Below are 72089 nucleotides of genomic sequence, written 5' to 3' on the forward strand. Positions count from 1 at the left end.
CTTGAGTCTGTGCTGAATATTAAAATCCACCGACGGCTCCTGAAACACCCAAGGAGGAACTTCTGGTAGAGGAACACTCAACATATACTGCACATCACATAAACCAATACTTTCAGCCTTTACATTTCCAGCCCAGCCCAGACTCCAGAAGTTTGTCTTGCTATGCTGAGCACTCCTCTAGTATGGCCTTTGCTGGGTGAGACCTTTTGTGGCCCTGCAGATCACCATGTATGCCAACATGAGCTTCACCCTCCTTATTCTCAGAGGTTCTTCCCCCATCTCAACTTGCAGAGCTGCTACTGGAGACGTCTTAAAGGCCCCACTTCATATCCTCAGTCCCTTATCCTGCTCCACATCCAACTTCTTCAGCGACTCTGCTGCTGACATATAAGACACACTACCATAGTCTCACCTGGCCCTCATCATGGCTTGGTGTTTGTTTAGCAGAGACTTCCTGGTTGCACCCCAATCCCGACCTGCCAGACACCTCAGGAGGCTGTTAACACTTTTACATTTATCTCTCACCTTCTCAATATGCTGCCTCTAAGCTTTTCATCAAACAGCACTCCTAAAAACAGGATAACTTTAACTTGCTCCAGTGTTTGACCATATAACTTTATTGACACCTCTTCATGCCGTTTTAAACATATCACCTGGGTTTTTGCTACAGATAATTTAAACCCCCACCTATTTGCCGACTGCTCCACTTTATCAACTGCTACCTGCAGTTGCTTTTGCAGATATTCTTGATTTCTCCCCCTGACCCACAACGCCCCATCATCAGCAAATAATGGTTTACTTATTCCTCCACCCACCTCCTCGAATACATCATTAATCATACAGTTAAAGAATATTGGACAACATACACCGGTGACCATTCTGTCCCTACTCTCACCTCTATACCTCCAAACAGGAAGCCCAAAACCCAGTTGTATAACTTCCCTCGCACTCCCATTTTATCCAGTTTGATTAGCAGGCCTTCTTTCCACAACATGTCATATGCTTTTTCTATATCAAAGAACACCGCCACCACTATCTCTTCATCTGTCTGTGCTTTCCTAACATCTGACTCTAAACTCAGTAGTCCATTGTATTTCTTCCTTTACGAAACCCACTCTGATACGAAGAGAAAAGGTCTCTACTCTCTAGGACATACATCAACCTCTCTGTTACCATCTTCTCCATAGTTTTCCCTAATTGATGTAAGAGCAATTGGTCTATAATTTGATGGATCTGATGCACCTTTACCTGGTTTTAAAATTGGCACTATCACCAAGTGTCTCCACGCACCTGGAACCTCCTGAGTCCCATACTTTGTTAAATAACTTCAATATTACCTCTAGGTACCTATCATCCATGTGATCTAACATACAATACCATATATAATCTTTCCCTGGCACTGACTGACGGGTGCTGGAGACGGCCCTCCTTAACTCATACATATTGGAGCGTAGATCTAGGTTATCCCCTGTTGCAAGTTTTTTCTTGTTTATCCAGTTATTTTGCGCCAGCATAGTAGTCGTTTGCTGCTTTGCTTCTGCCGAGATATTATCTGAACTATGAACTTTAATCATTGTTTCAGCCAATAGCGTCGCCTTTTCTAACCCACTAACTGCTGTTCTGTTGTTATTTGTCAGCACCGGGGTCGTTATGCTGCTTCTTATTCCACTCATTCTCCTGATCATTCCCCAAACATCTGACAGCTGTACCTCCCGACATATCCCACTGCAATATTGTCTCCAGCATGCACGCTTAGCTGCTCTAATCGTCCTTCTAACCACTGCTTGCGATTTTTTATACTGAATGAACGACTCCATTGTATGATGTTTCTTTAGCAGCCTGAATGCCCTTTTGCTAGTCCACAGCTGTCATTCCACCATGGCGCACTTTTTATGTTTCTGCACCCTGTTGCTTTTGGCTTCGACTTATTAGCCGACTGTATTACCGCTGTGACTACTCATCCACACCTGCCCCGTCCTCTTCATGCAATTGCTCAGAACTGTATCTACTCAGTGCCTGAAACATGTCCCACTTGGCTTTATCAATTTTCCATCTTGACAACCTCCTTTCCTCCTTTCGCTGCAACTCTACTCCAACCTTAATACTGATTGGACAGTGATCACTACCCATCAATGCTTCACAAAGCACATCCCAGTCACGCCAGCTATTTCATTTGACGTCAAGTTTAAATCAATCACACTCTCCTTATTTCGTACACAGTCATACCTCGTGCCCCTCCCATCATTCATACATACTAACCCTTTATCCTCTATAAATTCTTCCACTATTGAACCATTTGCATCTGTTCTCTCACGCCCCCAAAGAGTGCTATGTGCATTAAAATCCCCACACCACACTACTTTCCCCCCCAATACCATGTTCAATATATCTACACTTGATTTGTTGCATGGGTTATAGTAATTAATTACTGATATCTTATATCTACCTGTCCAGATCTTTACTGTTATGGACTCATGTTCTCCCCCTAATTGAACAGTATTGAATCTTATCCCATCTTTAACAAAAGTGGCTACCCCACCACCTTTCCCAGTCTTAGTAGCTCATATATCCGATAAACACTTTATCAGGGAGCCGATCCTCGTCAAACGTAAGCACTACCGATAGACTGTCACATTTTTGACCCTCACGAGTTTGCAGGCGTCTAACTTCCCTCACTTTTGCACCCTCCACATTCTCTTTATCTGCTCAGTCGACAGATTCAGGGGAATACCGAAGATCACTCCTCGAGTGAAACCCCCACTCTTAGCTAGCGTTGCTTGAACTTTTTTCCCTTCAATTTTATTCAGCCTAATTGTTTTCCCTAGCTGTGCACTGTCTCTACAAAAGATCAATAGTGCTCCACTGCGCAAAACTCTCACTCTCACTTGCTCATTATCTGTTTCTTCTGACATTGAGCTTCTACTTTTCTGTCCTGTTTTCTTGGGTTTTCTTTGCTTGGCTTTCCCCACTTTCACCTCATTCCAACCTCTCCCGCCACCTGTCTCCATCCCTAACTCACTTCCTGATCCGTCACTTCCTTCTGCCATCTCCTGTCCATTCACAGTCCGGTTCTGCCAGCCCCACTGCGCACTTCGCTGTCCGACACGACACCATATACGTCACTACGTAAAGGCTGTGGAGACTTTGTGACGTGTGATCAGTTTGATCGTATTCTGGTCAGATTGATCACTTGAACATTTAAACTCTGACTGGATGTTACAGGAGTCCGATGAGAAGTTAATGATGAGATCTTTATCTTTAAATTGATTATAGAGAGCCGAGGCCACGCCCCTTCCGGTTCCCCTCACGGACCTTATTGATTAAAGCTTTGGTAGTGATGCAGAGACAGATGATGTATTGATCCCGTTTGAATCTCACACATGATGTGTGTCAGTTTGTTGTGTTAAAGTCGTCACTAACTACACTGTCGGCTGTGACGCCACTAACGACACTGTCGGCTGTGACGCCACTAACGACACTGTCGGCTGTGACGTCACTAACGACACTGTCGGCTGTGACGTCACTAACGACACTGTCGGTTGTGTCGCCTCTCCCGCTGAGCAGAAACACCTCCAAAAGACTTCCGGTGGAGAGCCGGAGTGTCTTTAGACGTCTTTTCAACATTCACTTCAACTGGAAGGTACATTAATTAACCCATTAATAAATGAAATAGAACATTAAATTGGAAGTTACATGCATAAACTTAAAAACTGATAAATCAATGAATAAATAAATAAATAGATAAAATGGAAAATTTAATTGGAAGGTAAATAAACACTACAAGCAAATGGAAATACAAATCTCACGCTGTCACATTTTATGAGTTAATGTATGCCTACATTTTCTTTGGATATAATTTTGTAGCATTTAATCATCGAGATCAACAATCTTTATTTCTTTGATGGGTCATTAAGTGATGGATTTGAATGTAGTGTTGGTTTGTCAGTGTCAGTGCTCTGACAGCACTTCCTGTGACCTGGGGACAAACTGCTGCTCTTGTTTACAGTGCTTCGTCAGGCAGCGCTGTCAGTGACGTAATCACGTACAGCCAGAGTTCGGCACGCCAGCTGACGTGGTGACGTCAGGTGTTGTCATGTCAGTGTAGTGCCGCTGAGTGTTGGAGGAGAGCAGCTTGTGTCCGGAGCTGCTGCGGCTGCTTACGTGTTTTTAAACCAGTTTCTGACTCCTGACCGAGCGGACAACTCCTCCTCCACACCTCATGAGCCGGCCGGACACTTTACCGACAGTTATTACCGACCAGACGGCAGCCAGCAGCTAACTTAGCTCTGAGGCTAGCCGGCTAACTGTCGAGCTAGCAGCTTAGCTGGCTCCACCGGCTGACTGCAGGTTGGTAGGTGCAAAGCCTGAGAGCTACTTCAGCTAACAGTGAAGTAACGATGATAAAGAGAGAGCTGAAGGAGGGTGTATCTGTCTGAAGCCAGAGTGGAAAGGAATCAGAGCTGAAACTGCGAGCATTGCTTCTTTCGCAGGAACCCCGCTAAGAATTATTGCTATTTAAAGTGTTAATGCTTCAGTTCAAACGTAAAGGTCAGAAAGAATATTATTTAAGATGTTTTATGATTCAGTAGTGTATTCTGGTCAATTCGGCTAACAAATAGTCCACCGACTAATATGTACACTGCAAAAATATCCTTTTTAGTAATGGTTTGCACTCCCAGCTAGCGGCCACTTTAATGGCTGACGTTACATCGTTTAGTGGGTCAAGTGAAGAAGAAACAGACTGCAGACTGGTGATTTTCATTTTATTCAACGCGAAGACGTTACGTTTGGTGTATTTACGCCTAAACTTGAATTAAATAATAACTAAAGCAGGCACACGTTTAACGAGATAGAGCGACGCTGCCTTGAAAAACGTGAAGATTTTGAATGGGGTTTGGTGTCTCTGTCTAATATGACATCACCTCCCAGCAGCAGCCAGTATGAGTTACATCGATACATGTATTTCCTGTTAAGTGTCTGGTTGGTTGAGTAGCTTGGATGGATGTCTAAGATGAAAAGGTCCCAGGTTCAATTCCCGAGCTCCAACAGTCCCAGAGCAAACTGCATAAACTGCTCACTGGTTCAAAGCTGATGCCATTCAGAACCTCATTTAGGAAATGTCTGATTTAAAATGACCTGACAGGCTTATTACGAGGACACATTTTTCATCATGTTTTATATGTTTAAATACACCAGTGTTTATGATATTTCCTAAAGGTTACATTTTGTGAGGTGAAGCACAGAAAACAAACTGATGTTATATATATATATATATATATATATATATTTGCATATATATATTTATTAATCTCTTCCTTAAATTTTTGGTTTCTCTTATGGAAGTCTGGTATATAGAAACATTTGTTTTCAGGCCTCCTGATAGGGGTCAGGACACAGTTTTTTAAAAGCTGGGGTCACTCCTTGGCCCTTAAAGTTTCTTATGTCATATTTAGTCAATTATACCATTTTAAGAAACAACATTCTGTCTGTTTAATATTATTTTAATATTCTGAAATGTTGAAAAGTCACTTGGTGAAGGTTCTTTATTTAGATCAAACTCTGACCTGACAATTAATAATCAGTCATATTTTATAAGCTCACGCATCAGCTTATAAAATCCTCATATTTGTGAATGGAGTTTGGTATGGTATTTCACTGGTATCACATGACCTCCAGACAGCAGCCAGGTGGGATTGTTGCAGTAGTTTTAAGTGTTTTCTCTCAGAGGTTTGGTCTGAGTTTGTTTGTTCTGTCGTCAGCATGGCGTCTCCCTTCAAGATCCCGAAGAAAAAACAGCCTGCGGGTTCTGACTCCGCCCGCCTGCACCAATCCCCACTGTCCCGCCTCCAGAGCTCCGCCCCTCAATTTAAGGTGGTATTACTCATGTAAACACCTGTTAAGGTGGTGTCTGATAGCTGTTAACTCATTTAAGGTGGTATTGTTGATGTGGAAACACTGTCTCAGTGTGTCCTGTCTTGTTTTATCTGAACAGAGTAATGGGGATCAGTACAGCAGAGCTGCAGCTGACAGGATGCATTCTGGGAATACGCTCAGCTCCTCAACAAACAGACAGAGGTTTGTAAAGCGCCCCCTACAGGCAGCAGTGTTCATTACAGCCGCAGACGATGCAGTAAAAATGTTTGTTTGTTCTCCCGTCCAGCACGCCGTGTAAGCCTTTCTTCAGAGACGTCGTCAAAACGCTGCTGGGACTCAACAGCCCGAATGGAGGAGCGTCGACGGCCAATCACAGAGCAGCTGGAAGCTTGAGCCGCCAGTCACAGCCAGGACAGAGAGCTGAGTCGTCCTCGGCCTGTTTCTCCAACAGGTGAGTTCACAGTCACTCTGATCTGATGAGGCAGAAACTCGTCTCAAGACTCAAGACAAAAGCCTCCAACAACAAACCAAACCAAGCAGAGTTGATCCTCTTTTAACTTCTTGCTGAACCCTTTCACTTCCTGTTATCTACCACTAGCTTTAAATATGGATGATGTATTGACATGTTGACTGACAGGAAGCAGACAGATGGCTTCATGTGAAAGCCTCAGTGAAACAGAACCAACGAGTCCTAAAGAGCTCCAGACCTTCAGGAAACTCCTCTCACACACACCAGCAAGCGTCCGCTGTGTGAACATGAAGAGAAAGAGGACAAGCAGCTGGTTCTTACCGGTCAGACGTCTGTTTCTTCATGCTGCACGGCGCTGCTGCACGGCGCTGCTGCACGACGACGCTGCTGCACGGCGCTGCTGCACCATGACACTGCTGCACGGCGCTGCTGCACGACGACACTGCTGCACGGCGCTGCTGCACGACGCTGCTGCACGGCGCTGCTGCACGACGCTGCTGCACGGCGCTGCTGCACCACGACACTGCTGCACGGCGCTGCTGCACGGCGCTGCTGTCGGAGACACTTTGCATGAGACAACCTGAGATAAAGAAACAGCAAAGAGCTTCTCTGTTCTACAAACAGAGACTACGTCACTGGAAACTTTAAGAACAAACTATTAACAAACATTTGGTTAAATAAAGTCTGTTGGAACATGAATATGGATGTTCTCATAGAAAAAAGGGGGGGATTCATCTCAATGTTGTTTGATACAACACAATTTATTTTCTTCTTAGTTTGTCCTCTGAAGCCCAAATTCTGTTCAGTAACCTGAGAATCTTCAAGTCACACCATGTTTTTATAAAGTGTCTCCAACTCAACAATCACTAAACTGACACATTTGTTAAGGGAGTCTGGGGACAAAGAAGTCGCCTATACTGGTTACTGTTTAGTGTGTTTGTAAAATGTGACATGTTTAGATCAATAAAATGTTTCTTCTTTCATAAATTGAGTGTAAATGGTGAAATCAGTGTAAACAGTGTGTTCAAACAGCTGCTAAATGTTGGCAGGTAAGACTTTAGCACTTTAGACACAGAAGCAGACAGGCTGGTACAGCCATGCTGCCACAAACTGACACTTTGTACAAGGAAACAAACAACTGACTGTTTTCATTTAATGCTGAATTTACAACAAGGAGACAATGATTCAGAGTCTGTCAGAGACAGAGTTTCACTACGTTAGAAAGTTTGTTGTAACTCAACAACTCTTAAAATCACCACATTTGTTAAGGGAGTCTGGTGATGTTGTGTTACTGGTTGAATGGTTGGATCAGCTGAAACAGACGGTGTTGAATCCATTCAGTCTGTCTGTCGTGTCATAAAATCTTAAATTTAGCTTTTTGAAATACAGATCTGTGTAGTAGTGAGTAACCGGACTGCTGTGGTGTGTTTTGTCCACCAGATGGCGCCCAAAGAGAGCGTCAGACCGACTGCTGAAGCCTGACGTGTCCTCCGAGCCTCTGTCTCCACCACCGAAGAAGAAAAGTGAACTGAGTGGTAAAATAACTGCAGCTCCGTCAGAGATCTTACAGAGCTTAAATGTCTGTTAATCAATTCATGAAACGTTTGATGGGAGCAGCATGTTCGTCATTACGTCTGATATTACAAACACGTTGATTAACTGTTGAAATATCCTTCTGAATATTAAAAAGTCGTCCTGAGCTGCAGCCTTTGAACAGTAAACCTTTAACTTTAGAGAGATGTAAGAAGAAGAAGCGTCAGTGTGGCAGAAAAACTCATCTACGTAACATAAATATGATTAAACAAAAGTTTAAAAACATACAAGATAAAATACACTGTAAATAATTAAAAGGTAAAACATTTGAAATAATGTAAGACAATAAAAAATTAGGAAAATTTAGGTTCTCTAAATTTAAAATGTTAAATGAAATATAAACTACAAAACAAATAAATATGAAATCATTAAAAATAGCAAAGAAATATAAGATAGAAAAAAAAAAACAAACATATTAAATTAATATAAAAATCTAAAAAGAATTTACAAAAGAGTGTAAAATAGAAAACATATATATATAAAAAAAAAAAAAATTGTATAATCAAATATGAGTTCCCATGATGCTGTGGGGTGCAAACAGGAAGTGTAATGTTGAACCTGTTTCCTCCTGCAGGTTCGACCAGAAGAATCTCTGTGGACTCTCTGGACTCTCTGGCGGAGCTGCGAGCAGAGGAGCATGCTGGGAGTTTGAGTTCCTCGACGGCGGGACGACAAACGTGGAGGAGAGGGGAGTCCGGCAGGAACGCTGCGGAGAGGAAGGTAAAGGTCAAAGGTCGTCAACACAGTGGTGAGATGAGGCTCCGGGCGTTTCTGTGGTATGAGTGACAGGTCTGTCCTCCAATGAAACGTCAGCGTGACTCAAACATGGCAGCCGATCTGAAATCATTTTCTATAAATGAGAAAGTAAAGGATGAACATTTCTTTCCTTCAGAGCGACGCAGGAAACCCTCCTGAATCTTTGCAGCAGCAGAAGAAGAACTCGTCTTCAGAGGACGACTTTGTGTCTCCGCCCAGAACCAGAAACAAACCGTCGGATCATGAACCTGTTTCCAAAGAGCTCTGCGGACCCTCCATGACGCCCGGCGGGAGGCGGAGCCTCGACAGGACGGCATGGCTCGCCGCCAGCAGCAGCCCGAGGGACGATCCGAGGGAGGAGGAGAGGCAGAGGTGGAGGGAGTTCAGAGAGAAGACGTCCAACAGATCGGCCGTCCTGCGGCTCCGACTGAAGAAACCCAAACAAACGGCGACAGAAACAGAACCGAGTGAGTAATAATGCCACGAGCAGTCCGGAGCATCTGAACAGAGACATCCAACAGATAGTCACATCCCAATGATTCACACTTTAGACCTTCACCATGACAGAAAATATAACAAGGCCAAAACAAAACACACAAGAAATAACAAGACGCGCTGCGTTAACCCGTCAGACAGGACAGAGCGCGTTCGTCTATTCACAGACTCATCAGGATGTCTCTGCTCATGTGAATCAGAAGAAGGAAAACAAAACAGCCACGTGACTGAAATAAAGATATATTAAATATACTTATGTTTTTTAACATTAATGAAAAGTTTTAAAAAATAAAAACATTAAGAAATGTTTAAAAAATGAAATGCAACTGATGAAATGTAAAGAAATCAAATAAACAGATACAAATATATAAAATATTAAATAAAATGTTATCAAACACAAACAATCAAAAGAAAAATATTTATATCAATATAAAAATGTAAATGGAAAAGAAGAAGAGAGAATTTAAAATGAAGATAAAACAGTTAAATACATTTTCTTCCTCCAGTCGTGCTGTCCAGTGAAGAAGAGGAGGAGGAGGGTGAGAATGATGGAGAGGGAGGAAGCAGCAGCCGGGTGGAGGGATCCCGCCCAGGAAACTCAGGCCAGATACAGATACAGGTAGGACACTCACCTGCGACTGATGAGACTAAACAGACCTGCTAATGGCCGTCACACTCAGAGGAGGTCATGTCACCTGTAAAGGACAGCAGGACGCATCAGGACAACCTGGTCAGACGTGTGTTTATCGTTAACAGTGTTTCCAGATCTTCATGATTAACTCGTTGAGTAAAGTTTAATTACAGAGTAGACTCAAAGCACCAGTCGGACTCTGACACGTGCCATCTGTGCTCATAACGAGCGTCCGTGTGAAACAAAGAGGCAGATTTCATTTAAAGCACTGAGGCTTCAGGATAACATCACCTTCAAGAAAAACCAGGTCAGGCCTCCAACAAGCTGGAGCATTAATCACTCCGACATGACTCACGTTCAGAGACGGCACCGTGGAGTTTACTGAGTCCACCTGCCAGAGCTGATGTACAGAGATCGCTTCTCACCACAAAACCTCCAGAACTCCTTGATTCACTTATTTACAGACAACCAACATCTGCCCATGAAGAAACCTCGAGCAGAACCGGACTCGGTGCTGGGCGGCTACAGCAGTAATAACAGCTTTACTAACTGAGATATGAGTATTAATAACACTGAAAGTATAATGATGACAATAATAATAATGATCATATTGATAATGGAGAACACAGTAACTGTTGATCTGGGAGTTCTGACCCAGTTCTGGTCTGGGGTCTCTGTGAGGACTGTGTGTTCCATGTGTGAGGCTGAAGTGAGTCATGTGGTCTGTTTGCCTGTAAACACTCGTCAGAGGGACTCTCAGCAGATCCACATCAGATGTGAATGGACTGCTGAGTGTTTGTTGTTGTGTTTACTGGCAGTTTTCAGAAACCAGCTGTGAGTCTCAATAAAAAGTCCTGACGCTGGGGAAGTGTTGGTCTGCTGGAGATGATAAATAGGTTAGTTTCAACAGTCTAATGTTTAATGTTGAAAAGTTTTTAATTACTTTTCATTAACTTATTTTAGTACTTTAAAGTACTAGTAGTAAGTACTTAGTACTTTATCAGTTTGAAGTTGTTTTGTTGGCAGATGATTTTAAATCAGTCAACATGTTGCCTGTTTGTTGAAGCCAATAATTTCACCTCATGTTGGACAGATGTCAGAAATTCATTGTGGATGTTGCTCTGCAGCGGAGAACTGCCGATCTTTGCTCTAACACCGGCACTGGGGAAAATATTTAGGGGAGGTGATGAGCCAATCAGATTCTGACCTCATCTCCCCGCACAATTGGCACAGTTACCTCTGCAAGGAGGGTGGGCGGATGGGTCTGTTGGTTGGTTTGATGGTTGGTTGTTTTGATTGTTTGATGGTTGGTTGGTTGGTTGGTTTGATTGTTTGATGGTTGGTTGGTTGGTTGGTTTGTTGGTTGGATTGTTGGTTTGTTTGTTTGTTGGTTGGTCTGTTGGTTGGTTGGTTTGATGGTTGGTTGGTTGGTTGGTTTGTTGGTTGGTTGGTTGGTCTGTTGGTTGGTTGGTTTGATTGTTTGATGGTTGGTTGGTTGGTTTGTTGGTTGGTTGGTTTGATGGTTGGTTGGTTGGTTTGTTTGTTGGTTGGTTGGTTGGTTGGTTGGTTGGTTGGTTGGTTGGTCTGTTGGTTGGTTGGTTTGATTGTTTGATGGTTGGTTGGTTGGTTGGTTGGTTTGATTGTTTGATGGTTGGTCGGTTGGTTGGTTTGTTGGTTTGTTTGTTTGTTTGTTTGTTGGTTGGTTGGTTGGTTGGTCTGTTGGTTGGTTGGTTTGATTGTTTGATGGTTGGTTGGTTGGTTTGATTGTTTGATGGTTGGTTGGTTGGTTGGTTTGATTGTTTGATGGTTGGTCGGTTTGTTGGTTTGTTTGTTTGTTTGTTTGTTGGTTGGTTGGTTGGTTGGTTGGTTGGTTGGTCTGTTGGTTGGTTGGTTTGATTGTTTGATGGTTGGTTGGTTGGTTTGATTGTTTGATGGTTGGTCGGTTGGTTGGTTTGTTGTTTTGTTTGTTTGTTGGTTGGTTGGTTGGTCTGTTGGTTGGTTGGTTTGATTGTTTGATGGTTGGTTGGTTGGTCGGTTGGTTGGTCTGTTGGTTGGTTGGTTTGATTGTTTGATGGTTGGTTGGTTGGTCTGTTGGTTGGTTGGTTGGTCTGTTGGTTGGTTGGTTGGTTTGATGGTTTGTTGGTTGGTTGGTTGGTTGGTTGGTCTGTTGGTTGGTTGGTTTGATTGTTTGATGGTTGGTTGGTTGGTTTGATTGTTTGATGGTTGGTCGGTTGGTTGGTCTGTTGGTTGGTTGGTTTGATTGTTTGATGGTTGGTTGGTTGGTCTGTTGGTTGGTTGGTTGGTCTGTTGGTTGGTTGGTTGGTTTGATGGTTTGTTGGTTGGTTGGTTGGTTGGTCTGTTGGTTGGTTGGTTTGATTGTTTGATGGTTGGTTGGTTGGTTTGATTGTTTGATGGTTGGTCGGTTGGTTGGTTGGTTGGTTGGTTGGTTGGTTTGATGGTTTGTTGGTTGGTTGGTTGGTTTGTTGGTTGGTTGGTTGGATGGTTGGTCTTAATTTCTGTCCTCTGCTAACAAACACTGACGGAAACCTTCAAATCCGAATGTTCAGATTAACATCACACACACGAGTTCATGCATCTGTGTGTTAATTCTGTCCCCTTGTGTTGTCTGACAGGCTCAACAGGCTCATTCCTCCAAAGATGAAACAGACGGATGTGAGCTGCCGCCACCTTCCTTCATGCAGCTGGAGTTTGTCTCATTTCACGCTGGCCTGACGCAGGCTGATGCCAGCGGCAAGATGTTGGTGAGTGGAGCTGAAGTTTACCAGGTTTTACCAGAACTTTTCCTGCACATGCTCAGTGCTGCTGCTTCAAAACACCCAACTGAAGATTTTAAGACAAGCTGAAGCTCCTCAAAGTGTTTGAGGAACACGATCTGAATCCCAACAGTTAGATTTTGTTCATGTCACTCAGAAAAACAACCTGAAACCCGTACACGTGTGTACACGTACTTCCTTTACATGTCTGTACATCATCTGTACATGTGTACATGTACCAACCGTGTGTACTTGTATGCTGAGTGTGTGTTCAGGTCAGTGTAAAACTCTGGTGTGGTTGCTGCAAGGCGGCTGCTCCTGGACGTTTAAACGTTTCTGGACGACTGCAACAGTTTTTACCTCGTTTTTTCTTTTTCCACGGCCTGTTCCAGCTCACACACAAACACACACACACACACACACACACACATACAGCACACACTCTAATTTGATTGGTCCATAATTGGTTTGTGTTACTCGTACTGTAGTTTTAAACATTCACATGTGTTTTCCAAAGTGCTCCAGTGCACCAACTCTGTATTTGTTTTTGTTTGTTTTATTGTGTTTGTTTATGTGTGTGTGTGTGTGTGTGTGTGTGTGTGTGTGTACGCTCATAGACTAAAGTGTCTAACATTTAAAAGAGAAGTATGAACAAAGTCAAGTCTTGCACAAGAGTCCCATCAGAAAACACCTAATTATTTTTGGGCATTAAAAACCATGCTGTTGTCGTAGCAACAATGGCACCAGAACACCCCTCCGTCCCGGGACGCGAGTCAAAGTTTGGTGTTCTTTTCGTCTCACGGCCGCGGGGCAGAGAAACTCCGTGCTGAAGCTGTAAACTGTGAACATTTCAGAGTTTAACAAGCAATTAAGACGCAGCAGCTGGGGTCTGATGGCGGCGCGCCGGGTTTAATTAGAGCGCTGTAAAAAAGCAGGAGGGCAGCAGAGGAGGAGGTTAGTAGGTCAGCATGTCAACGAACTGCACGCAGAGAATCAGACAAACGCTACAAACTGGAAGAAGTAACACTTGTTTGTTTTTGTATTTGTATAATTTTAGGCTGATTAATGCTTAATAATACCTGAGGGAGTATGGAAGATTCAAAATGCTCAAATTAAAGTGAAATAAAATGCACTTTACGTTGTTGTCATGGTTAGTTAAGAACACAATGTTGTCATGTCTTCATGAAGAGGTGAAGACCGATGATGAGATGAGATCATCAGCCAAAATAAAGACACTAAATTCAGTTACTCAAATGACTTTTGATTTCACAGTAAATTAATTCATATAAAAAATACATTTAAATGTGAAATAAGTAAGAATTTTACTTGTGTTGTTGTATATTTTGTCTCTTTTCCTGATGTGTACATAATTTTTGCTCCAAACAGTTTTAAATGTTTGTTTTTTCCGTCTAGATCACTGAGAACGGCATCACTATTCCTCTGAAAGGTAACAACACATTTATTCACACCAGAAACGTGTTTGGTCAAAATGTTTTGTTGGGAACTATTTCGACTGGTAGTCTTTGTAAAAGTTGGATGTAATCTAATGAAAGTTGAGTCATCATGAGTTTTCATGACTGAATATGTGTCAATATCGATTGAAACTATCATGAAACGATATTCTGTAAAAATGTAAATGAAAGTTGATGAATGACCTCTCTCTGTTAGGAGCCGAGGAGGGGGAGGTCACCGTGGTGGCGTCTCAGGTCCGGGGTTACGGTGTTTGGGATGGGGGCGTGGCTCGGGGCGGGGCTCTGTTGGCTTGTTGGGAAGGCCCCGCCCCCTCGCTTCTCTTCCTGTGGGTGACCGATGCTCAGGCCAACCTGCTGCAGATGGAGCTGTCCGCCATCCAGACCTCCAACTCAACCTCAGGTAACACTTTCACTTCAACTCCTTTCAGTGGGTTGAACTTCATCCAACACTTTTTCTGTGCTTGAATTTGTCACTTAAGCTCATTTCGCTGCTTCAGTTCAAGCCGACTTTTAAACGTCTTTTAGTGCCGTCACCTCAGCGCTTTAACTTCTTTCAGCACTTTCACCTCATCTCCTCTCAGTGGCTTGGACTTAATCTAATACCTTGACTTCTGTCATTATTTTCACTCATACTCTTCTCTGTGCTAGAATTTATGACTTTAGCTCATTTTCCCACTTCAACTTCTTTCACTGTTTCGGTTACATCCTACTAATAAACTAATTTTATTCACTTCAACTATTTTGAAGGTTTGAGCTTCAACGAACAATGAAGCTTCATCTCCTCTCAGTGCTTTAGTCTCAACAACACTTCCACTTCAACTACTGACTGGTTCAGTTGCTTTTAGCACTTTCGTGTCATCTCCTTTGGAACTGAACAAACACTTGAGCTGATTTCATTTTTTATTTAACTTCAGTGTCTTCACTTCAACCCATTTCAGTTCCTGAACTTCAGTTCCTTTCAGACAGTAGTGATGTTTGTGTGATTTTACAAACTTTCACTTCCACTTCATACAACGCCTACACTTAAATTTATCACCTCATCCCCTTCCAACCTTTTACCTTAACTGTCGCTTAGCTTCCTTCAGTCTTCCCGGTCAAAAACACCTGGTTTTGTCTCCACAAAACACATCAGAGATGCTCAACATCCCATCAAAAATACACTTTTACACGCAAACTGACATCTTCATTTTCTTGAACTGAAACTTTAATTCATTTCCTTAAATATCATCAGCTTATTACTGTCACACAGTTCAAAAGCTACAAATGTGAGGACACTGAAAATGCTTCTACACACTAGGGCTATCAACGAATATTTTAAATTCTAATATATATATTCGAATCTTTTAAAAAAACTGAGATTTGATTGTGAAAATTAATATTCGACTGTGGAAAAAAAACACATCAGCGGCTGCTTTGCGAGTGAGCGCACTGCATGACGGGTCAGGGACGGGTCACCTGCACAGCGTCACTCACCGCTGAAAGTGAGACGCAACAAAAACCGTGGCAGACGCAGACGGCAGAGAGAAAAACGAATCGGCAGGAAGTTCAGAGCCCAACTCGGCAGCAGAGAGAGCGGTTTGGTCTCCAAGCACCTAAAAAGCCCCGTTTGGAAATAGTCAGCTGTCAGTAGATGGCAAAAATGCGGAGCCTCGAGATAAAGTTGTATGCTGTGTAAGCTACAGTTAGCTTAACAGTCCACCACTAGCAACATGAGGGGAGTTTGCGCATAGAGGGGGGGGGCGAGCGAGAGAGAGGTGCACGGTCCTAAAAGTTTTACGGTATAGGCCATTAGTTAATTTACTTACTTTGTAATGTGTAGGTATGTTTTCAAAGACATGTTAAAACTAAAATAAAAATACCTATACAAGTAGTTATGTCTCGTATTAGTTTGTCCTCCTGTTATTGACATAATGCACAAATCTAGATATTCGAATGGTTCGAACCTATGTGGTTTTTTTAGAGGGAATATTCGAACGTCATTTTGGAGCAATTTTGACAGCCCTACTACACACTTGAGTTTCCTTCAGTAATGTAGTTTTCTCTGGTTATTTGACTTATTTCATGTCTCAACATGAACAACAGAAGAACAAGCTGCTGTTTGTCCCTCACACACTGATGTACCAACAGATAAGTGTGTTTGTTGGCACAGTCAGAAGCTTCATGTAGTTTCCATCATCACACAGTTTCCACACACACTGCAGTAAAAACACAGAGAGCTCTCACTCTGACGCCGTTTCCTTGAACCATAAATGTCACCCCAAAACCACAACGAAGGAAAAACACAAAGTACTGTTTGACTCTCAAAACAGAACTACATTTAAAAATCAAGTAAAAAAAAGAATGGGACTAATCAGCACCCACAGACCACACAGTGAATCCAGCTCCCACACTGACCCTGCAGGCTAAAATCCACCATTTTCTCAATGAACGCTTGACTGGAGCAGCAAGGCTTCATGGGACATCAATATACAGCCAGAGACTGGGCACACTGGCACACTATGTCCTGACTCTGACCCAGTTTGTCAAACTAGTCCAGTGTCTCCAGTTCCCACCCTCTAACTGGTTCTCCTGGTTCTTCAGGGCCGTCATGCTCCTTCCTCCTGTTGGTGTTGACGGAGCAGCTGCAGGAGCTGCAGACCGCCCTGCTGGCCTCCATCCTGGACATGGAGGAGTACAGGAAGGGCTCCTCCTCCTCCGGCGGGCCAGCCTCCCCTCTGGACTGGACCGACGGGCTGCTGCTCCTTCACAGCTGTCCTCCTCCTCTGGACCAGCACCTCCTCAGACTGCTGGGATGCTCAACAGTGAGACTCCTCTTCCCTCCATTTCCTCCTTACTTCCTTGTTTTGCTCCTTTCCTTCTTTGTTAACTTTCATTGTTTACTTTCTCTCCTTCCTTCCCCCAGTTCCTCTTTTCCTCCCATTCCTTCATTTCTTTCTCTCCTTTTCATCCTTTCCTTGTTCCCTCATTCCCTTATCTGGCTCCTTCCGTCACCTCCTCTGCCTCCTTTATTACTTACAGTCTCCTCCTGGTTTCCTCCTGCCTACCTTCCTTCATTGAGCTCCTTCTATCCTTGCCTCTTTGGTTGCCTTTCTTCTTCTATATCTCCTTCTCACCTCCCTTACCCTCCTCCCCCTCTTGCAATGATATCTAATCCTCTGTCGTCCATTTTATGAGTCTGTTAGCTGTCAGCTTGTTGGGCCAGAGTCTCTGAGCTGATGACGTGACTCCTGGAGGAGGTTCAGAGAGTTGGTCACAAAAACCTCAACCCTCCACATCGAGATCTATCAAAACAAACTATTAATTAACTATTAACTATTAAATGTTGTCTCTCTTTCAGGAGAAATCCAGTCCATTGAGAAACGACCAGAGAAAGAAGAACCTGAATTCCTCTGGTCTACAGCAGCTACCCACCAGGTAAAACCAACACAACCAGGTCTAAAGGTTCACCCGAACCAGCTGAGATTCATGACTATAAAAAAACAGCAGTTAAAATAATAAAAGTCCACACAGGAAGTCTGGAGTATTTTCTCTTTGTGCTCTTCAGATTGATCCAGTATCCGGCGGCGCCCTGCAAAGGTCGGATCGCGGTGACCAAGGAGGACCTGGCTTGTCTGGATGGCGGCGAGTTCCTCAACGACGTCATCATCGACTTCTACCTCAAGTGAGTCTGTCAGACGAGAACAAAATGAGTGAAATTATTTGTACAAAAAGTTTTTCACGTTAGAAGCACTTTCTCGAGCCAAACTTCTCTAACTTCAAAAAAAAATATCTCACTTTATGCAGATGACATGCTTTTATTTTTATCAGATTACTGGATCAGTTTACAGAGAATAAACCTTTTTAGAGATGTCTGCAACACTTCTGGTTACAAAGTCAGTTTAAAGAACTTAACCTGCTAAACAAAGTATAATGTGTATGGTAAGGTAGCTTATCAGCGTGACATTTTTAGTCTAAGAAATTATCAAATCCAGTAAAATGTCCCAGAAAACAGAGTGTCATACTGAAGATCTGTGCTGGAGAAGAAACCATTTCACGTAGTTGTAGTTCCTGTCTGTCACCAGTAGGGGGTGGTCAGTGTGATGAATAGTCTCCTCCTCCTGCAGGTATCTCCTCCTGGAGGGTGTCGGAGGCTCGGTGGCTGAGCGGAGTCACGTCTTCAGCAGTTTCTTCTACAAACAGCTGAGCAGACGGAGAGCTGCTGGAGAGAACGATGCCCCATCCGTCCCGTAAGAACCTGACATAGACAAGGAAAACAAAAATATCAGAAAGATTATTTTTATTTTGTTCATGTTGGAGCTATAACTATTGTCTCACTGTTTAATCTATAGATTATTTTCCTTGATTCATTTATTTTATATCAGCCAAATGTGAAACATGCAATCACAATTTCTAAGGTAACGTTTATCCTACAGTCCAAAACCCAACAATATTCAGCTCACAGTCATTAATGTGGAAGGAAAAACAACGACAAATATTCACATGTGAGATTGTGAAACCAGATGATTCCTGCAGCTTTTGCTTAAAGAACATGATTATCTTAATGGTTGGCTGCGACTGTGGTTGTTACTGTCTTTATAAGTTTGATAGAAAAAGAAGAAAAAGGACACAATATTTTATAAAACTAGACAAAGGAGACTTGTTTACCAGCGTATTCCTCTGAAGTTTCCAGACATGAGATCATAATTCATATATATTAATATTTTTTTTCCCTAACTGTGAAAAACCCAAGCAGAAACCTCCAAGCTGAAAATTAAGCTGGAAACTGCAGTTCTTCAATTGACCACTGGAGACTCCAAAAGTGATTAAAGACTTTGGAAAGGTGAAAGGACTTAAAAGGGCGAACAAAGAGAAAAATGTCTCTCTTTATGCAGACGATGTAGATTTATTTTTATCAAACTGCTTGATCAGTTTACACCTGATAAATATCTTCTAGCCTTCATAACATTCAACTTATCAGCAACACAAATTAAAACATGTTTGTTCATAATAAAATGTTTCGTTCCCCAGTTTAAGTAAAGTACGAAGAGCAAATTTTTTTTTTTTTGTATTTGATGAAGGAAACTAAAAAAAAAAAAAATCTTGTCACAGAAAACATTAATGAAATGAAGTCTTGAATCATAAATCAGAGATGGACTCAAGGTTCTTCAGACAGTGAGCCTCCTCTCCATTAATTTAGATCTTCACATGGTGATAGCTTCAATATTATATATTTTTTATCAGTCTGAGCCTTTCTTCTCTACTTGTTTCTTTATTTTTTCAGTGATCGTCACATGAGGCACCAGAGGGTAAAGACGTGGACCCGCCATGTTGACATTTTCACCAAAGACTTCCTGTTTGTGCCTGTCAATCAAGAGTAAGAATTGTTTTATTGTGGTTGAACAAAGTGACACATTTAAGACAGACGGAAGTCAGTTTGATCAGATTGGATCTTGTGTTTCATGTCATAGAAATGTTTTAGGACTTTATTGGAGGTTAGTTGGAGGTGGAAGTGAGTTTTTACCCTCTGTGACCTACTGAAAGAAAAACGAGCCGACAGAGCTGACCTCAGTTCTTTGACCCAGATTTAAAGACGCCAGTTTGGAGTTATGACCTCTGTTGGGACATTTGATTCAAAACTCTGCAGTCCTGCTTGAATTCAAGCACCTCATCACTGCCTTTACCTGCCAACTGGGTGACAGACTGACCGACTCAAGTCACCTCTGCTGAATCATTTCTGATTCTTGTCGATGACTTTACCAGACTTGCTGCTCTCTGCACCTCATTGTTTCATTAAACTCCCCCATTTTACCCAAATCAGTTTTTGTGGAATATCCTTGACATTTCCTGCCAATTTATGTTGGTTTTATTTCTTCACTGAGAAAAATAGAAATTGTATTTCTGCACTACTATTGAAACATTTATAACAATAATCAGACTCATCCTGGAAGTTGAACATCCTTCTGTAATGTTTTTATCCCGCAAATCGAGTCTATAACGGAAACCAACAAGCACTTTAAACTTAACAGTTTGTTTTTGATCTCCAAATCCTTGATTCGATTTGACTTTCAATGTCTGGTCACGATTCAATTAAATTTGCGATTTTAACACTTTTCCTTTTTTTCACTGACGACTGTGTCACTGTTAGACTGTCACATGTGGATCAGTAAAGGCCAACAGATCGTTGGTTTAATATCCTGCCAAACTTCTTTAAAAAGATATTTTGAAACAACAGCTTGTTCTTTATCCTAACGTTAGCTTAGATGTGGCCCAGCATTTGAAGCTACAGGGTTGATCATTTGTTTTAAATCTGAAAATGACCCGTCACTGATCTCAAATTGTCATTTAAATTCTGACTCTTGTCTTTAAAGAACAGAAAGAAGCAGTAAAACCAACAAACGTCAGCTCGCTTCTTCTTGTCTTTTAATCGCTGTAAAGTGTACTCAACACTTCCTGCAGATGTTTCACATTAAAAGACTTCAAGTGGCTCAGAGGGCACCATTTTCTGAAAAAGAATCAGAAAAACTCTCAGCTCAGTTTTATTTTCATTTTTGTTTTCTTAGAGCTCACTGGTTCCTGGTGCTGGTTTGTTTCCCGGGTCTGGAGGAGGTCCAGTACGAGGAGTTTCACAGCCCCACAGGTGAGCTGCTGCTGTTTGTTTTTTGACCCTTGTTTGCCTTCATAGATTAAAATAAAGTGTCTGTGGAAGCTTCAGCGCCTCTCAGCTTCAGTAATGTTTAACAGAGCCTCTCTAATCGCCACCAGACGTCTTTGTGTTGGGAAATGTTTTTGGGTATTTGGGGCACTGGCAGCAATTGTGGGAATAACACATCAGTACACACCAAAACTTAAAGGATTAAATGTTCCAGACGTAAATATCTGCTCCTCTGAAAACACTAAGCTCCAACATTTGGTGTTCCAGTCGACTTATTTTATCAGTTTTTATCTTTGTCTGTAAATAAACTTAAAAAGAGAGAAAATCTTTTGAATTATTTCCTTTTTGCTGGTTTTGTGTCGAAGAGCAGAGATTTCAGGTTGTTTTGTTCTTGTGTCTCAGGTGGATCAGAGCGAGCGGCAGGAAAACCATCTCTGAGATCACAGCAGCCTCCGGTACATGTGCTGTCAGAGCTTTCAGCACTCAGCAGGAGTTCTTTGGTTGTTTTCTTTGTGATTCGATGTTCAGGTTTCTGTGTTTGTCTCTGCAGGAGTGCCTTCAGCAGGGCTGTCACAGGGACACGGTGGTAAAGAGGTGAGTCATCTCCAAATGAACCGATGACGTTCTGACTTCCTGTCTCTGTCAGCTCGTCCTTCTCGTTTTCTGAGCAAAGCGTTTCTTCTTCGTCCACTCCAGGCCATGCATCCTCGTGATGGACTCACTGAAGCTGTCGTACCACGAGAACGTCTGCAGACTCCTCAGAGAGTAAGTTTCACATCTCTAATCAAGACTAGCCATCAGTTCGACAAACGTTTCCCGTGTTAAGGAGAAGAAATCAATTTCAGGGGTTTGAATTTAAAGTAACATCATCAGTATGTTAACATTTTAGACATGAAAGTTTGGTCTTTGGAAAAGGTAGTTTGAAGAATGGTCTGTCACTTTCAGCTACATCACACTGTCTTCACCTTCAGTTACTGTGAGACATTTTGATGAAACAGGAAGTTGTTGCTGAGGGGTTAGAGATGCTCAAACATGTCAACAGTGGAAAACCCTCTTGTTTGATATACACTCATAGTTGTGCTTGAAAAATAGCTCTTTACACCCCTAACTATACCTTAACAAAGGCTCAGTGCTGCTCGCAGCTCCACCTGAAGTTGTTTTGTACCTGCGATTCCTCTGGTTGTCTTCAGCTACCTGCAGGTGGAGTGGACGGTCCGGAGAGGGACGCCTCGTCTGTTCACGTCGGACACCATGAGGAGCTCCAACTGCCGCGTTCCTCAGCAGGACAACAGCAGCGACTGTGGGGTGTACCTGCTGCAGTACGCCGAGAGCTTCCTGCAGGTACAGCAACACCCGAGATTGTTCAGGAAGTACCCAACTGTCATACTCGAGTAAAAGTAAAGAAATCGTGTTCAAATATTACTGGTTGAAAATCACCCATATGAGTAGTACTCGAGTAGAAGTCTTAAGGTATCTTATGTAAAATGTGCTTAGGTATCAAAAGTACCAGTACAAGTAACTGATGCAGCATGATATCTGCAAAGTAACTGTTAGTTAAGTTAGTAACTGTTAGTTAAGGTATAAATGTTAGTTAAGTTAGTAACTGTTAGTTAAGTTAGTGAATGTTAGTTAAGTTAGTAACTGTTAGTTAAGTTAGTGAATGTTAGTTAAGTTAGTAACTGTTAGTTAAGTTAGTAAATGTTAGTTAAGTTAGTGAATGTTAGTTAAGTTAGTAAATTTTAGCTAAGTTAGTGAATATTGGTTAAGTTAGTAACTGTTAGTTAAGTTAGTGAATGTTAGTTAAGTTAGTAACTGTTAGTTAAGTTAGTGAATGTTAGTTAAGTTAGTAAATTTTAGCTAAGTTAGTGAATGTTAGCTAAGTTAGTGAATGTTAGTTAAGTTAGTAAATGTTAGTTAAGTTAGTAAATGTTAGCTAAGTTAGTGAATGTTAGTTAAGTTAGTGAATGTTAGTAAATGTTAGTTAAGTTAGTGAATGTTAGTTAAGTTAGTAAATGTTAGTCAAGTTAGTGAATGTTAGTTAAGTTAGTAAATGTTAGCTAAGTTAGTGAATGTTAGTTAAGTTAGTGAATGTTAGTTAAGTTAGTAACTGTTAGTAAATGTTAGTTAAGTTAGTAAAGTAAAACGTTGTCCTGACGAAGACTTGTACGACCTCGGCTTCACACTAAAATCGAGCTCTCTGATTGGCTGCCCAGAACCCCGTGGTGCACTTCGACCTCCCGTTGCGTTTGGACCACTGGTTTCCACGACAACGTGTTCGACAGAAGCGTGAGGAGATCCGGAGTCTGATAATGAGGCTGCACCAGAGTCAGAAGAAAGAGAAGTGAAGTGGCTCCGAGCCGAGCCGTTAACTCACCTGTGCAATAAATAATTTATAGTTTTTCTACGTTGTTAAAAAGTTTTTACTTTGCTTTCAAACTATTTAAAATGTTACGACAATAAAATTTCTTACAAACGTTTGTTGTTGTTTTTTTGCCTGCCCTCACTGATCTCAGTTCGACCATTCATCGCTTCCTGTTAGTAAAACGAACATTTTCTCAGGAGCGTGTCTCGTATCTTGAAATCAAACTGACTTGAAGCAGGATATTCTTATATAAATGTTGAATTGTTTTATTTTGTTTTTCGTGCTTCTGCTCAGTTTTAAACCTTCAGTCACTGAGGGCGCTTAATTTGAAACTCAAACTATGGGAAGTGGAAGAAACAACTGAACCCTAAGACCTCGTCCAAAACACATAAATGCTCGTGTGGTTTGGAGAGAAAACTGCTTCCTGTTGGTCTCGTAACGAGCCGAGTCGCTTCAGGAATTCAATGTAAATAAAACTGGGAACAGAATCTGGATTTAATCTCCTCACACTGAGCAGACGATGTACAGGAAGGAACGAGGCAGAAACATTAACGAGACGATGTTCCACCTCAGAGACGTGGAAACTAAAAATAAAATGATGAAAGCTTTGACTTTATCTCAGTTATCACATCTGTCAGGTCGCCGCCATCGCTCCCTGAAGACAGAAAGTGTCTTAATGGATCCAACATGTGAAGATTCTCCCCAAAACCAGCTTCAGTCATTCAACAGGAGGCTGCCGACAGAAACATCAGTTACTCCCGTGTAGATCTGTCTTCAACGTGATCAAGTTACCTAAATGAGACCTTTGTTAACGTTAGTGGACCTTTGTTGTCCTGGACACAGAAGGAAACAGGAAGTGAACAGCCAGAGAGATCCATGTAGAGAACATGAAGGAAATATGAGTAAAATAATACTTCCACTTATTTTTGCTGCTTTAAAACAGGAAGAAGAAAACTCTGTCAGTGGAGTCATGATTGATACGACCACTAGAGGGTGCTGTCACGTAAACACTTACTGAAACAGCGATGATGGTAACTGAGTACAAACTTTCTGATTATTTCCATGTTTGCAGACCGTTTTGGAGATTTCCTGACCCCACATCACAAACACCTCCATCTCATCACGTCTATGAGTCCTAAAACCTTTTGAACCTCTGAACAAGGAGGAAGTCTGTCGCTGCGGTGAGAACATTTTAATTTCCAACGTTGTTTCAAGAAGTCCACGTCTAAGATCCGGTACAGTTGTAAAAGCAGAACTTCAGCAAACGGTTGAAACAAGCTGTTTGTTTGAACATTTCCAACATGGCAGATTTGTAAACTTTTAACTAAATATAATTATAAGGATTCAACTCAAGAGGCGAAGTCGCAGCGTAAGAACAGTTCTGTTAATCATCTGAATCAGAAAGTCTACAAATGATTTCCCATTATATATAAAATACTGACTCAGCAGAAGTTAATCATGAAGTAACTAGTTCATTGGAGCTGTGATGTCACCGTCTGTAGTGTTTGTGTAAGCTGAGGTCAGAGGTCCTTGGGTTGCTATCTGTATGCGTGTGTGTTGGGGGCTGGTTTGGTAATCTTTGGGGTCCCCCCTGCCCCCCCGCTGAGGACCAATCAGCTTACAGCTCATTAACTGTCTCAGACTGGAGGGCGACAGACAACAACACTGGTGGTGATTAACTGATCAGTTTAATGATTATTGATTAAGAACTTCTCAACACTGTAACACACTGGTTGTAAACATGATTCATTAAGAGTTACATGTTACATTTGTTATTCTCAACATGTGAAGCAGCTATAAACAGATGAGTTATATTTGGCTTCATGAGTTTAAACCACGTCTCTCATCACTGACACGTTAATCAATACATCAACAATAAGACCTGATGTTCATGTGCGATTACCTTCAGTGTTAATTATGACAAACTATCGGATACCTGATCTGGCCTTAGTGTGGCCCTGGTCTGGAGCCAGTGTGGTCCTGGTCTGGAGCCAGTGTGGCCCTGGTCTGGAGCCAGTGTGGCCCTGTTTTGGAGCCTGTGTGGTCCTGGTCTAGAGCCAGTGTGGCCCTGGTCTGGAGCCAGTGTGGCCCTGTTTTGGAGCCTGTGTGGTCCTGGTCTGGAGCCAGTGTGGCCCTGGTCTGGAGCCAGTGTGGCCCTGTTTTGGAGCCTGTGTGGTCCTGGTCTGGAGCCAGTGTGGCCCTGGTCTGGAGCCAGTGTGGTCCTGTTTTGGAGCCAGTGTGGTCCTGGTCTAGAGCCAGTGTGGTCCTGTTTTGGAGCCAGTGTGGTCCTGGTCTGGAGCCAGTGTGGCCCTGGTCTGGAGCCAGTGTGGCCCTGGTCTGGAGCCAGTGTGGTCCTGTTTTGGAGCCAGTGTGGTCCTGGTCTAGAGCCAGTGTGGTCCTGTTTTGGAGCCAGTGTGGTCCTGGTCTGGAGCCAGTGTGGTCCTGTTTTGGAGCCAGTGTGGCCCTGGTCTGGAGCCAGTGTGGTCCTGTTTTGGAGCCAGTGTGGCCCTGGTCTGGAGCCAGTGTGGTCCTGGTCTGGAGCCAGTGTGGCCCTGGTCTGGAGCCAGTGTGGTCCTGGTCTGGAGCCAGTGTGGCCCTGGACGGTGAGGTCGTCATGTTTTGCCCCAGCGGCCGTAGATTTGGCTAATCTGAGCGATGGGAGGTGAAGATTAGACAGATTTAGGCCCTCCATGAAGCCTTCATCCCGCTTCCCAAAAATAATCTGAGTGAGTCCTCAAGATGTAAAACTGATCCCGACTCTCTGCTGGAGGCCGACTCTGAAATACAACCTCTGTCCAGGAAACAGGAAGAGTTTGAACAATTGAAGAACAATTACAATTACAGTCACAGACGCAACATTCGTACATGTAAAAAATACTTTTAGACGTTTGTGGAATGAGATTTTCCCGTCTTGGTTTCATGTTTGCTCTGTGCTCGCTTCGTTAATCCCATTATCCAATAAAAGATGTCTGCCATTGTTGACGGTGTGCTGCAGCGGGGGGTCACAGTCTGGGCCAGGACGAGTTTAATTATAGAGTCTGTTGTGAAGGTTCAGCTGTATCCTGAAACAACAGAGGAAATAATTATAATCGCAATCTCATCTGAAGTCACAAATGAAAACTCCTATTCTTGTTTTTATTAAGACATTTTTTCAAACGTCGTAATCAATTATTCATAATTGTTTCCTCGTGGAATTTCTAATTCTAAGTGTGTTAAAATGTAAAATCATTTCATTTAGCTCACATGTACATTCAGTTCAGTTCATATGAGAAAAAAGTCAATAGTGTGAAAATTGTAGTTCAGTTTTCACATTAAGATTTACATGAACATCTCCGCTCAGCTCATACGTGACAGTTTTACGTGTTTTTATATATGTGATGACTTGAGTGGTAAAAATGTCAAACGTAAAAATAAACAATCACATGAAAAGACTCACGAGATTGTTTATTCTGCCAATAAACAATCACGTGAGTCTTTTCATGTGATTGTTTATTGGCAGTTAAAGTTTGTTGACCAAAGAAGGAAAAAATCTTACAGAATATTGTTGCTGTCCTATAAAAAACACGTATCTCCAGTTTTTGTGATTTTGATTTAATTTGTCTGATAAACTGAAGGATGAATAATAATAATATATAACGTGACCTCTGTTTTCTTTATATCTGTTTAGTTCCTCACCTTTAAACTGATGTAGTGAAAATGGACAGCACTTCACTGTCACCTTAGACCTTTAAGGCTTAATGTGACCTTCAGCTCGTTCAGGTAATCCATGAGATCAGTCGCCGTAACGACCACCTGGCTGCTTCTCGCCGCCTCCGACTGTAAACTGGGCTGGAGTCTAATTCAATCTGAGCCCAATCCAAAGGCCAAAAACTGCTCCGACTGGGCTCGTTGGTTGTTCTTATGACTCTGAACGTCTTGTTTTTATTTATTGTTTTGTTATTTTTTATATTTGAACCTTTTTGTCGAGCTTCCTCACACATGAGCGTCTCGTGAACTTACTGTTGTCTCTAATTTGTGATATTTGGCTAAGTGAGTAAAATCGTTCATCCAGTGCAAGGACCAGCTCCAAGGGTCAGGAGCAGTTAATTCATATTTTCATTGTGTTTTATAGCGATTTTCAGTTTTATTTTGGGGGGTCAAATCTTAACGACAACCAACAATCCTCCAGTAAATAAAGTTTTGTTAAAAAAACACACAAGTTTATCAAAGTAAAACTTTAAATAATCATTCACAGCCTGGTGCACTATTTAAACATCTGATGAATGGTTGATAACAGTCTGTGAGATAGTTTTATTAATGTACACAGTGTGTGATTAAATATTATTACAGATGTAATACTTAAAAATACATAAATACTTCTATAGAATAGATCCGCCTGCATTGTCTGTCATTAAACATTTATTGCATGTTTATATGCTGCGTAAGAACTCTAAGAATATTAATTAGTTGTGAATAATTTAGTGTTTGAACTTGAAGATTTGAAGATTGTTGTGCTTCGCCTACACTGGTGAATCATGGGAAATGAAGGTGTGAGCCTCTGTGGCAGCATGCAGGTAGAATCACGTCCATCCTGCCTCAAAGCTCCAACATTGATTTCAGTGTTTTTCTGGCTGACCTGATGTTGTTGGTCCTCAGTGTCAGTCTCTGTGCGATGTAATCGTCCTGTTTGTTTGATTTCCTTTGAGCAACAATGAGCTGTTACACTGGAGCACCGCGGCTCTGACACTCATCCACTCCAGCAGCTTAACAAATAGGATTAGAGCAAAGAGAAAAAAATCTCCCCCGCAAAGTCCCATCTGCTCACCTGAGAGCAGCCCGGCGACGCCGCGTCAGGACCGTCCCGAGCTCCGGACAAGACCTGTCCACTGTGTTTCCTGTTTGATTCTGACGAAGGCCGAGTGACCTGGTGGATGGATGACTGTGAGCAGGAGCCGCTGATGAGCTGAGAAGAGTCCGAGCTGGACATTCAGATTCTCTGAGAATGACGAGAAAGTGTGGGAGACTGGCGCTGTGGGCGCTGGGAGCTGTGCTGCTGTCAGGATACATGTGCATGGAGACAGGTCTGTACCACAACATCAGAGTAACGTTAGTATAACGTTAGTATAACGTTAGTATCAGGATATATACAGATATGTTGTCACTCAGTGCTGAACCAAGTACCAAAACATTAAAGTAAACTACTTAAATAACATGAGTCCTGCACTGTGTATTTAAAAGTAAAAGTACAGTAGTACTGTCAGCTTCATGTATTCAAAGTACAGTAGTACTGTCAGCTTCCTGTAGTAAAAGTACTATAGTACTGTCAGCTGCATGTAGTAAAAGTACAGTAGTACTGTCAGCTTCATGTAGTAAAAGTACAGGAGTACTGTCAGCTTCATGTAGTAAAAGTACAGTAGTACTGTCGGCTTCATGTAGAGAAGTACTGTAGTACTGTCAGCTTCATGTAGTAAAAGTACAGTAGTACTGTCAGCTTCATGTAGTAAAAGTACAGGAGTACTGTCAGCTTCATGTAGTAAAAGTACAGTAGTACTGTCGGCTTCATGTAGAGAAGTACTGTAGTACTGTCAGCTTCATGTAGTAAAAGTACAGTAGTACTGTCAGCTTCATGTAGTAAAAGTACAGTAGTACTGTCAGCTTCATGTAGAGAAGTACTGTAGTACTGTCAGCTTCATGTAGTAAAAGTACAGTAGTACTGTCAGCTTCATGTAGAGAAGTACTGTAGTACTGTCAGCTTCATGTAGTAAAAGTACTGTAGTACTGTCAGCTGCATGTAGTAAAAGTACAGTAGTACTGTCAGCTTCATGTAGTAAAAGTACAGGAGTACTGTCAGCTTCATGTAGTAAAAGTACAGTAGTACTGTCGGCTTCATGTAGAGAAGTACTGTAGTACTGTCAGCTTCATGTAGTAAAAGTACAGTAGTACTGTCAGCTTCTTGTTGTATTAGCAGTAACTGTACTTAGTTGCTTTCACTGAACGTCTCTGAGAGTTTTCTGGTTTTCGTCGTAGTTACCACTGGTGACCTGAACGTGGATCAGGAGGAGCGTGGAGAACGTGTGGGCGAGTTGTCGGTGGACTCCAATCAGCTTCTATACAGACGACACGCTGCTCTAACTCGAAGAAAAAGGAATATCTTGTTTCCCAGCGGAGTCAAACTCTGCACTCAGGAGACCTTTGACGAGGCTGTGGCCAACCACCTGAGCTACTTCCACCTTAGAGGTACGTCGGTTCCCTTTAGCTTCCTGGTTCTTTCTCTTCACATGAGCAGAAATTCCTTTTGTCCACGTGTTTCTTTAACACTTCAGGTGTTTCACTGAAGCGCCTATCCAAACGGACTTACGAGCTTAAAGTCACAGTCTGTTGTCATTAAAGGCAGCCGATCCCACAGAGGTCAGAGGTCAGCAGAGCCAGATTCACTGCAAAAACATGACCTTCTTAACAAGTCATGTAGTCTCTGGGACAAACTTTCATTTGTTTTACCCCTTCAGAGTCAGGCCTGAAATAAAAGTTGCTTGACTTGCCACCGGTCCTTTGTCATTGGAGCAACCAGCCCCAACCCTCACACTCAACAGTATTTAAACCATATAACTGTCACCTTCTTTAAACAAACTGTAAAGTGCTAATTATGTTTCAAAGTGTTTGTTGAACACTTTAAAATGTTGTGTAATTTGGAAACTGTCATTTCTATAACACCAGCGTGACCACGTCAAATGTTTGTGGAATTTCTAATCCACATGTGACAAAAAGGTGATGCACATGAATGATTGTAAATGTAAATTTCACATGTGGAAGTTTTCATTCAATGTGTGAAAAGCAAATTACTTTGTGACATTTTCTTTTCACATGTTAAATTGTGGTTCAGATGTGTGAAATTATGTAAACGTGGAATTCACATGTGAACATTTTAATTTTCTTTTCACGTTGAAATTTTTTTTTTCATGTTAAAATTTAAATTCACATGTTAAAATGTGGAATTCACATGATGAGAAGTCAATTTTATGTGATTTCAATGTTGGTTCCACATTTGGAAATTGTCATCTACATGTAAAAAAATTTAAAGTTGCAGTTACTACTGTGTTACTTTCTGTCCGAATACAGATGAAGACAGACGTCTGATTATATCAGTATGTCTGTATATCAGTTAAACATTTTCCACCTCAAACCAAACTTGGTGGACAATGTTGCACATGAAGCTTTGAAGAAACTTTCTGTTCAAACAGTCGCTTTCATGTCAAAATGACTAATACAAATTAACAAGATCTGCTGATATTATCAGAGTTGGATTTACATAACGTCATCTTTTCAAGAAGAAAACTTTCAGCTCAATGAGTTGACATTTGAGTTTTGGACATTTGAGAAAGTCTCTGTTGGGGAACTTGTGTTGAAGCTGAGCTAGCAAGACTGTCAGTACGTAGCCGCAGCCCTGCTTTTAATCATGGTTAAAGTTACTGTTGGTCGGCTATAAATAACTTGTTAAGCTCTGAATACAGCACAGTTACTGGCAGGCCTGTGTTTCGTCTAATACATTACCTGTATTTCTTTTTAAAGGTATATTAATATATATGCTAACACTTGTATTTGGAGAAAACAACTGGATTTCAGTTTGAAACATTGAGTTTGAGTTTGGGAGCACCCTAAACCTGACAGCTCACCACATTATGGGGACCTCATGTTCAGGACTTGCGTTTAAGTTGTATTTAGCCTCTGATTTGATAACAATATGTTTATGTGTGTGTTTTAGTGTGTCAGGAGACGGTGTGGGAAGCCTTTAAGATCTTCTGGGACCGGCTGCCAGAGCGGGAGGAGTACCAGGACTGGGTCGGTCGCTGCATGGACGGCTCCGTCAGCGTCAAAGACATCGGCAGCTTCTTCAGCCAATCAGAAGAACACACCAGCCTAATCAGGAGTGTGAGTAACACCATTATAATGTCGGGTATATGATTACAAGCAACAATGTGAGAACGCTGACCTCTCCGGGTTTTTGTGATTGTTTGTTTTGTATTTCAATAAAAGTGACAACATTTATTTGTTCTTGTGCTTTTGTTTGTGGAAGTCGTGAACTGCTGTGATTTTCTTTGCTGACGATGTGTTTCTTTCTTTCAGAGAGTTGCCATGGCGGCTGCGATGAACAGGTCAGTTTAAAACTCTTGTTTTGTTAGAAAGCTACATGTTCTTGTGTTCTTGTGCTGGTGTTCATGAACCTGTAAAAAAATGCAAAATATAGATTTAACAGTCATTTAGTGACGTGTCGGATCTCTGAATCATCTTCCTTTAAAATGCGTGAAAACAAATTCTGACAGTCGGGTGAGACAGAATCTCGTGAAAAAGTCTTTTTTATTTAAAATTTGCCTTCTTTTTGTTACAATCTGACATTGGATGTTTGATCACTGCTTAATTTTGTCAGTTTTTATTGTCAGACAGTTAGAAATAAACATGGTATTTCTTTCTTTCCATGCAAGTAAAAGATCATTTTACTTGAGAAAGAGATCTTAAGATGAATTGGTTCAGGTTAGAAATTTGAATGAAATAATTGTGAAAGACAGTTAAACAGACAGTTTATGTTGAGTCAGACTTGCCACAGTTAAGTAATAAGTAAAATACACTGAAAATCATTTTTAATTCTAATGAAAGAATACAGACAAGAGCAAAGGAAAAATCCCCAATTTAAGGGAAAGCACATTTAATAATGATGTATACTCAGTTTGAAGTTTCTGTCTAAGTGAGATATAAAATAAATTTTCATGGTCAATCTAAGAATATACCACAAATTCAAAGATAGAAACTAGTAAATAACTTTTAAAACAAGATAAGAAATCTCATATTTTCAATTCTAAGAAATAATTTAAAATCTTGGCAAACGTTTTGCAGTGCATGTATCAAGATGTTTTGCTGTCGTTTGAATCCTTTTTTTTTTTTAAATCTGCCAGTTTTGAAAATATTCAAACTTGTTTTCAACACAGAACAAAAGTAAAGTATTTTCTAGAAGACAGATTTCCCCCTTATTCTGAAGAAAAGGTTTTAAGGGATCAATTACAGATTTTTGTGATGTACGGAGGGGTCCAAAAGTCTGAGACCATGCAAACCTGGAAATAATCAGAAAGTCTGAGAATTCAGAAGGCAAAGAGGGTTTTTCTCATCGTCTCATCACATCTAGACTAAAGGTCTCACAGATACAGAATTTACTGAATAAACAACCCAAGAGTCTGATCAGCAGTCGTCCTGTCAGAAGAAGGTCGTTTCTAAACCACTTCTCAGGAGGGAAACAAGGACAAACACTTGGGCTGGGCTCAGAAATACCAGAATCTCACAGATGGCGTCAGATAATCCTAAAGTCTTGTAACTGGTTAAAGATTCTCACCACTCTTTCACATGTTTTAAGGAGGATGCCACTCAGATGTGACACCAAATTAAGTGACCTGTCAAAGATTTTTGCAGCAACATCTCTGTGTTATGAATGAAAGTGGTTGTGTTTTGACACCTGTGCTGTGTTTCATCACCTGCTGCAGTGTGCCCATCACCTCAGGCCCTCCTCCATGCAGGTAGGCCTGATAACACCAAACACCGAGCTACCTACCAGGGTGGCCTGCAGTCAGCTCAGCAGGAAATTAATCAAAATTGCATTTATCAAAAAGCTGAGGTTATTTAATACCAGGCAAATATTTCAAAAGTGCATTAACACTAGGAGGAAACTTTAAGAGGTTAAATGACTCTGACCCACAAACAGAGAAGTGCTTTGCTGCTTTGCTGCTCGCTCAGCCAGAAGCCGAGGAGCTGAACTCCAGCCTGTTTGTGTACAAGATGCACGTTTGTTGTCTTTGCTTTGTTTGGCTTGTTGTGGTTTCTGTTAACACGCACTGTAAAAGTGCCTCTGCCCGATGGCTGCATTTTAATGAATTTAGAGGGGAATGCCAACTATTTTAAGGATTCACAGATGTTTTAACAGCGAACAAGACTGGAAGTTTGTTTGGTGTCTGTGAGAAAATGTTAGAAACCATGACTCTGGTGTGATGACTTGTTCTCCTATTGTTTTATCAGCTTTTAATGAGTTTTGTGATGTGAAACACAAACATGAAAGACATTTTAAAATAAGTGAAATCTCCCCTTTAAAAATCATTAAAAGAGCTACAGTCTGCTTTTGCTCAGCAGTGCATGAATCCATGTTGCTGATGTTTCTGTTCTGAACAACAAAGATCATGTCTGTTGTGTTCTTGGACAGAAGTTTGGACACCAACGCCTCGTTTCCACACAGCTCTATGTCAACCCAAAGTCCCTTAGTTCCAAGGGAACCTCCATGATCTCCTTCCATTTCATTTATTACTTTCTCTCTCTATAATATTCCTCAAGTATGTTGAAAATGTTTTACTTTTGCAGCGAAATTCTGAGGAAGTTAAGAAAGTATTTAACAGTTTATTTTATTTTGCTCCTTTCAGTGTTTGATTTCCAAAACAATAATACAAGACGCTTAATACATTTGCCCAGAGTTTAACTGCATATTTAGCTGACATTAGTAGCATGCTATGCTAGCTGTGTAACATATAAAGTGCTTGCATAACGTCAGTGGTTCAAATGTCATTTAACAAAATATTTTTTTTAAATGGCAACGATCTCCTTATTTGTCTGTCGCCATGTCCTGTTTATTAGCTTCTCTCTCACGTTAGCAGTGGTGTTTATGAACACTAAGGGTCGTATGTCTGTGATTACGAAACAAGACAAAATTGTGTAAACGAGGCATTACGTCAATAACTTAATTTTTATGCCTAAAAATCATTGATTTACTACATTAATTATTAATAACTGTCCTGTGAAATCTTTATATCTTAAAACTTCTTGTGTCCTAAAAGGAACTTTGGTTTCCAGTTGATTCATTTTTTACATGATCAATATTCAGCTTTTTAACAAATCTTAAAATATTCCAGATTTTTTATACATCATTGGAATTATTCAAGTTTTGAAGCCAGTGATGCAGTTGAGCGTCAGTTTTTCAACATCCAGCATTCAAACTGAAATTACATTCTCTAGTTATTAAGAAGTAAAAATATTGAAGTAACTCTTACTTAATGACAATCTTCAATCATCTGTAACCAGCATATTTCTGCTTGAAAGTAGTGATTGATTAATCGTTTTTGGATTGATTGACTAAATCTGACAAACTTAAAGTCACCACATTTGGACATATACCTGGTTCCTAGTGGACATAAACACGCTGCTGCCTTCATAACCTTTAAATCACGATATCTTTACAGTCATGGGTGCAGTGTTCAATCCCTAATTGTAAAAAGAAACAAAAAACAGTTAATGCAAATTAATTAATTGACTTCAATACAACGATTATACTGATTCATTCTTGAATGTTAAATTGGTGGTAAACTTGTTTCTGTGATGAGGATTCGACTTCTGTTCACCATAAATTTGTTACAATCAGAAACAAAGCCTGAAGTTCAGATTTGATGACACATGCAAAAAAAATTTAAACAAAAGACTTAAAAACTCGATTTTCTGTTACAGAGAAAATTATTTGAGATAAATCGGCCAACAACAACAAACTGCTGCAAGCTTCCTCTGTCTGTCAGCTGGTTTGGTTTGTTTTCTTAACGTTGTTTTTTTGTCTTTCTACAGCTCTGAAACATCGACCGTCCAGACAGGAGAGTCGGTGACTCTACAAGGTAAACTCGCACCTGAAGCTCACTCTGACATGTTTAGTTTGGTACTTGTTAACCTGAAAACATAGAGAATTTAATCCATTTCAGTTTGAGACTAAGATATAAACTTTATAATCTACTTTTTCTTTTAAAACACTCAAATTAAAGGAGACAGATTTCATTCTGTCGTCTTCACTTTGAAAGCTACAAAGCATTATTAGTTTTATCAAAGACTGAAATTATTTTAGATTTAATTAATTTTGTAGATGTTTTTATCCAGAATGACATGCAACAAGTTCAGTCAGCCTCGACAGGAACAACAGTTCGATATTGTTAAAACAACTCAGCCAGAAAGTAAAACTCAGTCATCATCTCCTCCTGATGATATAAAGTCAGGCTCAGCCATCGTCTCCTCCCGATGATATAAAGTCAGGCTCAGCCATCATCTCCTCCCGATGATAAAAAGTCAGGCTCAGTCATCATCTCCTCCTGATGATATAAAGTCAGGTGAAGTCATCGTCTCCTCCTGATGATATAAAGTCAGGCTCAGTCATCGTCTCCTCCTGATGATATAAAGTCAGGCTCAGCCATCGTCTCCTCCCGATGATATAAAGTCAGGCTCAGCCATCATCTCCTCCCGATGATAAAAAGTCAGGCTCAGCCATCATCTCCTCCCGATGATATAAAGTCAGGCTCAGTCATCGTCTCCTCCTGATGATATAAAGTCAGGCTCAGCCATCGTCTCCTCCCGATGATATAAAGTCAGGCTCAGCCATCATCTCCTCCCGATGATAAAAAGTCAGGCTCAGTCATCATCTCCTCCTGATGATATAAAGTCAGGTGAAGTCATCGTCTCCTCCTGATGATATAAAGTCAGGCTCAGTCATCGTCTCCTCCTGATGATATAAAGTCAGGCTCAGCCATCGTCTCCTCCCGATGATATAAAGTCAGGCTCAGCCATCATCTCCTCCCGATGATAAAAAGTCAGGCTCAGCCATCATCTCCTCCTGATGATATAAAGTCAGGTGAAGTCTCGTAGTCCACAGAACATTTCTGGAGCTTCACAGTAAAACAGAGTTGCAGCATTCTGCTAAACAACTGAAGCAGCTGGAGACTTGATTTAAAACATCAGAGTAAACTGCAAACAAGTGCTAAAAGCTAATTCAGCAAAGTTTTAATAAAGTTTTTGAGCTTTTTTGTTCTCGTTTTTCTGTTTTCTGAATCAAGTCTCCAGCTGCTTCAGTTGTTTAGCAGAATGCTGCAACTCTGTTTTACTGTGAAGCTCCAGAAATGTTTTGTGGACAGTTTTGGGTGAACTGTTCCTTTAAGAGAAAACATTTTACATTAAGTCTTGTTAATGTATTCATTTTGAAATGCATTTAATTAAATGTTTAACCTGAAGCTTTTCAAATTTGACAATTGGTACAAATGTTAATTGTAAAGACTTAAGTTAAAGTTAGCAGAGGATCTGTTTCATTAAGGGATTTTATCTGACAGCAGGTGATTATAGTGTCGTGATGGCCGCTCAGTGACCCATCCAAAGTGTTTTATGACCTCATGATGGGGTGTGACCACAAAAACAGTGGTTGTAGAAACCGACAGTAAATGTCTGAATGAGTTCGCTGTCAGCAGCAGTCCCTCACCTTACACCCAAATCTGTCTTACGTGAGGAAGGAGTGGGTGCAGGAGGCTGATTTCCGTCACACGCTCCGCTCTCAGAATAGATCTGTAAGCCTATTTACAGGCAGCAGTCTGGTCAATGAAGGGAGGCTGGATGGAGGGCCGGCAGCAGAGATGTAGACATGACTGAGTTACTGCAGGATAAGTATCAGGGTTAGTGAGATCACAGCTACAGGCGGCTGTTCTGTGGACTAAGTGACCAGTGCATCAAGCACTACCCTCTGCAAAAGTGTCTGAAGCAGGAATGTGAAAGTACCATCAAAGAGTTCTGGTTTTACAGACTTTCTATAGATGTGAAAAATGAGTTGGTCTTGGGGATAACCAAGTTCACAGCTGAGATACAGATGAAAGTTATTTTATTTTCTATAGTCTCAATTATGTCATTTAACTATATTTTGACAGGGGAAGGTGGCGTCATCATCAGATCGGAGACAATCGCAATGGATCAGGATGACCTTCCACCAGGCTTTGAGGTCACTGCTTGGACCCCTCAACTCTCTGCAACCAAAGGGTCGGTACATCAAGCTGCAACACCTACAGCTGAGATTCCTGTGGGTCTGACCCCTGAACCTGCAACGCCAGAGGACACTGGAGGGGGTATCACTTCAGACAGTCCACTGTTAGTCATCACTAACGCAGAGGTTCCCTTAGAGTCTGAAGAAGTACATGTTGAAGACACTGTGGAGACTGTGGAGGTTGCTGACTCTGTTGCCCCGGAGGCCTTTGATGGGATTGTTGAGGAAGACAAAACTGTGCCAGAAACAGAAGATGAGGAGACTGTAGTGCAAGATGACAAGATCCTAGAGATCATTCCTGAAGATGTGGATTTACCTGATTCTGAGGTGATTCAAGAAGTTTCCCCAAAAGGTGAGGAGCCCCCCTCAGAGGCTGTGGCTGAAGAGATCATCACAGAAGCTACTGCTGTGGTCCTTGCAAAGCCCACAATATCTGCTACAGAAGTTGTCACACTGGAAGAATTAGGGCAGGAAGTGTCCCTGGAGCCTGCTGCTGAGGCTCCATCAGAAGCCGGGACAACTGTCGAGGTCATTGTGGACAGTTCTTTGGATATCACCTCAGATAGAGCCTTGACTGATGACATTATAGAGGAACGCACTGAGGATTCACCAGAGCTGATCGATGAAACAGTACCAGCAGGGCCTGTATTAGTTGAGGCAGCAATTCTTGAAGAATCTGGAGGTGAAATACAGAAGTCGCCTGCAGAACATCCTTCAGAGGCTGCTGTAGAAGTTAGCCATGATGAAACCAAAGTCAGCATAGATGCCACTCCGACTGTATTTCTGATAACAGAACCAGATTCAGAAGAAGAGGCTGAAATAATTATGAGTGTGACTCCAGAACAAGAGTCTGTCTCGGACATAGAAGCTGAGGTTCCCTCTCAAGGCTCCATTCTGACTACAACAGACAAGATAGCAGTAGAATTTAGTAAAGATGTTGGTGAGGACAAAGCACCAGAAGTCAAATTAATGGCTGAGGACACTTTTCAGCCGGTTGTAGATGACCAAGACGAAGACTTCTCCTATGTGACTGAGGAGGCACCATCAAATACGACAGTGGGTGAAATGGGGGCAACAGAGGAAGACACACCTGTGGAGGAAGAAAGAGACCTAGAAGTAAAAGTAGATGAGATAACTGAAGCAGCTGTTAAAGTGGAATCTGCTGAGGTAACAACGCCAGAGACAGATGAAAAACAGCTAAGTGAGACTGTTGCTGATGAAACAGCAGCAGAAGAAAATGTCACTGTGGCAGAAGGGGAAATGGTAGAAACAGCAGAGGAAACAGAGGAGGCAACAGTTCCCGAGGATGGAGTAGAAGCTCTGGTACATACCACAACAGCAGAAGAACCAGCTGAAGCTGCAATAGAAACAACAATCATTCAAGAAGGGTCAGTTAAGACAATTGATGAGAGGACTGAAGAAACAGAGGGAACAATTGAGGCCCCAGGAGAACCAATCGAAAGTGCAGAAGAAGCACCTGAGACACCTGTAGAACCCATAGAGAAAGGAGGAACAGATGGAACTGAAACTGCAACACCAGTAGAAGAAACTGTAGGAATAGTAGAGCCTACTGGAGGTGCTTCACAAGAAGCAGAACTAGTACAAGAAACTGCAACAGAGTCTGAACCCACAAGTGAACCGGAACAAGAAACAGAACTTGTGGAAGAACCCACAGAGGAGTCCACAAAACCCCCAGGAATACAAGCACAAGAAGTGGAACCTGTCGAAGAAACCGCTGAAGATACAGAACCAGCAGGAACACCAGCACAAGAAGTGGAACCCGTAGAAGAAACCGCTGAAGATACAGAACCAACAGGAACACCAGCACAAGAAGTGGAACCCGTAGAAGAAACCGCTGAAGATACAGAACCAACAGGAACACCAGCACAAGAAGTGAAACCGGTAGAAGAAACCACTGAAGATACAGAACCTACAGGAGCACCGGCACAAGAAGTGGAACCTGTAGAAGAAACCGCTGAAAATACAGAACCTACAGGAGCACCAGCACAAGAAGTGGAACCCGTAGAAGAAACCGCTGAAGATACAGAACCAACAGGAGAACAAGCACAAGAAGTGAAACCTGTTGAAGAAACCGCTGAAGATACAGAACCTACAGGAGCACCAGCACAAGAAGTAGAACCCGTAGGAGAAACCGCCGAAGATACAGAACCTACAGGAGCACCAGCACAAGAAGTGGAACCGGTAGAAGAAACCGCGGATGATACAGAACCTACAGGAGCACCAGCACAAGAAGTGGAACCGGTAGAAGAAACCACCGAAGATACAGAACTTACAGGAGCACCAGCACAAGAAGTTGAACCTGTAGAAGAAACCGCTGAAGATACAGAACCTACAGGAGCACCAGCACACGAAGTGGAACCTGTAGAAGAAAATGCAGAAGAAGCAGAAAAAGATGCTGAGGAGTCACCAGAACCAATGGGAGAGCCAGTACAAGACGGGGAACTTGTTGGAGAGATTCCAAAAGAGACAGAACCCACCAGAGAACCAGCACAAGAACCAGAGGTTGTAAAGGAAGTTGCAGAAGAGACAGAACCTACCAGAGGACCTGCACAAGAAACAGAACCTGAAATAGCAACCAATGAGTATAAAACAGATCTTACCATAAAGTCTGGAGATGAAACACAAGAAGAAGAAGAAGGCGAAGAAGAAGAGGCAACTTCTGAGGAGATAACTCTGGAAGAAGTTGCTGAACCAGAAGCAGAAGGATCTGAAGCAGAAGTTGCAGAGGAAGAAGTCCCGGAGACTCTTGATGAAACCCTTCCAGAGTCTGATGAAGAGATCACTCCAGTTATTGTTGTTGTTCCAGAAGACACAGAGGGTTTGGTGCCTGGGACTGAAGTGGAGGAATCTCCTGAACCAGAGGTAATGGTGGAACATCCACAAGACTCTGAGGTAGAAATACCACAAGAAACCACAAAGAGTACTACACAGATTGTGGAGCCTGGAAGTGAAGTTTCAGGCGAAGTTGAGAAAGAAATTGTCCCAGAGGCTCCGAGTGAAACATCTCCAGAAGTTTTGACTGATGCCCATCCAGGTTCGACCCCAAAAACTGAGGTCACCCAAGAGTTTCCTGATGAACCTGTCCTCAAGGTTTCCCCTGAAGAGGACGGTGTCCGGGTTGTCCCAGCAGAAGTTGAGGGTATCACCTCAGATGTTACAGCTGAAGGTACAGATGCAATCATGACAGAGGCTCCTGTAGAAGCCACATCTGTGTCCATCGATAAAATCATCCCCAACAGTGTTGTGGAAGTCACTGCAGAGAATACCGAAGGTACTGCAGTGGTTGAAACTGAGGAGCCCACCCCCGGTGCCTCTTTAGATGCCACAACCAAGTATGTAGTGGAGTACAACAATGGAAACTTCCCTGATCTAACAGAGAGGACTTTTGATATAGATGACAATTTACTTGGAAACAACGGCTTTGGGCTGGATGATGAGAAGGAGAATGTGGTAAGGAAACAAGGTCTTTGATTGATTGAAATCTTTATTTTGAACAATTACATTGTTTTTGTTTTTCTATAAACAAACAAACCAACAGAAGAGTAGTGCATATGAAAACAGGCAATTCAAATGACATGTTCAAAACGGAGTGGGAAGAAATGTGAATTTATCTAATCCCTAATAATTCAGCATAGCTTCCTTATTTAATCATTACTAATGAATACATAAATTAATATGTATACATATGTATATACACCGATCAGCCACAACATTACAACCACTGACAGGTGACGTGAATAACATTGATCATCTCATCACAATGCGATGTTCTGCTGGGAAACCTTGGGTGCTGGCGTTCATGTGAATGCCACTTGGCACGCACCACCCATCCAAACACTGTTGTGGACCAAGTACACCCCCTCATCACAACAACACTACCCGATGGCAGTGGCCCCCCAGCAGGACAATGTGCCCTGACACACACAAACACTGCTCAGGAACAGCTCGAGGAACACAATAAAGGTCCCGAGGTGTTGACCGAGCCTCCAAATACCCCACATCCCAATCTGATCGAGCATAAAATGCCCTGGTGCCAGACACCACAGGACACCCTCAGAGGTCTTAAGTCCATGTCTTGACAGGTCAGAGCTGTTTTGGCTACACAAGGGGAACCTTCACAATATTAGGCAGGTGGTCATAATGTTATGCCTGATCGGTGTATATACAGAAACATGCAAACATGCAAATAAATATAATTCATAACCAAATATCTCCTGCAAAATATAATTTAATTTATCACCCATTATCTTATTTATTACAGCTTATATATTGGTTTCATTTGTCTTCTATAAACATGTACTGTTCCCATAATTGATTATATATGTTATAATGATTTAAGTATGTATCTACTTACCCCTCACCATACATATCTACATATTTACATATATATACCTATATATACACACATACATACATACACACACACATATGTATATGTATACATATATATGCATATATACCCACTTTCCTTTCTGCAAAACAAAAATAAATAAGTAATTGACTAAAAAAATGACCAATGAATACAAAAAACATCATAATAGGTTCAGTTGTAGAATGCCTGATTGTCAGCTGACAATTAACAGTCAATAAGATCTGCCAAATACCAGACATATGTGTTCCCTGCACAGATTGGTAACGAGATAGACGACACCTTGCTGTGGCCCCCAAGGCCCCTGAAGGATCAGGTGGTGGAGCTGAGCATCAAGCTGAGAGGAGAAACCTACAACGACGCGTTGAGAGACCCGGGCAGCTTCCACTACCAGCAACTGGCCAGACACTTCATGCGCAGGGTGAGATAATCTTTACACGGTGTCTGAACATGTTGACCAGAATGGTTTCCCACGTTTAAGCACAGTAAAGCTTGAGGACTGAAGTAAACACACAGGGAATACATACTTTTTTTACATGGTGGCTTAGTGGTTGGCACTGTCGCCTTACAGAAAGAAAGTCCTGGGTTTGATTCCTGGCTGAGGCAGCACTTCTGTTTTGTTTTTGTAAACAATGATTTCATATTCTTGCTCTTAATGTCACAGCCACTTCATAAGATGTAGTTAACAGACCTAATTTTCCTGTAAATCTGATGGTGGTGATGGTGATCTGATGGTGACACTGACGTTTAAGCATACACTTTGTTGGGTAAGGTGTCCAGCTAACTTACAGCATTCACTATGTCGAGTAAGGCTTCAGGCTCCCTCTTTATTTTGTTGAAATATTAGTAAATGAGTACCAACATGTAAATAGTTAGAAAATAAAATATTACATTATCTCTGAGGTTAAACTTATAAACTGAACTGAAATGTTTTTCCCGACCTCGTTACGTTAGCATCAGGCACCAGAGCCACAGCTCTGCAGCAGAGACACAGATGATTCTCATTGTACAGAGAAGATAATATTTTTCAGTCCACATTGTTGTCATCGTGTTATTTTGGAGAAAAAGATAATGCAGTGAGCTGTGGTTGGTCTATCAGCCAAGTGTTGTGATCTCTGTGGTTCCTGTCCTCCTTTTCTTTACTCCTTTCTGTCATTTCTCCTCTGTTACTCCTCTCTGACGTCCAGGATGCACACTCATTACCAAATTGACTTGCTTGTGGTTTCCTGCAAACTGCAGACTCAGGAGTTGGGCTCTGGTTTAAAGGCCTCGCCTGTTTTTCACGCATTAAGGATCTTCACGCTTTAAAGCTCAGTTTCCTCGGCCCTGCCAGCTTTCAGCTATACGACCCGCTGAGGCAGAAACAGAGCTGGAAAACTTCAGAGAACATACAGAATACGAGCAGTGACTCACTGCGAGTTGGTGGAAAAACACACCGTGCCAGGAAAGCAGAGAGTGCCGGTGTGTTCCCGTACCGCTGGGAGCTTTTCAGGCTCCGCTCCACTGTTAGTGACGCGGGAAGCCAGTTTATGGTTTGAATATCGGGGTCAGGGTCATTAATGAGGGAATATGAAGTGGATAACAGGGCTAATAGAAACAGCAGGAGTTCGGCTGCAGCAGAGAGAAGAGTGGAGGCAGGAGAGTGCAGCCACGGGCCAGCGAGACCTGAAAAATGTAGATCTTTATTACAAATTCAAGACGTCAGCAGCATTTTTAAACAACTGGGATCAAACTAAATTAATTTAACATAATACATGTCTGTGTCACTGCAGGCCGGTTGAAAAATCCAAAAAATGAGAATATCTATCACATGTTCAAATATTAACAATGTCTTGATTTTAATGTTTTTTTATTGCGATTAATTGACTTTGTCTTTTAAAAATGTCCTGTTGTGATTCATTTCCTTAATGTACTTAAGAACGTTTTTTTAAAAAAATCTTTTTAGTTTGCATTTTCTTTTTGTAGATGATGATCTGTTATTTTGCTCTTTAAAGTCACAGCCACCTCATTAAACGTCATTACAGACTCAAATTTCTTGCAATTCACATAAAACCGATAAAAAATGTTGAGTGGTGTGTAGCTAATATTTTGAATTGAGTAAGTTTAACTCTGAGGCTTCTTGAAAAGCTAAAAATTATGAAGAATAAAAGTTAAATTGTCTTTCTTCTCTTTAACTTCCAGATTGAAGACGCCTTCGAGAGGCTGCCGGGCTTCAAGAACGTCTACGTCGTCGAATTCAGGTACGGTTTGTTCTGAGTAAAGTCTCAATTACTTCTTGTCCTGTATGTCCACATTTATTCTTAAAAATGTTTGGAAATATAAAATATAATATCACATGTTAAACAGATAGTAAGAGCCTTCATTTTGGTTGAATTTGATGTATGTTTATTTTGGTATTTTTTGATACACTTTCATTTAATTCTATGTTGAGCCTCTGAAACGAAATTTCGTTCTGTGTTCATTTGTTGCTCACAGAATAAAATAAAATCTGTCTAAGTCTAAATCTAAATCTAAGTCATGCTGTGATGTTTTTTGTCTGTTTTCAGGCCGCAGAAGGACCTGGAGCGGTGAGTTTGACAAACTTTCTCATGTTTGAGAACGTTTTGGTTCTGGAACTTTTTGTACCTGGTTCCTTTTTCCCCATTTCTGCTTCACAGACGACACTTCGTTGTTTCGGTTTTGTTGATTTTCATGTTTCCACTTCAGCTCTTTGTGCTTCTCTTAAACTTTTAAGGCTTGTTTCAGTCCTGATCTCGCTGAGTTCACCCAGAGAGCTCTGAAACAGATGATAAATCCATCCCAGCGACCCGTGACTTTACTGCAGAGAGTCCGCCGTCCCTTTAGTGAGCAGGGCCTGATAGGAAATTCAGCTGTTGTGTTTGGGATGAGACAGAACAAAAAGAACGACATGATAGTTTTTCCTTTTTGAAGACGTACAGTATGCTTCGGTAGCTTGTTAAAACATTTTTTATTTTTTTTATTTTTTACAGTGTAGCTCTCTAAAACACATTTTATCCCTAAATTCAAAATACAGAAAAAATACAGAAGCAAATAAAGATAGAAATATCATTTAGTCACATTATATGAATTAATAAATGCCTAACAAATATTATTAAGATTAATTTTGGTGTATTTAATAGAATATTTCCTTTTTTAATGAGCCATTTGTTGATTTATTAATTTATTTTTGATGTTGGCAGTTTCAGTCCTCAAACTGAGTCATCTTTTGAGATCTTCATTCTCTGATGTCAGCTTGTTAAATGCGAATATTTTCCGGTTTCTTTCCTCCTCTCTGAATATCTTTGGGTTGTGGATGACAGACTGATCAACATTTTTTAACATTTTCTGATATTTTATAGACCAAACAATTAATAATTTGAATAACAGTGAAAATAGTCATTAGTTGCAGCCCTGCTGTGGTCAGCTTGTTCGTTTCACAGAGTCTGCAGTGTAAACAAGTCGCTGTTAGGGATTTCCTAGTGTCCTCACACACCGTCTCCCCTCTTAAAGCCCCTTTCACCTGGCTGTCGCGGTAAATAAGAGCTCTGCTGCTCCTCTGCTCTAATTTCCACTTAATGTCCTTAACAATAGTCACCAGCTCTTAAGTGGGATAAGTCACTAGCTGCTCTCCGGCCACCTGCAGCTGCCGCAGGATTACCGTTAAAGATTTACGACAGGCTCAGTGACCTCCCCCTCTGTCCAGGAACCCCCTGTAACAGTCTGACCACGCGGATAAATTCACTTTGTGAGCTCGGAGAGGCTCTTAAACTCACCTGAACTGTGCTGAGCTGCAGGATGAAACCTGGAGTGTCAAGCTGAAAGTCGATCCAGTCGTAAAATCCTCAGGTTCTGGTTTTCTCAAACACTAAGAAATAAACCTGAGGGTGAAGGATCGTGGTCAGAAAGATGAAATAACGGACAAGATAAACAGATGTCAGTCAGGTCTTTGTAGATTAACACAGGTTGAAAATGGTGAAAAATTAGGTCGTCCCACAACAAATCACCCAGAAATTACTGTAGAAAAGTCTGAAATTGTGAGATTGTAAGATTAATATTTTGTCTAGACACTGGGAAGCCATTACAAGCAGTAACATTCAAATTTCCTGACCTCAGTGAAAAACAGACTTAATAGGTGTCACACAGACATAGAACACTTTGAGGTCAACAATATCTACCTATGAAAGAGAACCACTGAATTTGATATTACAGCCAGTGAATAGTATGAAAAATATGATATTTCCAATAAAATAATGATGCACTGTTGTAAAAAGTACCCAACAGTCGCACTTGAGTAAGAGTAAAGATATTGTGTTAGAATATTGCTTTCGTCGAAGTGAATGTCACTCATATGAATAGTAATCAAGTAAAAGTCTGATCAGATATTAAATGTACATAAATATCAAAAAGTAAACTATACATACATGTGGCTCTGATGCAACATATATCAGTATAAAGTAGCAGTAGCACATTTCATTTATAATATGGTCTGAGTTTGTTGTTAATGGCTGTCCATGTCTTCGTAAAAATATTAAAACATCATCTGCATATGGTTTCATTCTGTGTTCTATATTTTGATACCTTCGATGTTCAAATGTTGCTGCAGGAATAAAGATAATGAAGGAAAATTATATGACATAATATGATCAATGGTTAATGCTGATTATCGTTAGTTGCTGGCAATTTTTTCTAAAATTAAATATCTGATGAGGCCGTTCTCTGCCCATGAAAACAGGCAGAAAAATTGTTCCTGACAAATTATTTTACTTGTTTTGAAAAAGATTTAATGACTCAATTTTGATACAAAAATAAATGATTCTTCTTCTTCTTCTTCTTCTCTCAGGGGTTTGGTGGTCCTAGTACACTACGCCATCACTCTGGAGGTCGACAGCAGCGGCATCACCAATGACACGCTGGACTTCATCTCTCTGCAGAACAACCTGGTGGAGAAGAATTACCCTGGAGCCGCCGAGCAGCCCACCGTCGTCTACACCATCACCGACTTCCGCAACTACATCACTGAGGCTCTGCACAAAGACAACTTCATGACCAACAGCAGCCTAGAGACGCAGCCAGACTCCCTGCAGCTGGAGAATGGTACAAATGTTGAGATTTAATTTTGTTTAGTTTAATTGAATATAAAATATCTGAAAACTTGTAATACTCCAAACTCCAAATTAGCTAACCCCTCAGTTCTTTTCACTCTGAGCTGAGTCTCCCAGGCCTTGAACTCTTACCAGCTGAAATATTTTGAGTTAAGACGTTATGATGATGATGCTGAGATTTGGAAAGTTAAAACCTCAGGAAACCTGCTTTAACCAATACATCTACCATCGAATGATGACATATGTCAGTAATTATTCTAACAGATTTGACTCTCTTCTGCAGTGGAGAACTTGTTACCTGCTGTGAAACCTACGAGCCGACCGGCAGACACCTTCGACAACATGGTGAGTTAAACTGAATGAAAAGAAGAGACTAAATACTACTTTTATTTTTTATGTTAGAAACAGAACAGACATCTATTGACTATTTCAGGACAACGTCCTGGCTGCAGAGAAGCCTCCCGATGCTCCGAGCCATGAGGCTGACAGCACTGACGTCTTCTTGAAGAAAGATGACTTCCTGTTTGACCCCTTCGACCAGTGGAAAGGCCCTCAGGGCGCAGTGGTGAGCGAGAACGATGTCTTCATGCTCGACGAGAGCACAGCTCGTCCACCTGCTGCTGAGTTCCCAGAGAAGACGGTCGACCTGGAGCAAGCATCACCACAGAGTGAGTAAAGGGAGTAAAGGTCAATGACTGTTTACTTGGCTATTAGCAGATCATTATTCAGTCTCATAGTGTATGTTGGCTTGCAGACTTGCAGTTCCTTTGGTTGGTGTCTTTCTGACAACACAAATCGAAGCTCCGGCACTAATTCATCAGTGAAAGTTGCCTAAAATTAGAACAAAAAAATTGATTTTAAGGCAATTTAGGAGTGTTTATCAGGCTGAAATTAGGGATTTACAAGAAGTTTGTAAAGTTATGAGAGTTTGCTGATTCTGAATACTTCTTCCACTTTTGAGTCAGTTTGACAGTACCTTACATGAACTTTGACAGGAATACTTCAGTCGACCTACCAGCTTTTTCGAGACCTCCGGAAAGGATGTGGGATTAAATGACAACAGTTCCAGAGAAAACATGTAAACAGATCTATCTTCATGACAACTCAAGTTACTGCTTCAACTTTGATCAAACTCAACACTTTACAGTGTAAAAAATAACAAGTAACCATCAAGTCTTTTTGCTCTGATTTGACTCAACTTTATCCAAGTAACTCCAGATGACCCCTACAACATTAGAAAATGTAACAATTCGAGCCTAGTCATGGGTGTAATTAAGGTGATTCCCATTGAACCCAATTAAAACCTTGTGATATCAGTCTTTCCCAGTCTGATGTGCGACATTTTCTTGACGTAACCTGAACCTCATTCAGAGCTCTGAGGCGATAGATCCTGGTGTTAAACCTCTCCATGTGCTTTTCTGGTTCACAGATAACGGAAATATTGAAGAAGATGAGGAATTCCTCCTCAGTAATGCTGCTGCTGCAAAAGACGATACCCCCCGAGGGGACCATGCGCTCACACCTGGAGGCTCTTCTGCAGCTGCCCTCCCTCTGCCGGTGAAACCTCAAACAGGCTCTGAGGTCATGCTGGACGAAGGATCTGGCTCGGGTTTTTCTGGATATGGCCAGGGAGCTGATCTCTGGTCCTGGCAACCAGCAGCAACCTCTGATGGGACTGGCTTCTACGACAAGAGTGACGGTAACCTCGAGGTGCTGCCACCGCCTGATCTGGAGGAGACTGAGGACGAAAATGAGGATGAAGAGGCTGTTGGTGTTGAGATGCCAACATCTGAGAAAGATTTAATTGAGATGGAAATAGAGTTCACCAATGCTCCCCCGTTGAGGACAACAACAGTTCCTGCTTTTGAGGAATCTGTACCGGACAGAAATATTGAGGAACCCTTCTTGGACCAGGTTTTGGTGACTCCGCACATCAGCACAGACCCTCGGTACTCCACCACTACGGAAGCACCTGTATTCTTGCCCAAAGGCACCTTGACTGTTGAACTTTCAGTGCAAACAGTGGAGGCATCCGGCATCTATGATGACTATTCTTTGACTGGACCACATACCCATGCAGCCCCAGTCACAGATTCTCCTGAACCTGAAGCTTGGACTCGGCAGGTGCCTGTTTTCGCAGGACCAACTGATTCAGCAGTCAAGATTCAAGAAACTGAGGAGGTTGAAGTTACTACTGAAGCAGAAATCAAGCTTCCAGTGGTTACAGTTCAGTCTAAATCAGAGGAAGATGTACCTGAGAAGGTGGAGGTTAAATTCACTGTTGTGCCCAAAGTCCCTGAAGTCCCTTATACTGATGCTTCCTCAACTGAAGAGGAACCTGACTTTGTAGAAGTTCAGGCAGTCACAGTCAAACAACCCAGCTTTGATACGACTACTGAAGAGTTAGAACTTGTGGTATTCACAGAAAAACATAAACTGCTTCTGCCAGAAACTGAAGACCACGATGACGTAGAGGTTTTAGAGGAGCAACACACTGGTGTTGCTGATCCTGTGATAACAAAAGCACCGGCAGTTGGCATCCAAGAAGAGGATCTGGTTGTGGATGAAGTCATGGTTGCCACTACGACGATTGCAGCTCCGGTCCTCACTTCATCTGTAAGTGTGGACCATAGCAGCAGCATCGTGCTCTCACCTGAGAAAGACTCACCATTCACTCGAGTGTCAGATTCAGCACCAGAGGACGAGGAACCAGTTCACCATGAGCACTCAAACCACGAAGACATTGATGAAGTTCCAGTGATCAATCCGACTTCAGATGTTCCTCGTTTGATACCTTCGATGGTTGTTGTGAACACAACAGAAGGTGCTCAAGCTGATGCTGAAGAAGGGTTGAAATGGGATGAAGACATCGGTACCACTTTGACAAATACTTCTGAAAAGGAATTAGGAAGCGATTCCCTCCAAACAGCAACTTCCTCACTTATGGAAGTCAAAAACAACGCTCCCTTAACTGAGATCCAACCCTTTGAGCACACTTTTTCTGATGTGCCAAGCATCGACGTCAGCTTTGATGTGTTCCAGTATGTCGGCATGCCGACTGAAGGCGACAGCAGCGGCTTCTCCAGTGGGGCTCAGGGGTCAGACCTAGACACCCTGGCATTACCAACCCGACCTGGCCGAGCCCTGACGGTGTTCTTCAGCCTCAGGGTGACCAATATGGCGTTCTCCATGGACCTCTTCAACAAGAGCTCCCCTGAGTACAAGGCCCTGGAGCAACGGTTCCTACAACTGGTGAGAACTCAAATAATCTGGTGACAGTGAATAAAAGATTCATATGTAATGTTCCTTACATCTGTCTTTGTCTTCACCATGCAGCTGGTCCCGTACCTTCAGTCCAACCTGAACAACTTCAAGAACCTGGAGATCCTCAACTTCAGGAATGGCAGCATTGTGGTGAACAGCAGGATGAGGTTTGGTAAGCCAGTCCCCACAGGGGTTACCAACGTCGTGTACCTCATCCTGGAGGACTTTGCGAACACCGCCTACCAGACCATGAACCTGGCCATCGACAAGTACTCGCTGGATGTCGAATCAGGTAGGACTGAAATAAAGTAGGGTTAAACTGAGACTGAGACAGAATCTACCACTGAAACTGACCGACTTTCATACCTTTAAGTAAACAGAAAATCAATTTTTACATTTAGATTACATTTAGGGCATTTAGCAGACGCTTCTGTCCAAAGCGACTTACAATAAGTACATTTGTCACAAGAAAGAACCACGACATATCACCAAAGTAAATTTTTAGACCAAATGGACGCAAAATATCAGGCAGTGGAATATTTTTAGCTCAAATTTGCTTCAAAACCACAAGTAGTCTTCCCTACTGGAAGACTATCATTAATATCGATTTTAAGGTCTTCGTAAGAGACGGATGACCATGAAGATGCCTTTTTTTTTTCTTGTGTGACCACGGGTCAATCCAATTTCAAATTTTTACCCCTACCCCTGGTTTTCCAGTGCCACAATGCCATTCTGATAAAGGACAACCCTTGAAGATGTTCAAAATTAAGGCTTGTCACAAATTATTTGTTATTCAGTATTTATCTCAGAGTCGGATTTTCTTTTAAAATCAAGTGTTCTCATGAGTTTTGTTTTATTATCAGGCTTATAGGACTTTGTATTGTGGAGATTTTCAAGCGAACATGGAGTAGATAGGCCAGATGTCTATACTGGTCCGCAGTGTCAGACAGTGTTTTATAGTGTTGTTATCAGACCTTTCATGCTGTGTGTCTGTGCAGTGTAACTCCTGTCAGGACTCTGATCTAATACCTGAGATTATCTGTCTGGGAGGAACGTGAGCAGCAGCAGCACACTGACTCACTGTGATGAATCAACATGGATGCTGTTTACGTCCATCTGTCTGAGCCCAGACTCAGTCTCACTGTCCAAGTACAAATCTGATGTACTTGACTTGACTTGAGTCTCTTCATACAACTTCTACTCCACTACATTTAGTTACTAGGTTTTACACTCAAAACATGAAGTTTATAAAATATGATGTTTTGTTATAAATGAAACTACCCAACAATTAACGCTGAAAAGAAAATCTGATTTTTGTGTTTTTTTTCTGTATTAGATAAAAACACAAAAATAGACACTACATGTCCAGTATAAAATAATCGGAAAATCCTGTTTCTTTTTTTTCCACATAAAATTCTTCACGCGCTGGGGCGCCAAAAAAATACTGTAAAATAACAGAAAATAACATCTCATCTCATTTAAACAGTCATTTTCTGATATTAAAAAAAAGGTTTTTAGCTTTGATTATAAGTGAGACATTGCTTATTTTGTGGCTTTTAAATGTTTGATTAAAGACATTTACACATATAAAAGCACTGAAATTACCTTTAATTATAGTTAAAGACATAATACATACGATCAGGCTTAATATTGCACAGGAGTTCAGTTATTATTTTGTAATAAATTAAAATACATTTTGTTTTATTGTATAACTTTTTGTTTATGTTAGTAAATGTCGATAAAAACATTTATTTTATTGCTGTCACTGATTTTATCTAATTTTATAAATGTATTTACAGCATTACACTTTCATCTATTAAGTAAAAATGTATCTGTGAAATTCTGATACATCTGGTATGATATAACATGATATCTATACGTGGAAAAATTGATTTTCTGTAAGTGTCATTCACAGCTACAGATTTTGCATGTTATTTTAGACATGTAGACATTAGACATGTAAAGTCAGTCTATTTGTCTCATTTTATTGATATTTTTATATTTAAAAAAATACAGGAAAATACCTTAAAAAAGCCTGAAAATTCTGAAAAATTAGATTGTTTTAAAAGTGTAATATGACAAATATCACATTTTCTATTTCATTGATAAAACAGTGAATCAGGTTTAATACTGTAATTAAAACTAGTAAAACTAGAGAAAATCAGTGACAAAACATGGCGTTAAACATGTCGTATACTTCTTTGTCCCTGTGGAGACAGTCCCCAGACTCCCTTAACAAATGTCTCAATTTAGTGAGTTGTTGAGTTGGAGACACTTTTAAAACTTCTCTCTGATCAGATTTTTAAAGTCAAAATAAAGATCCCTTCGATTGCCTCCATTAATTATGTCATAATGCAGCTGGAATCCGTTTTTTAATGCTAAAGACAATATAATATTTAAACACAAGTCAGTCAGTGTTTTCTGGTCTTTTTCATACTGAAGTTTTGTCTAGCTTTTATTTTGGCGTGCAGTTTGAGATGACAAGAAGAGGCAGTCAGGTTTAACTCTTCAGAATGTGTACACCTGTATTATTCTCACCTGAGTGAGGAGTAAACTGCTTGTGTTGATTTCTGCGACTGAGGCGAGATGTCCTGTCATTTCTCTGCTGAGCTGCAGCTCATTAATCTGTCTGAGCCAATCAGAGGAGCTCCTGACAGCCTGATAACCCTAATCTACAGCAGTGAGTCACCGCGGTCAGGACTCACTGTGGACATGATAATCTTCACAGCGCTGCAGACGTGTTTTCCATTGCACAAGGACATGGTCACCACACTGAGGTCTGTACAGGCTGCACTGGATCTAGACTCAACATAAAGTTCATCTTTAAGATTGGTGTTCAATTTAAAATCAATCAAACTTTATTCATACAGAACTTTTTTAAACAAATCAAAATGCAAAGTTCTTTAAAATTGACAAACTGTTAAGATGTGGGGGAAAAATGGATTCAGACACTAATGCTCACCAAGCCATAAAATATGTTTGTTGAAATGATGAAAGATAATACCGGCAATAAAAATGATGAATTACTACACGTTAATAAAATAAAATAGAAATAACTAATAATGATAAATAGTAAAATATTGATTAAACATTGTTGATAATAAATAATTATGAACTCGAATGGCACTCAGTTGACCACATAACTTCGCCAAGCCCAACAGTCCTCTTTAATTCAATCAAGGCTAATCCAATATCAAATAAATCATATTTAATCTGCTAGATCTAGATTTAGTTTGGTTTATTGTGCTTATTCATAGATACCAGCCACCTAAATACACCTGATTTCTCTGAGAAATTAACCAAGATGTTAAAAGTGTCCCCTTACCCTACCAACCAACAAACCAACCAACCAACCAAAATGTAAAAATGTTCATATGTACTTAGTAAATGTACTTAGTTTCCTTCCACCGCTGCTGTAAATAAACAAAAACCCTCAACTGTTACTGTGTAATAGACTTCTCCTCCTCTTCCTCTGGTCTTTGTCTAACAGGTGACCGGGCTGACCCCTGTAAGTTCCAGGCATGTAACGAGTTCTCCAGGTGTATGGTCAACCGGTGGTCAGGCGAGGCCGAGTGTGTGTGCGACGCCGGATACCTGAGCGTGGACGGTCTGCCGTGTCAGAGTGTGTGCGAGGTTCAGACCGACTTCTGCTTCAATGACGGCAAATGTGACATCATCCCTGGCAAGGGCGCCATCTGCAGGTCAGAGGAGGTTTTGCACTCTGTGGTCTTATTGAATATCAGGACATCAAAGTAGTCAGATTACTTTTACTTTTACCATACTGTTGAGTTTAAAGTATAGTTGTTTTATTCTTGCTTAGCTTTGTCAGAATTTTTTTGTGTTTCTTACTCAAAGAAGCAAAAGTTGCACATGAAACAACAAATGTAACATTTCCTTTGCTCATGTTAGCTCATTTACAAAATAAAAAAACTATCTTTTTTTTCTGCTCTTCAAGTTAAAAGGTAAATGGTCATTCAAAACTGAAATGCAGAGTTTGAATCAACAAAATCATATAAATCAGTGTAAAAAATCTTTTGCCAACTCTTCTCAAAATGGTAAATCGGTGTCTTTGGGAATTGAACCTGTGACCTTTGCTGCAGGTGTCGGGTTGGAGAGAACTGGTGGTATCGCGGCGAACACTGTGAGGAGTACGTCTCCGAGCCGCTGGTGGTGGGCATCGCCATCGCCTCTGTGGCTGGTTTCCTTATGGTGGCGGCTGGGATCATCTTCTTCCTGGCAAGGTCGCTGCGAGAGCAGTATGACGGGGAGGACACAGAGGACCCGCTCCGGTGAGCGACACCATTTGATGATTGCTTAAGCTCCAGTTTAATGTCTTTATTGATGCACCAAGCAGTTTCTTCGGGTTTTACAAAAGATCGCAATCAAACCCAAACATTCCCTTTTCCAGACGGGGAGAAAGTGTTCCGACACTGGAGCGTGCCACCAAGTTCAACCCCATGTTTGAGAGTGACCCAGTCACTGCCCAATACTACCGTCGCTATGAGGACAACATACCCCAGTACTCTCACCGCATGGACCCAGACCACCCTCTGTATAGCAGCTCCGTCAGTGCCGATGGCTCCAAAGAACTCGGAAGCGATGAGATACAACACATCTACCAGAACACCACGCTCTCCAAAGAGGTACTGAAACTGTCCTTAGTGACTATAAACACATTTATAGTTTATTTTCTTTAATTCAGTGGGATCAAACTCAAAGGATAGGACACAAATTTGGCTACGAACAAATGAGTGTCATCAGCATAGAGGTTTGTTTTCATACTATCTGTTATCTGAGTGTTACAAGGATAATTTGTTTAATTAATACCCTAATTTATTTGTAAAATGTTCTGCTCCATGTGTGGAAGAAGGAACTCTGACCTAATATTGATATCACAGAAGATATTTAGTGTAACGTTAACAACAGAGCCAGCTGAGCTCGTGTTGCAGTATTAAGTTCCACAAAGAGCAACCCAAACAGTTTCCACTATCTAACCTTCTACTATTATTTAATCTGCTTTAAACGGGGCATCATGTTCACACAGTTTCTCCTGACAGCCCAGAATACTAAGTAGACACTAGCCACAATAGCTACGGAACGTGCTAACGCAAAGTTCAACAGGCTGAACTCAACCCAATCGACAGAATAAATGTTGGCAAAGTTTGTTTCTGCGGCTTCACATTCGTGTTTTTACACGTACACATTTGAATGTATCTGCGGTTTACAGAAATGAGAAATAAAAAAAAGGTCAAACTTACATTCCAAGTTGGAACTTTGTGTTAGTGAGGAAAACAGTTACTGGGTGTAACTTTTGTTCTGTGAGTACATGCTTAGCTATTTAACTGCATTTTATTGCAGCCACAGTGAAGCCCTCTAAATGTAATATCCTAAAACATTCATGATATTGTCACAAAATCAATGTCACAGCAGAATGTGACACTGGTGAGGAATTCAGCGTAGTTTGTGGGCAAGTTTTACTCCAGAAAGTGAAACTAGAGAGTGAAAAAAATAACACATATAACAATAACAACACAAATTGGCAGCTGGTGATTCTGGTTCAATATTCTATTTTAGTTGATTTTAATTCCAAATTCATTCAGATGAAGTCGTAACATTTAGAAATCAAACTGTAGAGACGTGACTCGAGTCACACGACAGGTCTCTTAAATCACTCATACATGGCACTAAAGAACGAATCTGTGTATTCCTCAATCCTCAGTGCCATGCCATGTCTCCCTATTGTCAGTAGTGAGAGTGTGCAGGTGTGTGTGTGTTTGTGTTTGTATGTATGTGTGTGTGTGTGTGTGTGTGTGTGTGTGTGTGTGTGTGTGCGTGTGTGTGTGCGCGTGTGCGTGTGTGTGTGTGTGTGCGTGTGTGTGTGTGTGTGTGTGCGTGTGCGTGTGTGTGCGTGTGTGTGTGTGTGTGTGTGTGTGTGCGTGTGTGTGTGTGTGTGTGTGTGTGTGTGTGTGTGTGTGTGTGTGCGTGCGTGTGTGTGTGTGTGTGTAGTATAGCGGGCGGGAGGGAGGGGCTTTCTTAGAAATTGGTTTGTCTTTTATGTGTAAAGCACTTTGTGCTGCACAGCCGTGTATGAAAAGTGCTATATAAATAAAGTTTGATTGATTGATTGATTGATGAGGGTTTCTCTGAGCTGAAAGAGTCGAAAGTTCAGCTTTATTTGTCCTCCTACTTTACTTTACTTCTGCAGAGAGATTTGGCTTCTGTTTCTGGAGCCAGAGGAGGTGTTGAGTGAAACGACTTTGACTCTTTGGACCGAGTCCGTCAAGTGTTGTGACATTCGTTTGGCTCAGAGGCATTTTCAGTCACAGCAGGATCTCCTCTTCTTCTTTAGTCTACAACTCGTTCACCTCTGACCTGGCAGGCCGACTGTTACATCAACATGTTTTCTGTCTCTGACCTCTGACCTCTCTGTGCAGGAGATCCAGGAGCGGCTGAGGATAATAGAGTTGTGTGCCAGGGATCAACACTTCGCAGACTTTGTGCGACAGACTCAAGTGTGAGTGTTTTAATGTCCTGACACCACGTGTGAAAGTTCATTATTCACATGAGGGGAGGATGACAATACATTTTGGGCAGAGAAGAAGTGCAAGTGACATGTAAAGAACAATCTGTAATAAAAGAAAATAACACAACACCTAAAAGAACGCCTGAATGACAACACCAACATAGTGAAGTAAAGAAACTCCACAAGAAAACATGAACTGAAAATCTAAAGTTAAACAAAAACGTGTTTAGTAACAGATTTAAAGTCAATAACATCTAAAATGATATTTAACTGAAATAATAATGGTTAATAATGGAGTGTATGTTGTTTGAATGATCATCAAAATAATTCATAATAACAATAATGTTTAAAACATGTTTAATGAATAAAAATAAATTTCAAAAGTATGAATAAAAAATCATATCAAAAATAACTAAAACAACAAATATTAATTAAAAATAAATCATGTAAAAAACTAACAGCAAAAGCTATAATAAGACATTGTGTAAAATAAAACAATATGTACCCACAGTAACAAATGTAAAATTTTACATTATTCATTAACAATTATCCTTAAAAACTATATTCTAAAGCATCAATTCACTTAATGGCCATTATGGCTTCACATTATAAAACTACAATAACTGTTATATAACAATTAACGGTTTTTATAAAAATATTATATAAAGATAAATACAATGACCTTATAAATATGTATAATAACTAGCTATGTATAAATGGTTTACAGTTTTAATGAATACAAACTAAATATACAAAATTCAGTCCTGAAGACTATTTCAGAGAATCATCACAGTTTAGTAATTTCAGCACCAGTGAGACAAATATTAATTTGATATTTACCAAAAAGAAGCTTCGCCTCAGAGCTGCAGCAGCTTCAGACCAAACAGAGTCCGTCTTAAACAGAACCAGTCCAATAAGGGATGTGATGAAACGTTCTGTGTTGATGGAAGACAGTTAAAAATAGCACAAAGGTTTGGAGATGGTCCAGCAGCAGCATCAGATAACCAAACAAACAGCACTTTGACCCGAAATATATGGAAACATACAAACCGTAATCCCCCTTCCTCTCCTCTTGTCTGTTTATGTTTGGACTTTTTAATTTTTAATTTTTTTGTGTGGTTTGGACGTCGTCTGTTTGGACCATATCGCTCAGCAGCCACAAACCACCAAACTAATCCAATTTTCTCTGGTTGTGTGGAGCAGATTCCTGGAGAGGAGAGGAAGCTCGACCACATAACAAGTCCCAAGCCGGTCACCTCGAGGTACTGATGTGTCTCATTTCTCTTCTTCATGTTTTATGTCTTTGTGAGGACAAAGTTTGACTCAAGATCTGCTCCAGAACATAAAAAACGACATCACTTTAGTTTCAGCTTACGTGGAAAACATTGTCGAGTCTAATGTGTCTTCTGAAAGATTGAAAGCAGCTGGAGACAAAGTTCTGAAAAACTTCTAGAAACATTTGACCCAAAACTGAATTCATGCTCTAGTAACTTTTGAAATGTTGTTCTATTTTGCTTCCATCACGTGTCTTCTGTCAGACGAGTGGAAAGAAAATGTCCAAAATACACAGAGATTTTGTCCGTTAGCTTTAGTTTATTAGCTTCTGTTTATTAGCCTCTGTTATGTCCATGTCTCTGTAGATGTTCCTGTTCCTGAATGTTTGGTCTAACGTCCAGCTGTGTTTCTCCACAGAAACCTGCCTTCGTCTCTGATTTGTTGAAGGAAGAGGAGTTCGTCCTCTGTTGCCACGCTGCTTCTGATTGACTGGACGTTAAGGTGACGACGAAACTTTTGGGACTTTATATTCCGAGGACACTTCCTGTTGGACAGGTCACCTGTTTCAAACCCCTGGACTGAACTTTGACCTCTATATGGTCACATCTTCCTCTTACCTTTACCTTTCATCTCCAGCTGTAAATACTGTGCTGTTTTTATTTGATTTGATTTGATTTGATTTGATTTAGGAGAAACCACTTCAGTGTCTCCTTTTTCACCTCTGGATACGTCACTGCACCGTACCTCTGTCTTACACTTTCAAACCGTTTTCATGGCTTTCACCTTTAGCATCAACACAAGGGCTTCTGTTTGCGTCCTGACCAAAAGAAATGATGTGGTTTTGCCGTGTTGATGTTGCTCCAGGATGTCATGGTGAACGTTGTGAAAGGGTTTGTTGTTTCCTGAAGGTAATCAAGTATTTTTGAAAGCTGACAAACTGTAAATAATAAGTGATGCGATGACGTTCCTGGAGCAAGACAACCCACAAAAAACATGTTGCTGATGGTTTGTTGGTTCTGACGTGTTTTTGTGTTTTCGGGACGCTCCTCCCCATCAGTGCCTTCACCGCTCTGTCAGCTCCTTTGGGATACGATGCGTAGAATCTGGGAGCCCTTGATGTCAGCGTTCCTCAACAATGACCCGGATCATTAAGCCATCGATCAGCTGTGTTTCACACCGATGTTTACATTTCTCAACCACTGCTGGACTGTTAGCTGACGTGTTTGACTGGTGTAGCCTGTCAGTGTCTTGTATGTGCATGTACTTTTTAAGAAGTCCTCCCTACGAGTCATGCTGTCAGCAAGTTCAACAATTTAACTTAACTTTGCTTATTTTTATCCAAACGACCTGAGACTTTATTGTGAACAAGATGTCTTGTTTGTGTTGTTTACGCACTTATCTTAATTGTGCACAACATAATCTTGTTTGCAGATGATATTAATTAATACATATCCTGATATTTAAAAAAAAAAATCCTCAAAAAAACTGGGCTTCAAATATCGCTTTTTTTTAAATCAAATACCGCAATATTGATAATGTGACATTATCGTAGGGATGATTTTAACCAATAAATCCTCCCAAACTGGACCTCTATTTCATTTTTCTGAGGTGTTCCACAGGGCAGGATTCATGGTCCTCTGCTATTATGTTTACAAAAGATATTAACTTTTGACAACAAAATAAAAAAAATTTTAGGAGGTGTTTCCGTATTACTGTCTAGGGACGTAAAATAATATCACAATACACGATATACATCTCGATAGTTTTAAATCTCCTCTGAAGCTCAAAATGCTTGAACTGGACAACAAAATCAAATAATACTGATATTGTGACAGTAAAGCAAGGATGATTAATTGTTCTTTCACAATTTGGTAATTCAATAAGAACCAAATAATCCTCCTAAATTGTTCCACAAGGCAGGATTCTCAGTCCACAATTTTTCTGTTTACAGAACATATTAACTTGTGAGAACAAAATAACAAAACACTTTTAGGACGTTGGGTGTTTCATACTTTCATGTAGGGCCTTAAAATAATTTTACAATATTCATAGGCTAAATGTTGATGCACAATATATATTTTGATATTTTGAAATCTCTAACATGCTTCATAAACGCTCGGACTAGGTGACAGAATCAAATATTTTTGACCAATCACCTCGATATCGATGTTGAGACAATATTCTAGGGATGACTATTGGTACTTTCACAAAATATGAACACAATGAGAACCAATAAATCTCTAAATCTGACACACTAGACTAGACTACACTGTTTCATCTCTCTGTGGTGCGCCACAGGGCGGGATTCTCTGTCCTCTGTTATTCTGTTTATAAAGCTAAAGCTTTGTCTCTCTTCAGGCTTCCTTTGATATTTTCTCATCACTTTACTGTAAAAACCAGGAAAAGACAACACTTGTGTGATATCACAATATAACCAGACCGTACTACCGTGTTTTATAACCCCAGAGCTAAAAAGAAAACCCATGAAATACAAAAAATCCACAGGACACTTGATCGCTTTGTTTTTAATGACTTGAATTTTCTTCGTTTGTTGAATTTACCTGAAAAGTTTTCGACTTAAACTCCACCATCTTGATTGTAGATGACATATATCCAGTAGACGGACAGCTGATATGTTTTGTGTTTGTTTAGATGTTGATGTCTGTTTTTCCAGAGAGCCCTCTGTGACACTTTCAAACAACAGAATCGCACTCCTTTTAAAATTCACATTTTACACAGCAGTAAAAGTCAAAGCTAAGCAGCCATTTCACTTACGTTTATCTCTGGTCCGTTGTTGTTGTATCTGTGTTTTGTATTGTGTTTTCTATGCTGTATGTGCGATTATAGAACAGAGATGATAACAAACACCATGATGTGTAAGTACGAGCTGGCATGGTCACATTTTTCTAAAATAAAATGACTATTTTTTACAGAATCATCCGACCTTCATTGTGACGTGTTTTCACAGAGTTATACAGTTTTATTAATTAGTCGTTATTAATAGAAACCCTCAACATCTCTACATGGAGTGAGTCAGCGATTGGGGGGCAACAGCAGCTGAGCATCATGGGTATTGTAGTATTAAGACTCATCTAACAAGCTGACAGAAAAAGACTTAACTGGTGAGCTGGTGCAACTTTGCACATGCTTGTGTGGTGTTTAGTTGATTGTACCTTCCTGATGTGGTCTGATCTTGAAATGGTTTGCATGAATAGGATCAGAAGACTCTAAACTTTCTTACGATGTATGGCCTGACCATACACTTAAACTGAGGCATTAGCATGTTAGCTTAGCTGTGTTTGAATGGAAATGTGAAGTATTAATAAAAGTCTCCCAGCCTGAGCTTTCAGCTGCTGCTGCTCCTCCTCGGCGTCCCCTCAGTACATGTTTATTCCATAGTGATGATGATGTTTCCACAGTCTGCTGTACGGAAAGTTTGTTTCAACAGTGAGAAAATTTCAGCTGGTTTGTGTCAAACGTGTGAAAACCTGAATCACCTCCTCCTCCTCGGTTCTATCTTTGGGTTTTTCCACAGTTTGCTTTAGTTTTCAAGGAAAAGACTCGCTGCACGTTCTTGCTCGTTTCTTCTTTCTGTTTCTCATGTTTGACAGAGTTCATGATGTTCTGATGCTGCGTGACGTCTGCCAGCTTTTAGTTTCATGACCTCGTCATCATTTCTTCTTCTGAGCTGAATGAAACTTTAGTGTTAGTCTCATCCTGGAGAACGGACACAAACCGGTCCTGAGCAGCAGAAACATGATCAAGTGTCACTGATGAACCTGAGAACACCTGATGACTCACTCAGTGTTACACAACAGCCTCAAACATTCCTCCGCTAGCAGGCGATGAAAATACAAAAATGTGTTCTTTTCATCAGCTCGTCTCTGTGTGACGACAACGCACGTCTGTCAACACACACACACACACACACACGCAGTAAACAGAAATCAGAGTAAAATAAGGTAAAGAGAGAGGGTTAATTTAAAAAACTAATCTGATTGTATGTAAGCTTATGAGAAAATGAGCTCCCCTCACATCTTCACTCTGACACCATCAGAGGTTTAACGGCTCTGTGGAGTTTTAGACCTTCGGCAGCTTCAGATTCAGGCAGACGTGTTGGTCTCAGAGGGTTCATCATTAAAACATCACTAAATAAATGATTTACCAGACGTTTTGATTTAATTTGTGGGTCAAACACTTTTATTGTTTAGTTTTGTGGCTATCTTTGATAAAAGTCTTCTCCAACAGATCGACAGTTGATTTTGTTGGATCTTGTTGGATCTTGTTGGGTCTGTTTGATCTTGTTGGATCTGTTACATCTGTTGGATCTTGTTGGATCTGTTGGGTCTTGTTGGATCTGTTGGATCTGTTGGGTCTTGTTGGATCTGTTGGATCTTATTGGATCTGTTGGGTCTTGTTGGATCTGTTGGATCTTGTTGGGTCTGTTGGGTCTTGTTGGATCTGTTGGATCTTGTTGGATCTGTTGGGTCTTGTTGGATCTATTGGATCTGTTACATCTGTTGGGTCTTGTTGGATCTGTTGGATCTTGTTGGATCTGTTGGGTCTTGTTGGATCTGTTGGATCTTGTTGGATCTATTGGATCTGTTACATCTGTTGGGTCTTGTTGGATCTGTTGGATCTGTTGGGTCTGGTTGGATCTGTCGGAAATCTTGTTGGATCTGTTGGGTCTTGTTGGATCTATTGGATCTGTTACATCAGTTGGATCTTGTTGGATCTGTTGGATCTTGTTGGATCTTGATGGATCTGTTGGATCAGCATTCTGAAGAAATCCAGTCACATTAAAGGATATTTTGCTGCTGTTACTGAATATCTAGTGGTGTTCCTGTGTATTACAGCCCTTAAAGACGAATCATCTGTATTTGATCTTCCTGCTGATCAATATGAAGAGTTATACTTGACAACCATGAAAATTATCAGCAGTTGTCCTTTAGTTCCATTTTTTCTTCTGGGAATCTCCAGGAACCCAGATGAAACCTCACATCCAGTTTGCGTCTGACTGGAGGTGAAGTTCTCCAACACGAGAAACAGAAACGATGAAGCAGCATGAAGATAAAACCTGAATCACACAATCGAACTGATCGGACTGCTGAACTCTGAGTGTGTTTAAGTTTGGCTGTGAGCTGAGAGTTGAAGCTCAGAGGGTTGGTGTTTGGTTTGACCCACGTTGAGTAATCAGTCTGAAACTCTGTAATTCAGAGCTACATTGTTTTTGTTACAGTGTCTCTCAGTTGGTGTTGAAGCCTCTTTCAGACACACATGTGATTCATGGATGGATGTCTTCAGGCTGTTGAGCCGTCTGAGCTGAGCGTGTGGAGGTAACCTGAGGTCGGCTGCCTCCGTTTCACCTTTTTATGGAGCTCGTTGGCGTTTTAATTGACGCTGAGTTGAACACCTGTCAGTAACCTTTACTGAGGAAGTTATAAAAGTCGACATTTCCTGTCAGACCGGCTGCCAGCCGCGCACACGACGTCCTCTACAGACTTTTATTTTGGAGACTGAGTAGACAAAACACAGCAGGAAGACAAAATAAAAGCACCAGAAGTTTATTTTGTTTCCAGCTCCTTGCTGTCTTCTTCTGGCCTTGTCGTTTGGAGGATTCTGATTGGACAACAGCTGTCAGCTGCCTCCGATCCTCTGTGAGGCCTCGGTGACCCCCAGAACTGAACCTGTCCAAGATCTGGTCCAGGATCCGAGCTCAGCCAAAAATATTATAACATAAACTCTGTCCCCGCTGTAAGAAATGAACTCTGTCCCTCTGTAAGAAATGAACTCTGTCCCCGCTGTAAGAAGTAGCGTGTGGTTTGACGTGTCAACACAAACAGGTCTTTTTTCTTCCTCTGTGTGTTTTCGTCGTCATCGCCAGCCGACCTCTGACCTCTGACCTCTGTGTCTGAACCTTTCTTACGTCAGATCTTTCCTCTCTCGTTTCAAACGGATCTTGAGACGTCGGCGTCCAGCAGGAGGTCACATGATCAGATCAGACTGATGCTGGATGAGTGAAGGATTCTGGGATGTCGCTATTGACTGACTGTCAGTGTGACGAACTGAACTGCAGCTCGTAAATCTGCAGTTAATCTGCCCTCAGCGGTCGAGACCAGCTGAGATAAAAGTGAGCTGTGAGTGAAGCCACAGGAAACCCGGCCTCAGTGAGCTGACAGTTAAATCAGCTCATGAAGAATCGGCGGCTCAGTTCAGGCTGAGTTATGGATCAGCACGTTTGTTTTGTTTGGCGGCGCCGCTGCGGTGAAACCAGCGCAACAACGCTGCACTAACAGACCGATCCAGTGTGTTTTATGACTCAGGCAGATGGTTTCATGTCGCGCTGTGGTCGACGATCACAAACTGAAGTTACAGAGTCGGAGCAGGAGGTGTTCAACGTTTCACCTCCTTTAACACGATTCAGCTTCAGTTCTCAAACACTGAACTTCAACTGACAACTGACACTCTTCTGCCTGAACAATGTTTAATTCAGTCTTTGTTCACGTCTGCATCAGAACATCAGGACAAACAGGAAGCAGCTTTAAATGTACGTTTGTCAGATTTTATAAAGCCGTTGTTCTTCTTTTGTTCTCAGGCCGACGAGCTGAAACTGATGTCAACATGTCGACATCCAACTCATGATCACAGTTTAAAAACATCTTATTTGAAATGTATTTGAAATGACTCCCAAATTACCACAATAATCATCTAAAATTTATTGAAAATGACTCCAACATGATTCAGTAACAATATTCTGATATTTTCCAACAGGCAGTTCATAAATAGCAGCTGATTTCTTTAATATTTTTCCAGGAATCTTGTCCTGGAAAACTGCTTTCTGTCAGTCCAGCAGATTGGTCCAGCTTTGTAAGAATTTCCTAAACGTCCCTAACTTGATTCTTGATTATGAAGTTTAATTTTATGGTGGCTGTAAACTGTAAAGTAATTAACATTTAGGAATAATTATTCCAAAGTTGGACAGACTCTGGTTTGAAATTCAGCTTTAAGGACAAATTCCAGGTTGTCAGAGTTTCTTTGTCTACTGAGCTACATCAAAAACGTGAATCTAAAGAAATGTTTAAATTTTAACTTTTTGTTGTGACAGAACATGTTCTGGTTAGGGTTAGGCACAACAACCACTTGGTTAGGGTTTGGAAAACATCATGGTTGGGCTTCAACCCCCTTTGACGGCGTTGAAAAGACGTCCAGTGGAGCCAGAATGAACGTTTTTGAGACGTCTTTTCAGAGTTCACTTGGATCTCCAAGTGAAACACGATATTTAATGAATCTAAAGAATAGCTCTCCAGGTAAAGTACACGCCTCGTGCAGGCTGCTGAGGTTGAGGTGCTCGCTGTAGTTTCTGCTGTATGGAGTCAAATTTTACCGTCATAAAAGCTTTAATGTTGAACCCTGTAAGGACGTCACTTAAACATTCACTCTGGCTCTCCACTGGACATTTTTAACATCGTCAAAGACGTTGAACTGATGTCTTTTGGACATCTTTTGGTGGGATCTGGTTCTGTTGCCTTTAAACAGGTTTTTTCAGCCAAAATGCCTCTTTTCAAAACACCCACTTTTATCACCACAAAGACGACTGTAAGCAGACTGACTGACAAAAATATACATTTTGGGAAGTTGTCACGAGGTCTTCTTAAAAACATCCAGTGGTTTCATGCTTTTATTCCGTCTACTGGGCTGCAGAGCGGAAGTAGGGTCAGCTGATGTGGGATCAGGCTAAGAACTGGTGTTGTTACTCTGAACCCTGAAGGACTTAACGAGTTGGATTCCTTACAGATGTGTCTTCATCTCAAACAAACCGCTCTCGTCTCGTGCTGAGCAGAAACTGAAGCTGACATTGAAGTTAAAGTTAAAGGTTGTGTTTACAGCTTCGCAAAGACACTGACGTGGAGCCGGCACTGTGATAACGGATCGTTTCCAGGAGGAGGCTGATGAAGCTCAGGTCCAGGCTGGTTTGGGTTCAGCAGGTGCTTCTGTGAAAAGTTATCTCCCAGCGACTGGAGAGTCTGTGGACTTGGCCATGAGGGGATTTAATGAGAAACACAGTCCTCAGTGAGAACAAGTGCCCCTCTGATTGTTCCCCTCCTCGGTCTGGATCCAGACTTCCTGTCAGAGGCCGTCAGCTTCAGTTGCGTAACAGCTTCACGAAAAGGTCTTAAAACGGTGAAGTGTTTTTTCTTTCTTCGATGGATTTCAGCTGATGGGAGGCAGGTTGTGTTTCATGTGCTGGACAGAAGCAGAACTGAGGGATTGAATTCCAGTTTGACGTCACTGAAGACTGAACAGGTGACGTCTGGATCGACTGAGACTGTCAGGAGCTTTAATGAAGATGACTGCAGAGTTCACAGGTCACATTCAAGTTACCTGAGCTGCACCGTTATATCACACTGTAAAAAATGCCTCAAGTATTCCTAAAACAGGTTTAGTTTGCAAAATGTAAAGCCTGGTCCTTTTTAATGTAACAACATCTGAACAGTGCAGTCGTTCAGTTGGTTGGTTGGTTGATTGTTGGTTTGTTTGTTGGTTGTTGGTTGGTTCGTCGATGGTTGGTTGTTGGTTGGTTGGTTGGTCGGTTGGTTGGTTGGTTGGTTGTTGGTTGGTTGGTTGGTTGGTTGGTTGTTGGTTGGTTGGTTGGTTGGTTGGTTGTTGGTTTGTTTGTTGGTTGTTGGTTGTTGGTTGGTTCGTCGATGGTTGGTTGTTTGTTGGTTGGTTAGTTGGTTGGTTGGTTGGTTGGTGGTTGGTTGGTTGTTGGTTGGTTGGTTGGTTGGTTGGTTGGTTGGTTGGTTTAGTTTACAGCCTAAGTTCCCTGAGCTGTACTGTTACATCATACTGTAAAAAATGCCTCCAATGGCTCCAAGGCAGCCTGGTTTCATATTTTTAATGTCATTTTTAGAGTGCAGATTTTGGTTCCAGTACAATTTGAGAATAATTTGTTTTCAGCACTTTTGAGGCTGTTTTGGAAAAACCGAAGTTGGTTATTTTGAATTTTTACAGTTGTTTAATCCTCTGTCAGTTATTCAAAGACATCATCTGTTATGAGTTATGAGTTTTCTCCTCTTGGTACGTTCAAGAAACAAATCCGACCCTGGACTGTAAAATTAGCAACAGAAACAAATCTATTCGGTATTTTGGGGGATTTCCTTAAATTCTGGGAGACCTGGTCTTATTTGTGTCTCTCAGCAGCAGCTGAAGAGGAGGATTAGTCTCTTCTCTCCTCCGCCGGCCTCACAGAGCTCCTCTTCATGTAAGCTGGCATGGAAAATAAGCCGTCCTCTTCTCCGCTCTGCTTTCCAAACCTGAGACGTTCCAAGTGGGGGAGCTGACATGGTGGCGCTGGGCCCGTCCAGGCGACATCTGCAAACACTTTCCAAATCACTGCTGCAGCTGAGCAGAAGAAGAAAAAGAACAAAAAAAGAACAGTTTCTGATGTGAGTCTTGGATGAGTCGTGTCATCCATCTTCAGAGAAGTTCCATTAAGATCACCTCGTGTTGCCAAACTCAGGATGATGACAGCGAGTTTCATCGGGTGAAACGTGGCTCAAGCATCATTAACACCTTAATGCTGTTACCAGGGAAGTTTTATGAGAGGTGATCGTACCTGAAGTGTCCCTCAAAATCTCACAGTTCTACTTTATCTGGTTTCAGGCTTCTTTTTGGAAATCCAGATTAAAGACCGAGATGTCATCTTCCTGCAAGGGCTCAAAAAACAGATAAATATTTGTTGGTCGGTCGTTCGGTCGGTGGGTTGGTTAGCAGGATTACACAAAAACTACTGAACCAAGATCAAACTCGGATGGAGGATGGGTCTAGGCCCAAATCAGACTCATTGACTTCTGGTACTGATCCAGATAAAGGGACAGCTCCAGGAATTGTTTCTCACTGTCTTTAACATCGTGAGATTGGACGTTTTTCAGCAGTTTGGTTCATTTCTCAGTGGCTACAATTTCATCCTGATCCAAATAAAAATCTGGACCTAGCAGATTGTATTGTTGGTGTTGTATTAGGCTTAAATTTTAGGGGGGTTGTTGGGCCTTGGCAGAGGTTTGCACTGAGTTCTAGTTGAGCTTGTAGTCTGTGTGTCGGCAGCTGCAGACTGATGCAACAAAATGGAGCAGAAACCTTCATCATAACCCACTGAACTACCATCAGAGTGAAAAACCCTCTTCCACCTTGATGGATTGAGTCGGAGCTGATTTATGGTCCAGAAGAGCCGAACATGGAGGTAGAGGTCTGCTCCTCCTCAGGGGAACCTCCTCTGGGTTTAACAGCAGTCATCATTTATTTAGAAAGCTTTTTTGTCTTTTTGCAGTAAATTTTCTCAGAGCGACAAAGAAATAAAAATGTCTCTCTGATCTCAGGACTGAAGATAGGAAGGGACACTCATTCCCTCTTTTAGAGTTCCTGTACCTGCGTCACATTCACGAATGATTACAGAATCATCAGTGTGAGTACCATATCAGTTAAACTCTCTATTAATTACCTGGAAGGGCGGATGAGGCGTCCATGTTCGGCGTCATAGTTTGAAGCTAAACTTGGGGTTTATTTTTGTTGTTTTATTAATTCTATCAGAAATATGTAGGGAACAAACCAAGAGTTTGTTCAGATCATCTAAGGAACTTCAAACTCAAAGTGAGCGCACCTGAAACGTTGGTGACAGCCCTTCATGCCGCAGGAAATATAAGTATGGTAGGTCATAGTTGGATGTTAGAACAGAGTTCAGTTGATCATTTGGGTTAACCTCAAAAACCGACTCATCTCCAGCTCGTGGACCTGTTGTCATCATTTCCCTCGTCTCTTCGCCAGTTTCCCAGCAGCCTCTGAACGCTGCACAGACGAGGACTGAAGAACTCTTTGTGTTTTTAACTTTCCTCTTTCTGTCTCGTCTGTCGTTTCATCTGAAGCCCCTCCAGCCTCCCCACAGAAATCCTGCACAGGTCCTGGCTCGAGTCCCGCAGACTCCACACGTGTCTCCGGGAATCCGTTCAAGGCGTTCGGAAAGAAATACCAACAATCACTCTGCTGATTACCTCATTACCCAGCAGCCACCTGAGAGCTGGAGGAGGCGGCTGGCATGGAGCGTCCTCGAGCGGTGATACTTCCTGACAGTTAGGTCATGGAACGAAATGATACCAGCGTTAGCACCGCACAGCGTTAGGAACAGGTGGAGGTGAAACTAAAGGTTACCGTCTGGACCTGATTTGGCGGTCAGTGGTTCTAGAAAAGCATCAAAAAACAGGTGGACATTTTGTTAAATCTTTGTGCTAGATAAGAAGTTAGACATGGTCTATATGTTTAGCCTAGCTTAGCACAAAGGAGCAATAATGCTTCTTATTTACATGTTGTAATTTGTTAGCCCACAAACTTGTTACCAATTCATCCAAGAGTCTGTCTTGGAGTTAGCTCGAAAGCTAAGTGCTAACCACTTTTAAAATCTTGCTTTCTGTTTAATAAACAACATAAAACATCAATCTGACAGCTTCAGAGTCGCTGGGTGGTGGATTTAAAGACGCTACAACAAAAAAGAAAAAACAGACTTTAAACCGTCAAATTGAGTCCAGATGAAGCTCATTAGTCAGGGGTCATTACATGGATCAATTTAATGGGTATTTTCAGATTAATAAGCCTGTAAACTGCACCAAAGGTAATAAAATCTATTAATTATTGTAATAATGTATAATTTGAATAATGAGAAATCCCCTAAATCACTCCCTGGGTTTATTATGTATAATTAATCCTGATTTCATGGATAAATTAAGGGGATTTCAGGGATAACATAATCTGTTCTTGCTTATATTTATTGTTAAGTATATAAAAAAAGTTGTTTTTGGAGGTTTCTGCTGGTTTGAAGTCTTTTCTGTGTCTGTCTTCACACTGCCGGCCCGCCTGAGGGCAGACAAAGGCATCATTGTACGACTCAAAGAGAAGCAGAGTGACGGAGGTTATATAAGCGTTGCTGGGTTTTCTCCTCTGGCTTCAGCGCTCATCACCGTGATGCGATGCAGGCGGCGCGTGGGCTCTGGCACGCCCTGTCAACGCCGGTGCTTTGGCAAGACGAGACATTTGATTGGTGTAAGAGCCCCCTGTTCCCGGGAACAGCTGGCCCTATCAGCTCACAGGATGGAGATACACAGTAAAAGATGACATGATGGAAATATGACATTTCTGTTTTATAACAGGACAAACTTGGATTTCCAAAACATTCAAGTGATGTCCAAGAAGTTTTCTGTCAACATGTGGCGAAGCTTCTTCAGAAATGATTAACGTCAACAAATCTGGAAGTAATTGGAAATTATAAGTACATTGGTATATAATAAGTTGGTTGGTTGGTTTCTTGTGGATCCAGATAAAGGGACAGGTCCAGGGAATAATGCATGGGTCGTGGACCAGGCACATAATTCAGGCTCATTGAACAATGGCTGAGCTGTTACAGGTGGTTTACATTTAGATTCAGGGCTATTGAGTTTGATATTGGATTAATTAAAGGAGACCGGGCCGTGGTGGAGGTATGCACTCGACGTGTGACATTCTTTATTTTAAGCATCAAGCCTTTGATAGTTTTAGATTTATGATTGAAAGTGTTTTTTTTTACTTCAGTCTGAATGTGAATACTTCTATGATTCAGTCATATTTCAGTACAGTTGAGTCCTTTAATGCGTTTTAAATATGAAGGCTGGTGTGTTTTATTGTGAAGGCTGGTGTGTTTTATTGTGAAGGCCGGTGTGTTTGCTGGCCGGTGTCGGTGCAGAGTGACAGTAAAGGTCACGAGTCGCAGCGAGGGGCTGGCAGCTCTCAGCCTGCAGGGACCGTGGAAACAAACTGCTGCTGGCGCTCAAATAACAGCTGCATTGTTTCAGTGTTCACGCTGGAGGAAGAAAAATGGTGCTGGAGGTGTGAATGTTTGTGTTCTTTACCCCGCTGGGCCGCTCACAGTACTAAACACCTCCCTGTGTTTTTATGAACGTTGTGTTTGTGCTTTAAACAGAGAATCAGTCAAGTGACCTGATGGAGTTTTAATAGCCTCCATGTCCAGGTCTGCCATATCGGATGGTTTCTAAAATACTCACAACTGACAACATTATGTAAGTTTTAACAGAATAAATAATGATAATAATATTTTTCTCTCATAGCACATGAGAAAACACTTCTGAGCTACAAAAATATCAGATGGCATTGAAACTGGATCAGCTTCAATGGTTGCTCAGATAGTTGGTTAATTGGTTGTTTAACTGGTTGTTAAGTTGGTTGGTTGGTTGGTAGGTTGGTTGGTTGGTTGGTTGGTAAGTTTGTTGGTTGGTTGGTTGGCTGGTTGTTAAGTTGGTTGGTTGGTTGGTTGGTTGGTTGGTTGTTAAGTGGGTTGGTTGGTTGTTAAGTTGGTTGGTTGGTTGAGTTCACTGAGAGACAGAATTCACTAAACAAACAACACGAGTCCAATCAGCAGTCGTCCTGTCAGAAGAAGGCTGTCCTGTAGTGTCTCAGAGGACGAGCAGCAGTTTTAAACCACTTCTCAGGAGGGAAAAGAAACACTTGAGCTGAGAAGTACCAGAACTGACGAGTGACAGATTAGTGTCATACTGTATTGTGTGGATTTAAAGAGCTAAACTGGTTTTAACCTTTCAGTTTAATCCAGACTGCAGGAGATTCGAGCAAAAAGAGAAACTGTGTCCTGAGCTCTGTCATTTTCATTTTGTCTCTTTGAAGTGTAAAAGCTTGAAACCGACAGTAAAGAGTCTGACAGCTGCAAACAACAAGCTTCAACACGCCGCTCGCCAAAGTCAACGCTGAAGCTGCTCCCAGGTTGTGAAAGTTCCCTCATCAGTTCTTCTGCCCCGTCTGTGTTCATGGGGCAGAGCGGCTCCATGCCTCGGCCTGTAAAACTTAAACGCTCCCACATCAGACGGCGGCGAGGCTCGCCGGACCCGCGCTCATTAAGGACGCTGTTATTACAGTGTGGACTCTCAGCCCGAGGCTCTCTCCAGACTCTGCTAATAAGGCTAATGAAGCTAACACGTTGTTGTTATCCTACGGCCAATTAAAAGTCAAATCCAACAGAAAACTCAACTTTAATGGCAAACAAACAGAAATCTGACACCATCGTGATGCTGATGATAATAATAAAAATGTCTCTGTCCGTTACTGTTACAGATTGAGCTTATTGTCCAGGTGCAAAGTGACGCATGTCCAAAACTTTTTTAGTATGCTAACACTTTAAACTAAGTTGGTGAACATCAGTATGTTAGCACTGTCGCTGTGAGCTCACTGATGCTCTACGTCAGATACAGGTGGAGCCCTCCGTCCTCTCACTTTGTCCACATTGTTTTAAAAGCCTCCATATATAAAGGAACAGTGCCACCAGAGACTGTGGAGGGAAAGTGGAGCTAACAGTTCAAACGAGACGACCAAAGAACACGACAAAGGACTCTGAACAACCATGAACAACCAAAAGCACCAAAAGTTGGTTGGCTGGTTGGTTGGTTTGGTGGTTGATTAGTTGGTTGGTTGGCTTGTTAGTTGGTTGGTTGGTTGGTTGGTTGGTTGGTTTGGTGGTTGATTAGTTGATTGGTTGGCTGGTTGGCTGGCTGGTTGGTTGGTTTGGTGGTTAATTAGTTGGTTGGTTGGTTGGTTGGTCGGC

At 41.4% G+C, this 72089-nt stretch overlaps 2 protein-coding genes across 4 annotated transcripts in view; both read left to right on the plus strand.

Annotated features, from left to right (window-relative positions):
* Positions 1-23172, plus strand: part of LOC311253120 (sentrin-specific protease 7-like) — a 31041-nt gene extending 7869 nt beyond the window's left edge. The window contains exons 1-22 of one of the 3 annotated variants that reach the window (XM_084346881.1): positions 4079-4351; positions 5760-5871; positions 5993-6075; positions 6161-6325; positions 7784-7878; positions 8511-8656; positions 8829-9159; positions 9694-9806; positions 12452-12580; positions 14006-14039; positions 14261-14464; positions 16645-16865; positions 17402-17478; positions 17609-17725; positions 18168-18290; positions 19325-19417; positions 20604-20680; positions 21098-21150; positions 21246-21289; positions 21392-21460; positions 21886-22036; positions 22909-23172. In XM_084346881.1, the coding sequence (XP_084203007.1) occupies positions 5761-5871; positions 5993-6075; positions 6161-6325; positions 7784-7878; positions 8511-8656; positions 8829-9159; positions 9694-9806; positions 12452-12580; positions 14006-14039; positions 14261-14464; positions 16645-16865; positions 17402-17478; positions 17609-17725; positions 18168-18290; positions 19325-19417; positions 20604-20680; positions 21098-21150; positions 21246-21289; positions 21392-21460; positions 21886-22036; positions 22909-23040 (2568 nt within the window). In that variant the 5' untranslated portion in view covers positions 4079-4351; position 5760 and the 3' untranslated portion in view covers positions 23041-23172. Of the gene's footprint in view, positions 1-4078; positions 4352-5759; positions 5872-5992; positions 6076-6160; positions 6326-7783; positions 7879-8510; positions 8657-8828; positions 9160-9693; positions 9807-12451; positions 12581-14005; positions 14040-14260; positions 14465-16644; positions 16866-17401; positions 17479-17608; positions 17726-18167; positions 18291-19324; positions 19418-20603; positions 20681-21097; positions 21151-21245; positions 21290-21391; positions 21461-21885; positions 22037-22908 lie in introns of those variants that run through there. The other 2 variants (XM_084346879.1, XM_084346880.1) reach the window with 2 other exon arrangements.
* A 4866-nt stretch (positions 23173-28038) lies between these two features.
* LOC311252945 (uncharacterized protein) lies at positions 28039-60328 on the plus strand (the record flags this gene model as incomplete). Its single annotated transcript, XM_084346609.1, has 21 exons — positions 28039-28117; positions 29064-29273; positions 30796-30962; positions 31158-31186; positions 32561-32593; positions 34671-34717; positions 36776-40359; positions 41538-41699; positions 43460-43518; positions 43825-43845; positions 46119-46372; positions 46664-46725; positions 46814-47048; positions 47810-49632; positions 49717-49936; positions 53135-53345; positions 53745-53933; positions 54053-54287; positions 56079-56158; positions 57371-57429; positions 57860-60328. The coding sequence occupies 20 exons, from the start codon at positions 28039-28041 to the stop codon at positions 57402-57404; spliced, it is 7734 nt and encodes a 2577-aa protein (XP_084202735.1). The 3' UTR covers positions 57405-57429; positions 57860-60328.
* Between the last annotated feature and the right edge of the window lie 11761 nt (positions 60329-72089).

Source organism: Pagrus pagrus (genome assembly GCF_965226575.1).
Source record: "Pagrus pagrus genome assembly, chromosome: 24".
Classification (NCBI taxonomy): Eukaryota; Metazoa; Chordata; class Actinopteri; order Spariformes; family Sparidae; genus Pagrus; species Pagrus pagrus.